Raw genomic sequence first — 71651 nt, forward strand, 5'->3', positions numbered from 1 at the left:
AAGACAACACCCAAGGATCCCAGAATTCATGTTCTAAGCACTGCTCTACCTCCAGTGAGCACGGTCATGAACAGCCAGGATTTAATTCTTTTTGTTGGTTAAAAAGCATGCTCATGGCTGGCTGCTGCAGGCAGCGGCCATGCCGCTGTAGGAGAGAGTGCTGATCAGAAGAATCACAGCCATGGTTACCTTTTAGAGCTTTATTGAGGGGGGAGAGGGAGAGAGAGGACAGACGGAAGGAAGGAGCGGAAAGGAAAGAGAGGGATGCACAGAGGGCCCACCCACTTTTTAGACTCGGACACCGTTGCAGGCTGATGACACAAGTTGCAGGCTGTTAGTTTTTCGGCTGCGTTGTGTTCTTACCCTGCAAGGAAATGTCACGAAACACGACAGAATCTGCTAACAAGAGTTTTATTAAAAGTAAAGGGACAGAGAGTGAACAGGCCTGCGGGAAGCACGTGTGTGGAGAAGAAGGAGGAAGAAGAAGAAGAAACCGGGAACATGGCGCCTGATTTTAAAGGCTGGGCGTGGACAGATCAGCGTCACTACTACACGCAAGCGCGTAGATCACATGGCCACGTTGCGCGCTTACGTGGCTAGTGGGACGCCATGGATCTTGGTCCCGCGAGATGCCCTGACCCGGAAATGGCTATCTGGACCTGGAACTGGCTAGGCGGAAGTGTCCGTCAGGTATATGCGAACACGCCTGACCGTGGGGGCGTGTTGTAAACCTTTCATCCCTGACTCTTCCTTTTTTAAAAAAGAAAAAAATTGTGGTTGCCTGGGTATGGGGCGACGTTTCTCTCAAAGACTGCTTCCAGCTGAATAGTGGGCGTTGGTTGGCTCTTGGGGGTCAGGGGGATGAGAGGGTATCTTGTGAAGTCCTGGGATGTTGGTGGGCAGGTCCTGGAATGAAGTTCTGCCGTCCCCTCGTTCTGCGGCTGTCCATCCGTGCTGTGGCTGGGAACCCTCCGTGCTGTGGCTAGGAACCTTCTGTTTGACAAGATACTGTTGACATAGAAAAGGCTTAGAGAGAAAGAATCATTATTATTTTATTTTGGAGTTGGCATTTGTCTGAGGTAGATCTGGCCTGCCCAGATAGAGACATGTGATATTTACCTGAGGTAGATCTGGCCTTAGTACTCTGCTTAATTTCTATCTGAGACAAGCCTTATTAGAGGTAGTTTATTTAAGGCACCGGTTTCCCTTATTAGGTTAGCATTTAGGAAACGCAGGTTATCAGTTACTGAGTATCGAACAATGATAGATTATTGTATTACATTATTCCTTACTGCCTGGATATTTTTGATGGTCCTTTTTGCCTCCGGCTCTGTGTGTCTACCTGAGAGACTGTGTCTACCTGAGAGACTGGTAGGGGAAAGGAATTGTTAGAGTCAGAAGAGTGAGTGGCTAGGAGGAGAAGTAAAGGAGCTGCTGGCATGTCTGGGATGAGGCTAATGTGTGGAGCGAAAGAAATGGACGCTCCTACCTTAGCTAGAAGATCCCTCCCCATTAAAGGTACAGGGCAGCTTGGCACCACTAAGAATGTGTGTGTGAGAGGGATGCCTCTGAAAATGCAACTGAGTGGTGGTGTCTGATGAGGTAGATAAGGCTGTCCCCAAGCCCGACAATAGGGAGACGAGCAGGAGAGGTGGGCCTCCAAAACTCTCTCAGGACAGAGTAGGTAGCTCCGGTGTCCAAAAGGAACGAGATGGGCCGCCCATTGACCTTTATAATTACCCTAGGTTCCCTGTGTGAGATGGGAGTGGCCGGGGTGGAAACCAGGCAGCAGCAGTCCTCGCTGTAAGCCAAGCCTACAAAGTCAGCTGGAGGGTAGTCTTCATCTGGCGTTCCTATGTCGCTTGGGACATCAGGACAGTCAGCTGACCAGTGACCCTTTTGGCAACACTTTGGACAAGGCTTTGTCGGCGCCCTTCGTGGGCCGGTGGTGCAAGCCTGGGCCCAATGGCCTTCTCTCCCACACTTGAAGCAGGGACAAGATGGCTTTTGGGGAGCCGGTCGAGCAGTGCTTGCCATCATCTGGCAGCTCCTTTTATGGGCTTTTTCATCTCTACCATGGTACACCTTAAACGCTATCACCAGCACATCTGCCTGTGGAGTTAGAGGGCCGTTCTCCAAACGTTTAAGTTTATCCCTAATGTTAGGGAAGCTCTGTGAGACAAACTGGGTTATTAGCAGCTGCCTGCCCTCAGGGCTCTCCGGGTCTAAGCTAGTGAACTGAAGCAGAGCCTTGGTGAGCCGCTCTAAGAAATGAGACGGATTTTCGTCCTTATCTTGACTAACCATTTTTAGTTTTTCATAGTTTACTGGTTTTAGGGCAGCCTTACGGAGACCTGTCAGGAGACAGGTAATAAACCTATCTCTGGCTAGACAGCCACCCTGGGTGTTATAATCCCAGTGTGGCTCTCGGTCAGGAACCACCTCAGCTCCTGGAGGGTGTGAGAGGTTAGTTTGATGAATTTTGTCTGCATGAATCCTAGCCTGCTCCCAAACCTGCCTGCGCTCCTCAGGAAGTAAGTTATTAGAAAGTATCATGAATATATCATGAAAGATGAGACTATAAGATTGAGCTATATATTGAAACTGTTTAATAAAGGCAGCAGAATTAGAAGTATAAGAACCCAGCTTACTTTCTATCTGAGAGAGTTCTGCTAGAGAGAATGGAACATGAACTTTAATCAGTCCATCCACACCAGCCACCTCTCGCAAAGGGAGAACAGTGGAAGGTTTTGGATGGCTGGAATCCGGCAATTTAGCAGCCCGAGAGCGGGTGGTAGGAGGAGTGAAGTTTGGAGCTAGGGCAGGGCCTTTGGAACCGGCCGCTGCCGAGAAAGGAGCAGCTTTAGAAGAAGAAGAATCTGGAAGGGGAGCGGAAGGAACGGTTTTCTAGTAGTTGGAGCTGGAGGTCAAATAGGTGGAGGTTCGTTAGCAGGATCTAGAGTCAGAGATTCTGGAGTCAGAGAATCCTCCGGTTCAGGCATAGCCAGGAGCATATGAGCAGAAGAGAAGGAATCCAGAAGAGACGGTTTAGCACTGAGAAAGAAAAACGCTATGACATAGGGCAACTCTTTCCATCTGCCTGAGCGCTGACAGTAATTAGATAACTCCCGTAAAATATCGGGATCTAAGGAGCCGCTCGGCGGCCATTTTTGTTGTTTTCTAAAGAATACTTTGGTCATTTTTTAGAACATAGACGAGTTAGCTTAGGAATCTTTATGTAAGGCATTAAACTGAGAGGTTTTAAAGCTTCAACAAGACAGCCTAACGGAGAGGAAGGACTAACAGGGTTGGAAGCCTTGTTTCCCATGTCTGCAGCGGAGAGGCAGAAAAATAAAAAAGATAAAAAAACAAACTTGATCCGGAGCCAAGGCCCCAGGCGTCCCCAAGGCCAAGGACGGATCCCGGGCACAAGCCGCTCCTTGGCTCGTCAGCCACAGAAGCGGGGGCCCCTGCCGCGTGAGGAAAGGATTCCCCGGGAATCCGGACAGCGTCTGCCGCTTCGTCAAGTCGGATGAACGTGTCGGCCCCACGTGGCCCCCAGGACGCACCCAACGGTGGTGGTCCCAACGCGAGAAATATCTCAGGCTGCAGACGTGGGAGAGGGCTAGAAATCTGAGGCCTGCGATAGGGGCCGACCGTAGCCAATGAAGACCGTGGTCGGGGGTTCCCCCGGTCTCAAGAATACTTGTGAGGTACCGGTTGTTCTCACAGATCCAGGAAACCGTTTACACTGGCCGAAAAATGGGGGGGACTCACCAATCGGAGAAAGCGGTGTTGCATGGAATTTTTGCGGTCAGGCAAAATGGAGAGCGGTCTGTCGTGTACGGAGCAGAGTGTTGCAGTCCCCGGTTTACGGGTTTCCAGGCGCAGGGTGCCCGGAAGCGCCCGCTCGGTTTCGGCACCAAAATGTTAGTTTTTCGGCTGCGTTGTGTTCTTACCCTGCAAGGAAATGTCACGAAACACGACAGAATCCGCTAACAAGAGTTTTATTAAAAATAAAGGGACAGAGAGTGAACAGGCCTGCGGGAAGCACATGTGTGGAGAAGAAGGAGGAAGAAGAAGAAGAAACCGGGAACATGGCGCCTGATTTTAAAGGCTGGGCGTGGACAGATCAGCGTCACTACTACACGCAAGCGCGTAGATCACATGGCCACGTTGCGCGCTTACGTGGCTAGTGGGACGTCATGGATCTTGGTCCCGCGAGATGCCCTGACCCGGAAATGGCTATCTGGACCTGGAACTGGCTAGGCGGAAGTGTCCGTCAGGTATATGCGAACACGCCTGACCGTGGGGGCGTGTTGTAAACCTTTCACAGGCTGATGACATAATTAAGAACAGAATTCGTACATCTCAGACTTTTGCTTATTATAAAAAAGCAGGTAGATGGGAATGGGGGAGTCGTTCCTCTCAAAAACTGCTTCCAGCTGACTGTTGGATCTCGGTTGGCTCTGGGGGGAATGGAGAAGGGGAGTTTTCTAAGGTAGACAGGCGTTATGGAATGCTGCCTGTCATCCGTTTGCTCTGAAGACATGTATCCCACTTGGCTGTGGCTGCGAACTTTTTGTTTGACAAGATTCTGGTGACACAGAAGAAAAGTTAGAGAGATAAAAGAATCATTATTATGACATTTATCTGAGGTAGGTCCGGCCTGTCCCTATGGATTTTGAAGCATGTTAAGCTTTATCAGAGACAGATTATTTTAAAGCACCTGTTTCCTTTACTAGTTTGGCATGCAGAAGACAGGTGATCAATTGTTAAAAGCATCTCATAGTAATAGATGTTTATATTAAAGTCTTTTTATAGCGCCCAGATGCTTTTGGGTCTGGGGGTGTAAATACCTTTAGCTGTTACAGTTTCTTACTTGATGGTTTCTGGACTCCGGTTCTGTGGTTGTCCTGTACCATTAGCTGAACAGTGAGTTAGAATGGGGAACTTGGAAGAGAAAAGCTTGTGGTGCATGAGAATTTATTTTTTGGAATTAGGGAAAAGACAAAGATCAGGGTCCTGTCTGTATGCACATGAGAAACACAGGCAGTGGATCTGGAGTGAAGCAATAAGCTCTTATTTTAGGTGGAAATCTTTTTTCATTAAGTAACTCTGAAAGTGTAATTAAATCTAGTGAGGTGGGACAATAAAGGAGAGGTGATATCTCAAAACTCCCAGGACTGAGTTAATGGCTCTGGTGTCCAGAAGGAAAGAAACGGATCACTTCCCTGCTGTGTTCTGGGTTCCCTGCCACATCTGTAGCCAAGCCTAGGTCTGTTGGAGGTCTTAGCTTGATGTACCCATGCATCTTGGTGCCTGGGAGCAGTCAGCTGACTCTTTGTCTTTCTAGGTGGCACTTTTAACTGTGAGACCAAAATGAGCCATCTTAGAAATAAGACCAAAATGCTTTCACCCTAAAATTAAGGCCTAAGATTTCTCCTTTTAGGAATAGGCCATTAGTTACTGAAACAAGTCAGTTCAGATTCCAGAAACCAGGAAGTGTAAAAGTACAGAGTCACAAGGTAGTCACGAGGTAATGCCTGCTGGACTATGGAATGTCCTCTCCCTGGTTTCCAGGGTAACTGACCACAGAAATGCCCCCACCTGAGGGCAGCCAATGAGAAATGGTGGCAGGCAACCACTCCCTTAGAAGTAATTTCTAAAAGTCCCTAGAAGCGAGCCAATCAGAATTGTACCCATACTAGCACCCCTAAATGATGTAACCTTGTGATTTTTCCCTTTAAAATCTGAGCTTGCAGATAGGTGGGCACTTCCTCCAGCCTCCACTGCATTGGATGTATTGGACGAAGTCCCTGCCTAGGCTTGTATTGCTTTTGGATATCCAGAATTAAACCTTGCTTTTGCATTCCAGCATGCTCGTCTTTGGTGGTCTCTCTGGGGGTCGCGATCTGGGCACAACATAACAAGGCTGTTGATGGCCTGGCAGGGCATTCACTAGCCCGTGGCCTTTTCCTCACTTAAAACAGGGACCCAACAGCTTTTGGGTCAGCAAGTGCCAGCACTTGGCAATTTTGTTTTTGGGCTTTTATCTCTTCCCTGGCATACCTTAAATGCCACAGATGACTCTCTTGCCTGTGGGGTCAGGAGCCTTGCTCTCCAGATGCTGAAGTTTTAGTCAGGGATATCTAGGGAACAAGAGATGGATTTTACTCTGTGTCCTGAATTTTTTTTTCTGATGATTGATGGCTTAAGGACAGCTTTTGGAAGATCTGCCAGTAGGCAGACTATAAACCAATCCTTTTTGAAGACTTGCCTGAGGCTATAAGCTGATTTTTTGGCTTAAGAGCCATCCTAACTACTGTAAACGTATTTGTATGCATCTTAATGGCTTCCAGACCCGTCTGTACTTCTCAAGGCAGTTTGAGAATGAGTGGGTGGAGTTAAGGTGAGTTAGGGTGAGTCATAGAAACTGCCCAAGCCTGCCCATTTGAGCCCACCCACTGCTGGTGGAAGTCAGAAAAGGTTGCACGTGGCAGACGCAGAAGTGGGGAAGGAGAAGGGTTTCGAACTTTAGCAGAAACCTTGGGGATAAAGTAACTCTTATTTGCCCATTCACTGGCAGAAGTTCCCGCAACTCTGTTATGCGGCCAGGTTTATGCTCTTATGTGGCCAGGTTTATGCTGTGCTCACCCCTATCCACCAATGTAGGTGGTAAATGTATCTGCCCCTTTGTCTCATGGCTGTAGCTGAGAGAAAAATAAAAAATTAAAATAACAAACCGTGGTCAGACTACAATCTCAGGCATCCCCAAGAGTGGAGAGAGGTCTATGAATCAGCTCAAGTCACAAGTCCTCTTTATCAAGGGATCGTGAGGGCTGCGACTGTACTGTAGTTGGTCCATCGTTGAATGCTAGACACCATTTACCCCCTAGTCAGGAGTGGAGCGAAAATGTGCCTGCTGTTGCCAGCACAGCCCAAGGACAACCCCCAGGGTGTTCGTCACAAAGAATATAGCTCAGACTACAGCCGCGAGAATGGCAGACTCACTGTGATGACAGCAGTGGTAGCTGTGTGGGAGTCCAGCAGAGGTGGCGAGGGACACACGCACACTCACAGTCTTGTGGTCTCGCTGGATGGGGGAGGAGGCGGCAGGCAGCAGCAGTCACAGCATGTCCTCAGTGCTCAATGGTGCATCCGAGTGACAGCACCAATGTTGGATAAACGGCATGCTGCTCGTGGCTGGCTGCTGCCTGCAGGGGCCATGCTGATGGAGGAGAGTGCTGGAGGAGAGTCACAAGCTATGGTTACCTTTTAGAGCTTTATTGGGGGGGAAGAGAGAGAGAGAGAGAGAGAGAGAGAGAGAGAGAGAGAGAGAGAGAGAGGGAGGATAGATGGAAGGAAGGAGCAGAAATGAAAGAGAGGGACGCACAGAGGGCCAACCCATTTTTTAGGCTGGGACACTGTTGCAGGCTGATGACCGAATCCTTACACTTTTCCTTTCTGTGTTTCTACCCTACCTGGGCCAGAAAACAGTGCTGGAACCATAGTCTATGTCTGTGGGCAAAGCATTCAACAAGTATTTGAAGAGTGAAATCGAACAAAGTTGATTTGGAACATAGAACTTTTTAAAAGCTGTGCTAGACACTGGGGACAGGTATTCAGCAAGGGATGATGTGATGCTTAATTTTCATTGTCAGCTTGACTGGATCACTATGGAAACATGTCTCTGGGGATGTCTGTGATTGTGTTTCCAGAAAAGTTCAGCTGTAGAGGGAAGACCCATCCTGTATGTGGGTGACACTATCCACCCATAAGTTGAAGTTCTAAATGGAATTAAAAAGGAAAAGGCAGATGAGCATTGTTATGCCCAGATCTCAGGGACCCACAAAAGACCACAACAGAGACTGAATTCCATATGGAAAAGCAAAGACCCTTTATTTCAAGCTTTGAGCTTGGTCTCTATGTCTGTCTGATGCAGTGGGAGAGCAGAGGACCCAGAGCCCAGGCAGGGTGTGGTTTTTATCATAGCAGAGGTCAGGGTGAGGAGATTTCCAGGGTTCAGGACTCTGATTAGCTGACATTTGTCCATGGGTATAGGGAATGTTTGGAAAGTTATTTCCCCTTAGTTGCAGACCCTCCCTGGGTGGAGTCAGCTTATGGCTTTTCCTGGGTCCAGGTGTTGCCTGCCAGTAAGCCTGTCACAGAAGCTATATCTGGACCTCTAAGCCTGCCATGGCAGCTGTGTGGTCAAGCTGTTTGGGGCCCCCACAAGCATCAGCAGCACTCGCCTCTCTGTTTCCTGACTGAAGGTGCAGCATGACAAACTGCTTCACACTCATGCTACCATGTGTTCTCCACCATGATGGAGTGCACTGTCAAACTGTGAGCCAAAACAACCCCTTCCAAACAAATAAAAATAAGACCACAGATGAGCCCCAATACTGTCTGCAGGGAATCGTGGAATTGGAGCTGTTAACTGCCTTGAGACCATGCTTCATAGGATTTTCAGGTGAGAGTCCACGGCCCCTGGGGTACTGTGTAACTTTCTGTTCCTGAGAAACCAAGGCACACCCTCAGGCAGTGGAGAAATCAGGCCACCTGTGTATCTCTGCATTCCCTAGCAGTCAGCAAAGCATAGAAGTCTAGCAGAACAATTATTCTTATATTAATCTGTGTACCCAGTATGGCTTGCACATGTCATTGTGTCTGACAACTAGAGCTGTATTCTTCCTGGCAAACCACCATTATATTCTGATAAGGGTATAAAAGACCTGATTGCTTACAATAAACTGGTCTCAGCCTCAGTCTTGCTGAGACTCCTCAGAACCAATCTGGTTTTAGTTCCTGCTGACCTCATCAGGAGAAACTGGTTTAGTAGGTGGTGGCACTTGCAGGTGGCACTTGAACAGAAAACTGAAACATGGGAATTAAAGCAAAATTAAGGTAAAGACCTCCTGGTTGTGGTGCATGCACAAGTGTAATAAGACAGGAGGTTAATACATAGAAGGTAATATGGGACAGAAAGGGTCGAAGGAGGGACATTTGTTTACAGAAGTTCTGTGAACTTTGTTGCTGGAAGGAGTTAATGTAGGATACCATCAATTGATGAAAATTCTGGAGTTCATTAGTGAACTTCAGCCTTTTTTTTCCTGAAGAAGAATCTCTGAATCATAGAACTTGGTTCCAGTTAGGAAGAGCATTTCAGGGAGAATTAGATGCAAGAGAAACAGTGAAAAATCCTAGTAATGCTTTTCAGCTTTGGAAAGAAGTAAAAACAGTAACTGATAAAACTGATGTAGTTAAAATTAAAAATGAAAGAGATCAGAAAGTAACACTGGAAATAGAAGGAAAATTATCACCCCAGAATATATACTGTAGTGTCTCTCTCTGTGATAAAGTTGACTGTTTCCTCTTTTGTGTGCTGATTTTGCCCCTCCACCTCCTGCTTCGATTCCCTCCATTCCTAACTTCTATCCATCAAGTGCAGTTCATGATAACACAGACACCTTTTTTCCTCTGCTTTGCTTTATCTCTTACTAAGGTTATTAAGGGGATTTCTCATCTCACCCCATAAGAGAACTAGTCTCTTCCAAGCCACAGTATAGATCTCTGATGCAAGAGGCTTTTTGTATTGAGCCTGGGAGATGGAAGATGACATGGAAGGAGTCTCTCTTTTCCCGGTAAGTGAAACACCCAATCCTAATAACCCAGGGCAATGAGTTAGAAACTATATATTCATTTCATTTAAGAATCTTAAGGGTCTTGAGCAGACTTGTGCTCAACATGGAACAACTGATCCTTTTACACTGTCTCTCCTTGATTCTATCTCTGGAGTTGTTTTTGTCGCCTCTGACTGGAGGATCTTAGCAAAAGCTTGACTTACTGGGAGTGAATATTAACTGTGGAGGACTGATTATTCAGAAAGATGTCATAACCAAGCTAACAAATCAACAGAATAATTTTCCCATAATTTTTTAAATATTAGCAGAATAAAGCATGTATAGTGATGCTCAGTTACGGATTGCATATCCTCCTGAAGCTTATAGACCAAAAGAAAATGCTTTTGCACTACAAGCATAGTGTGATTTACTAGATTCTGGAAGGAAGAGGAACTTTCTAAAATTAGACAGGGGCCTAATGAGCCATATCAAGATTTTGTTTCTCATCTTTTGTAGGCGGTCAGTCACCTGATGGTTGATGGAGAGGCAGGGGTGACTATTGTCAACATTCATAAGAGACTGCTAACGCTGCATGCCAGACTGTCATGTATACCTATTGAAAGAAGAGAGCTATTAATGACTACATCAGCCTCTGTACTGATACTGGGCCTTCATAAACTTATATTGGATTATCTCTGGCTGCAACTCTCTAAGGGAAAATGGTACCTCAATTATTGGCAGTCATACAACAAAGAAAAAGTCAGAAAAATGGCCACTGGTACAGGCTCTGCATCAAGCAAATGCCACCATGGAATTGATGGAACCTTTACCCAGGCTTTCTAACACCTGTTACTATTCCTACAGTGTGGCCTCTTGTAGTGCTTAATATAAAGGATTGTTTCAATACTAGATCTTTACATCCTAAAAACTGTAAAAAGATTTGCCCTCAGTGTACCTTCTCTTAACTTATATGAACAAATGAAAAGATGTCATTGGAAAATTTTGCCTCAGGGAATGTCAAATTGCCCAACATTGTGTCAAAAATCGGCTGCTGCTGCTGCTTTAAAGAGAGTTATTTCCTCTTGCTTTTATTATACATTATATGGGTTATAGTCTTCTTTCTGCTAAAAATAATAAAACATTAAAAGAATTGTTTGCTAAAGTAAAAAAAATAGATTAACTCATTATTGTAGCATGAATCTTAGAAGGTCTTATTAATAAAATCAAACCTGGAGCCAGGTATTGAGGTGAATGCTGGAAGATCAGAGAAGCAGAACAAGCCATAGCTTCCTTACCTTGCCAGTTCCTCAGGTGATCCTGTTTCCTCAGACTGGATGCCTCTCAGCTGAACTCCTGCTAGAAGCCTAAAAGCTTAACCAGGTTAGTTCCTGATCCTCACACCTTATATACCTTTCTGCTTACTGCCATCACTTACTGAGATTAAAGGCTCTTGTTACCATGCCTAGCTGTTTTCAGTATGGCTTTGAACTCACAGAAATCCAGACGGATCTCTGCCTCTGAAATGCTAGGATTAAAGGCGTGTGTGCCACCATTTTCTGGCCTCTCTATCTAGTGGCTGTTCTGTTCTCTGATCCCAGATAAGTTTATTAGGGTGCACAATATTTTGGGGAACACAATATCACCACACATTATGGATTGATTATAGCTCCTGAGAAAAATTCAACATACTACCCGAGTCTTATATTTAGGAAAGCTGATAAAATCTACACTGATCATTCCTCAAAGGGTGGAATTTAGGAAGGACACCTTAAAAGCTCTAAATGATTTCCAAAAACTGTTAAGGGAATTAAATGATTAGACCTGTGCTGTGGAATAACCCTTTTGTACACTGTGAAGATTTGTCACTGTGATTGGTTTAACAAAGAAGCTGACTGGCCAAAAGCTGAACAGGATAGTTAGGTGGAAGAGCCAAAGTAACAATACTGGGAAGAAGGGCAGAGTCTGGAATAGCCAGCTTAGATGCAGATAGAGCAGGAGATGAACATACCATGCTAATAAATGTACCATCATATGGCAGGGCACAAATAAGAAATATGAGTTAACTTAAAGTGTAAGAGCTGGTTAATAATAAGCCTGAGCTATTGGCCAAGCATTTATAATTTATATAAGCCTCTGAGTTGAGCCAGTTATTTGGGAAGTGGCTGCCAGGTATTTGGGAGCAGGAGGGCAGGAAAGAAATGTCTGATTACACATGGCGTTCCACCATGGGGCCAAAATTTCCACACAAAACCAGACAAAGCTTAAAAAAAGATTCCAGGTACACAAGAATGGAGTCAAGCATGGCTTCTCGGTAGCTGCCTTTTCTCAGGTGGGCTCTTTTGCTGGCAGTGAGCATAGGCATGGCTCTTTTAAGAGACAGCTTACTAGCTCAGTACTAGTGGCAAAAATGACAAGGCTCTTTTGAGAGGCCCTGGTACTGAACACTTGGATGGGGTTTGTTAGCAGCAGGCAGTGTGCTGCTCAGTGGCAGCATGGACCCAGAAGCTCCTCAGAGTTGGGGTGGTGAACATGGCTCTTGCCAGTGCCTTTACCATGAAGGTGAGCTCTTACAGAACCAGGTAGGGTAGAACCAGGTGTTGGGGTTGGAGCAGAGGTCCTAGGCATGCCACTTAGCAGTTTAAAGACTCATGTGGTCAGAAAAAGTTAGAGATCTACAGTAAAGCCAGATTCAGATTGGAAGAAAAAAACTCAAAATGATTTACAATGGGTTTTAAAATATACATAGACTTGGGAGAGAGAAGAGATTATATACAGTCTTAGATGAAAAATATAGTTTTAAAATAATAAATTCCTTAAAAAATGAATAGAGAGATTAAAAAATATAAAAAGCCACATAAAGATGGAGAATACACATAGAGTCTGGATACTGTATGTTACTGTGTTGTCTTTGAATTGTTTGCCTGCTGAAGAAAGAGCAACAGCTGTTAAGAGGCATTTGATTATAAATGTTGCTGTATTAGTCCAACCTACATATTAAAAAAATGTCTTGACTGTAAAATTTAACTCAAAAGATGTGTTACTTTGGGGGAGAGATTTTGCTTTTATTTCCACAGGAAAGGAGAGGCTGTAGATTCATTCTAGGTTAAAGGAAATCAGGTTTATCAAGGACGACCCCCTGTAATCCTGTCAACAGCCATAAAAAAGCAAACCTAGAAGAACTATAAGACACGTGATGCATATTTTACTTGCTGGAGCACATAACAAAAATCATCTTTGGCTGACTTTTATAAAACACACAATCTATACTCATATTAGTGCAGATATAAATTTTAATGTTGCTTGAATCCTAATTGATCTTAATAAAAACCTGGAGCCAGATATCAGGGTGAAAGCTGAATGATCAGAGAAGTAGAGAATGTCACAGTCACCACCTCTTACCTCACCAACTCCTCAGCCTGAAATAACAAGAGTTCCTGTCCCCTCCCACCTTATATTCCTTTCTCTGCCGAGCCATATCACTTCCTGTCTCAACCTTCCTAGTGCTGGGATTAAAGATGTGTTTTCCCAAGTGCTGGAATTAAAGGCGTATGCCACCACTGCCTGGCTGTTCCTCTTTTAGACTGAATTAATCTCATGTATCCCAGTGTGGCTTTTAACTCATAGAAATCCAGATAGATCTCTGCCTCTGCCTCCCAAGTGCTAGACTTAAAGGTGTGTGCCACTACTGCCTAACCTCTATGGCTAACTGTATGGCTGACACAGTCTTCTGATCTTCAGGCAAGCATTATTTCTTAGATTACAAATATATCACCACATTTCCCCCTTTTGTCTAAAATAATAAAAGGTTATAATTAATATAAGAAAAACTGTATACAACAAGTATAATAAGTATACATAATATACACAGACAAGAATTACATTAATAATGTCCAGTCCATTAACATTTGGCAAATTCAGAGAAATTACTCCATTATTTATTCTATTTTGGTGAGTCCAAAGGTAATGAAGACTACTGGGGTCCAGCCTCTCTATGGTCTTCTCCCAGAGTTCCAGAAAAGATGCTACCAGTGGCAGATTAATTAAGCTGAGGGATTCTTGAATAAATCTATATACATGAAATCTTTAGTCTGTTCATTTTATTTTTCTGAGTCAGTTCTCTCTATATACAATTTTAATTCTGTTCTCATACTTAGCTCCTCTCCGCCCCTTTCTCTCCTGTCTTCCAATTGTTCTATTTAAGTTCCTTCCATCTTTGTTCTCTTCCTCTCTCCCCAGTCCAGTTTAAATACACATACAATCTGCAATTCTCTGGCTCCACAACTTTCTGCTTAGATGGGGCAAGTCTGTTCAGTGGATAGGAAGCCTGCACCATAGCTTGATGCACCTAGTATGTAAAAAAGCCCTTTTGTTCTGAGTTAATTGTTAAAGGGGAAGTCTAGAGATACTATTAAGGCTATGAGAGAAAGGAGGGTTAAATTTAATTTGAACAAGAAATAAAACATTATACCTAACATCCACCTGACCTTGACATTTGTCTCTGTATGGATATTTACCTTATTTTAAGAGACTAACAAATGATCTGGAATGTTTATCTGTCTGCAGTAATTCCTTGGAATTGAGAAAAATCTTAGACAAAATGCATTTGTCTGGAGATGACCCTGGCCCCAGATAATTACAGAAGACAGCTATCTGAGTCTAATGCTAAAAAGGGAAGCTATATGATTGTTGTCAATACAGTTGGGGGAAGTATCCAAATACCTTAATTGTATGGGGAAAAATTTTGCCCAATAAATGATCAAACACACTGTAAAAAGTTCTAAGAAATAAGAATCAATTGGGGAAACTAAAATAGCAAACATAAAATTCATTGCAGGAAACAGCTGATATATACAAAATCTAAAAAACACCAATATTCTTTGACACTTGTCTTCCTCTGGAAAAAGTCCTTGAATTCCTACATCGTATTTCTCTGGCCCACAGCACAAAGTATTGTACCTAATTCACTTTCTATCCTATCTTATATTATCAATGGAAAACTATCTTTTGATGTCTTTCAAACTTATAAACTTTACACCTCTTTAGTTTCTTTTCTGAATTTGTTAACAAGGAAAACTATAACTATCTAGTCTTCAACTCCCTCAGAGACCCAAGAAGGAAATAATATTAACTGAGTAAGCAGGAAGTGCAAGCAAGTGACTTCCAAAAAATGTGAGAAGTGACAGAAACAGCTGGCTACCTGGACAGTCATCCAAGGTTCCTCTGCAATGTTGGGACATCCATCTTTGGTCTACAGGCCAAGCATGTCTGACAGACTCATCTGTGAAGCAGGATTTTCTACAGTGCTATCCTACCTTATCTTGGCAAAGTTTGGCAGTTCTTTCTTTTGTGTCCTGCTTTTCCCATTTGGACAGCATACTGTCAGCAGTCAAGGGAAAGGGCACTTTCTTGCTCAGTGGCTAACTTTTGCCACAAAGAAAGTAAACTCCATAATGAGTTTCTACAGTGTCCATCATCTTCTCTGAAGTAGACTGATACTGCCAGAAGCAGACATGTCTCACTATCATAAAAAAAAGAATCTATGTTTTTAAAACATCTTAAATGTTTTATTTATTTTTGATTTTTTATTTTTCTGTATTGATTTTATTTCTTTTTTCCATTTTTCTTTATTAAGAAATTTCTACTCACTCTACATATCACCCAAAGATCCCCCCTCCTCCCTCCTCCCACCCTCTTGCCCTCTCTCCCTAGCCACCCTACATCCCCACATCCCCCAAATCAAGGTCTCCTATAGGGAGTCAACAGAGCCCGGCGCACTGAGCCTAGGCAGGTCCAACCCCTCCCCACTGCACCAAGGCTGCACAAGGCATCACACCACAGTCACTGGGCTCCCAAAAGCCTGCCCATGTACCAGGGATGGATCCCTATCCCCCTGCCTGGGTGCCCCCCAAACAGTTCAAGCCAAACCACTGTTCCCCTGCTCCACATCCTCTCCAACATAAGCTGTCTTCAATGTTTTTGATCTTAGCCATTCTGACAGGTGTAAGATGGTATCTCAGAGTTGTTTTGATTTGCATTTCCCTGATGACTAAGGATGTTGAACAATTCCTTAAATTCTTTTTTTTTTTTTTTTTTTTGGTTTTTTGAGACAGGGTTTCTCTGTGTAGCTTTGCGCCTTTCCTGGAACTCACTCTGTAGTCCAGGCTGGCCTCGAACTCACAGAGATCCACCTGCCTCTGCCTCCCGAGTGTGGGGATTAAAGGCGTGCACCACCACCACCCGGCCAACAATTCCTTAAATTCTTAAATGTCTTCCAGCCATTTGAGATTCTTCTGTTAAGCTCTGTAGCCCATTTTTTAATTGGATTGTTCAGTATTTTGAAGTCTAGCTTTTTGAGTTCTTTATATATTTTGGAGATCAGCCCTTTGTCAGATGTGGGGTTGGTGAAGATTTTTTTGCATTCTGTAGGTTGTCATTTTGCTTTATTGTCCATGTCCTTTGTTCTACAAAAGCTTCTCAGTTTCAGGAGGTCCCATTTATTAGTTGTTGCTCTCAGTGCCTGTGCTACTGGTATTATACTTAGGAAGTGGTCTCCTGTGCCAATGCATTCAAGACTACTTCCTACTTTCTCTTGAATATTTTATATTATAATCTATATTCTATAGATCTCTGAAGTGTTTGAAGACAATCTATCTAAAATATATCTCTGTTTGACCTTGAAAACATACCTAACATGACTACAAGTTTGATTGTAATGACTATTAACTTTCATTTCTTTATTTCCTAATTACTTGATAATAATAATTTTCAAGGACTATAAATTTGCATTACATTGTTAAATGAGCTGTATCAGTACAATACCTTGAACAAGAGTAGAAATATATAAAAAGTATATTCTAACAAAATTAATCTCAAATTTGTATCAATATACACAAATGCAATCCAATGTAAAATGTTTAAAACTAGTAGTTTCTTTTTAAAAGTAGATTCAATAATCTACCTTTTTATTTTATATCTATATTCCTGTTTTTTTCTTTTGCAGTAGATTCCATAATCTATCCTTTTATCCTATCATATCTGTATCCATCTTTTTTCTTTTAAAAACAAGAAGCCTGAACCTAATCTCCTTTGTTTAGCTTTTTCCTGACCATTACCAATAACAACTTATAATCAACCATCCTAAACAATGACAATTATCTATAACTCATTGAACAACCAAAAACCACCCACTCCACCTCTTGGGAAAGTGGGCATTGTGTTCTTAAAATTACTTCCTGCTGTCTGGAGGGAAAGAAATCTTTATGAGATCCCAAAGAGAGAAATTTGGGGTTAATTGTCAAGTCCTGGGAGAGGTAGCTGTATCATTTGTTGTCCAATCTCTGCATAATGGAAAAGTGCAGGGCTTGTCTCAAGTCTGGGCTAGAGTATTCTGTGAGGCTGGATGATCTCAGCTAGCCATCTTGAAATTGTTCTGAGCAGTTTGTAGTCAAAGCTGATCTTTGGGTAGTGTTTGTCAGCTTAATGATTATTATAGTCCATGTGGAATCATCATTGTGGAATCCTATCATCTTTTTAGAGACTTCAGAGATTGTATTAGGTCAGATTATTTCTTTTCTTGGTAATTGTTTCCTGATAGTTCTTCCTTCTTCTTTGGATGCTTATTTGTCAAAAGGTCTTTCAATTCTTAAGATGGTTGTTTTTATTTTCCTGAAAAGATAAAAACAAATCCTTCCCCGACTCTAACTTTGGGGAGTTTTCAAATCTAATCTTTACCAATTTTGATTTGTGATTTCTCCTTAAATTTTTGTTTTATTTTCTAAAGCTGTTCTATCATCCAGAGCAGTATCGTTTTTTACAAAGGGCATTAGATTCTTTAATTGCTCTGGGAAGGAGTTTCCTCTATGATGACAGGAAATGACTGAACTGAATTTGACATGGGGGTCTACAAGAGGCCCCTCAGGGAGTTTCCTGATGGCAAAGGCAAGGGATTACCTTGCTTGTCCCTTGTTGATCTACATTTGTGAGTCTAATGTCTACCATTGCCATACCTTCACATAATCCAGAAGGGAGAGGCATTCTGTTGGAATTATTTCTTTAAAATACATTGTTTCTAGGAACACTCTGTTTGCACTCTCTTTTTAGGTGACCTTGTTTACCACAATTGAAAGCTTTGACATTTCAATTTTGGTTCAAACTTCTGGAAATCACTTCTCCTACCCAAGCATCATCATGATCATGAGATTCAATATTGATTCTATCTCAGATCCATTCCTCCAAGGGTGCTAATCCTGCCTTTAATGGCCTAATTATACTTTTTTTTTTTACTGTGCATTAGCATGTTCAAAAGCCAGAGATTCAATTGCTATTTCTCTAGCTTCTGAATTTGGTATCACTCTATTTATTGCTGAAGTCAATTTTTGTAAGAAAACAATGAAGGTTTCTTTTGGGCCCTGTATAACTTTTGTGAATGACTCAATTTTCTTTCCTACTTCTTCAATTCTGTCCCAAGCATTCAAGGCTGCTGTGTGGCATAAAGCCAGAGTGTGATCATCATATAAAGATTGTCTTTGTATATCAGTTTAATTGCCCTCTCCAAGAAATAGATCTTGGAATATTTCAAAACCTCTGCCCTACTTTGTTGTTCAATGGTCCTAGCCTCATCTTTACATCAGGTCCTCCATTGTAATTGGGCACCAGACTCCCAGAGTGCTGTAACCAATTCTCTCCAGTCTTGAGGGATAATTCTATTATAAGTTGACCAGGAGTTTAACATCTGCTTCACAAAAGGTGAAAGCATGCTGCCATATGAGACTATTTTTCCTTGAATCTCTTCAAATCTAACATTTGCATACCAGTCCATTCAGTTCTTACACAGTCTTGGGGATATTTATCATTTGGCAGATCCTATAAAGTTACTGGATAAATTAAGGTTGGCTATTTAAAAGCCTTAGGCTGTTTCTCTGTAACCTTATAAGGCAATGCTGAAATTGATTCTCCCTTAAATTCTTCGGTCTGGGTCTGAATATCTCTATGATCTGTTTTAATAAGTTTTTCTAAGACTTGTATCTTGGCATTCATATTAACCAACTTTTTAGGGATAAAACAAGAATGATCAAACCAATAATGTTTATAATTAACATTATATAAATCCCATGCAAGTTAATTATCCTCTCATTTAATTGTTCCATGTTCAAACCATCTAGCGTATTATCAAACAGAGACCAAACTCCTTCCATTGTAATGGTGTTTCCCTTTTTTTTTTTTTTTTGGTTTTTTGAGACAGGGTTTCTCTGTGTAGCTTTGTGCCTTTCCTGGAACTCACTTTGTAGCCCAGGCTGGCCTCGAACTCACAGAGATCCGCCTGCCTCTGCCTCCCGAGTGCTGGGATTAAAGGCGTGTGCCACCACCACCCAGCTCCCTTTTTTTAATATGGGAAAACTCTCTGACTTTTTAAAACTAATCCCCCACCTTTAAGAAATCCCATTTGACTCACAAAATCTGCTAACAATAATGATTCAAATAATGGCAAAGTGAGGCAGCCACCTCGTGTGGCTGCAGCTGGAGGAGGGGCTCCAGTGAACGCCACAACTCACCAGGACAGACAAGAAGTGAAAGAGTCAATTGTCTTACTGGCTGTGTGAAATGTGTGAAAGCTGCTAATTCTTGTGGCTTTTGGAACTCAAAATTCTATGGAGTTTGCTGAAGATAGGCTGTAACAGAAACTTAGCCAGCAGGGAAGGGACTCTGACCCAAGTAGAGTGGAGACTCTGGCCATATGTAGCTCTAGCCTGAGCCAGTGGCTACAAAGCCACAAGGCAAGCTGCTTTTTCATGAATTTGTGCCGCAAAAGTTGGATTCCAGATATTGATAGAATCCTAATTTGTCATAATAAAAACCTGGAGCCAGATATCATAGTGAAATTTGAAAGATCAGAGAAGTAGAGCAAGCCAATCACCACCTCTTACCTCACCAACTCCTTAGGCTGAAAGAACAAGAGTTCCTGTCCCCTCCCACCTTATATTCCTTTCTCTGCCCAGCCATATCACTTCCTGTCTCAACCTTTCTAGTGCTTGGATTAAAGATGTGTGATCCCAAGTGCTGGAATTAAAAGTGTGTGCTACCACTGCCTGACTTCTATGACTAACTCTGTGGCTGGCCCTATCCTCTGATCTTCAGACAAGCTATATTTCTTAGGTTACAAATATATCACCACATATTACCTTTAAAAGTTTATGCATTTTCAGAGCAATGGCACCAGATACCAATGAAAATGGATGACCCAGTTGATCCAGCATCTCAAAATGCCTCTGTTATAGTCTCCTCAGAATTCTTCATCCAGAACAGCTTTGAGGCTGCTGACTGAGATGATCCAGCCTCACATAATACTCCAGTCAGGACTTGACCATAATCTTGAGTTTTCTCAGGGTCCCCCAAAGATTACCAGTTCCCCCAATCAACAAGAAGTAGTCTAGAAAACTATACCCACATTCTCAAAAAATGGGTCATGAGATATTTATTATCATTTAAAGGGGGTTGATTACAAATTGTTATTGGTAATGGTCAGGAAAAAAGCTGAATGAAGAAAATTAGATTCAGGGATCTCATTCTAAAAAGAAAAAGGGGGATACAAAATGATAGGATAAAGGGGTAGATTATTGGATCTTCTTTAGTCCAAAAAAATAGCTATTAAATATTTTACACTGGTGTGGATTTTGGTTTATTGATACAAATTTAAAGTTATTTTGTTATACTGTATATATATTTCTACTCTTGTTTAAAGTATTTTGTTTATGCACCTCATTTAAACATGTAATGTATAATAAAGAAATACAGATTAATAGTCATCTTTAAGAGTCAAACTTACAGTCATGTTAGATAAGTTTTCAAGGTCATAAACAAATATAAATAAATATTATATATATATATATATATGTATATGGTCTTAATACACTTCAAAGACCTACAGAATATGGCATTTAGTAATTCAATGTTTAATAACCTAAGGCTTTTCATGACAATGAGACACATCTGCTCCTGACAGCACCAATCTACTTCAGAGAATATCACATACATCAAAGAAACTTTTATAGAGTTTTTCTTTATGGCAAAAGTTAGCCATGTGGGCAAATAAACTGCCTTACCTCAATTGCTGACCATTACTGTCCAAATTGGACAAGCAGGACACAAGAAAGGTGACTGGTGAACTTTGCCAAGACAAAGTAGGACAAGTCTTCAAGTTTCCCTGCTTCACAGGAAAGTCTGTCAGATATGCTAGGCCTATAGGCCATAGTTGGAAGCCCCAACATTGTAGAGGAACCTAGAGTGACTGTCCAGGCAGCCAGATGTCCCTGTCATTAGGTAACCTTTCATCCTTCTGGGGTCTTTGATGGAGTTAAAGGCTAAATAGTTAAACTTATAGTTTTCTTTAGTTATGATAGAAAGCAAATTAGGTATAAAACTTTAGATTTACCAAGATAGGATAGATGATTGATTATTTGTCTGTACTTGCCCAATATAAATAGACTGGATATTTTAACTGTGATTCTTACTTAATAACTGTTTTTGTTGTATGTAATGTTACTATGTTAAAATTAAAACCTTTTTAAATTAAACAAAAGGGGGAAAATGCTATGGAATAATCCTTTTGTACAGTGAAGATTTGTCACCGTAATGGTTGAATAAAGAAGCTGACTGGCCAATAGCTGAACAGGATAAAGTTAGGCAGAAAAGTCAAACTGAAAATGGTAGGAAGAAGAAGGGCAGAGTCTGTAGTAGCCAGTCAGATGCCTCTGCAAGAGATGAACACATCATGCCAATAAAGTTACCACCATGTGGCAGAGGGTAAATAAGAAATATAGGTCAACTTAAAATGTAAGAGCTAGCTAGTAATAAGCCTACACCATTGGCCTATCATTTATAAGTTATATTAAGCCTCTTAGTCAATTATTTGGGAAGCAGCTGCCAGATATTTGGTAATAGACAGGTGGGATAGAAATGTTCATTTGAAGACCTAGGTTAAAAAAAATCCCACACCACAACTGCAACCTTTATTTGATGTTTTTAAGGGAATTCTGATCCTTCATCTCCTAGGGAATGGACTGAGCCTGAACATATAGCATTATAGTAAGTGGAAAATGAGTGTAGGAATGAATGCTCACTGTCAGTTCACCTCAAATCCCAATGTTGTTGCTGCATCATTAGTTATCACTTCTTCCAACACCCCACAGAGTTGCTCTGAAACAAGGTGCTAAAATACATCTAGGATGAGATACTCATCTATCTATCAGTCAAAAAAAGGTTATCACTCCATATTGTCTTATAGTTGCTGAATTGATAATTCTTGGGAGGTCTCATGCAAAGTAATTATTTGGACAAGAGCCTATAAAAATTTTTATTCTTTTATGTATGTATTTTTTTAGGTATGAGTACTCTGTCTGCCCATATGCCTGTGTTCCAGAAGAGGGCATCAGATTTCATTATAGATGGCTGTGAGCCACGATGTGGTTGCTCAGAATTGAACTCAGGACCTCTGGAAGAGCAACCAGTGCTCTTAACCACTGAGCCATCTCTCTAGCCCCAAAATTTTATTCTTTATAAGAAAAAACAGGATTTTTTGTTAAATACCTCAGATAAGTTAGCAATGGCTTTTCCTGTATATTCTTTTCCAATTGATAGTCATTTCCCTTCAAGTAAACTTATTGATTTTGCATCCTAACATGCTATTTTATTTCCTAGAAGTACCAGGCTTCAACCAATACCCTCTGCACAAGTCATATTTGTAGATGGCACAAAAGATGGTAGGATGCCCTTGTTTCTAGAGATGCTTCACTGATTTTAATCACCCAGTTGTTTCTGCACAACAGATGGAATTACACATGACTTACATCACCTTTCAATATTACCTTCAACCTCAAAACATATATTCTGATTGACAGCATGCAGTCCTGGCAGTGCAGAGTCTAAAAACAGCATGGATCACTTCATCAGGGACCTCTGGTCATGATTTGTTACAACTAATTCAACAGGAATTGCAGACATGGGAAAACCCAGTTTGTTTTGGCTATATTGGATCACATTCTAATCTTCTAGGACCTTGGTATGAAGATAAGGCAAAGGCAGTATTCCTTTTAACACTGTCTCTTCCCCTAGGAACTAACAACCTAAAAGAAGCATGAGAATCTTGTGTACACTTTCATCAAAATGCGTCAACATTAAAAAAAATTTTTTACTAACTAAAGAGCAAGCTCCTTTGATAGTTAAGGAATGACCTTCATGTATAAAAATTAATATCATGCCTCTTCCTTTCTATGTCATAACTCCCCAAGAAATATTGACAAATCATATTTGGCACATGGATATTAGTCATGTCCTAGTTTGGGAAAGTTAAAATATGTTCATGTCATTGTGGACACCTGTTCATTGCTCATTTTCATTGTTCCCCTATCAGCAGATAGGGTGTTGTCACCTTTTCACTCAGAGTTTTTACTGTTTTAGGTCCCTGTGAAATATTAAAAACTGACAATGCTCCCAGATATACTGCCAATTCTTTTCAGGAATTTTGCCAACAGTATGTTATAAGCCACATCACAGGCATTCCACATAACCCTCAGGGTCAATATTTTTGGAAAGAGCTAGTGGACAACTTAAATGTTATTTAAAAATAAAGGAAGGGAGAAGGGTAGCATGGCTACTCCTCACAATACTTATCTTCTATTTTATATGCTTAAAAAATTTTAATTTGGGCAAGGATGGTTTTACTGCTGCAGAACATTTTTGGGCCCCTCCAAAACAACTCAAGGTCACAGTTCTCTGAAGAGATGTTATGTCTGGTCAATGGAATGGCCCAGGTACTACAAGGTGCAGAAAAGCTGGTGTAGAGAGCTGAAAGACAAACTTGAGTTGTGGAAGATGGATGAAGAGGTTCCAAAGCATCTGCAGAGGCTACACATGAAGAGAAGGAAGAGAATGGGGTGACATCGAGCCATGAAGAACAGAGTCTGCCTATGAACACTGGCTCAGATGAAGAAACTTGTCAGGGACAAGGACAGAATCTCTAGTTAATGAAAAAATACAAGCCGGGTGGTGGTGGCGCACACCTTTAATTCCAGCACTTGGGAGGCAGAGCCAGGCGGATCTCTGTGAGTTCGAGGCCAGCCTGGGCTACCAAGTGAGTCCCAGGAAAGGTGCAAAGCTACACAGAGAAACCCTGTCTCGAAAAACCAAAAAAAAAAAAAAATACAGACCCCCGATAAGACAGGGAACTAGAACATCTTATGGTCAGGTTGTCTAGTGACAGGACATTGAGTCAGAGTCCTTGACCTTTTCACCCTGTCAACATCCTGCATAAACATCCTATACAAACATCCTGCAGCTGGGATAGCTTGCCCCACCCTATGCAGATAACAGCTTCCTGCTCCCCCCACTCTGCAGGAACTATATAAACCGTCCTGAAGAAAAATAAAGTTGCACCTTGATCAGAATCTTGTCTTGGTGTATTCCTTTGTTTCTCCTGTCCCTATCATTCTGTCCTTAGGGTGGTCGAGTTCCCGTTGAAGCCCTGCTGGCTGGGGCAGAAACTAGTGACTGAGGGAAAAGATTTGGTAAAATCTTGGGGGAAGGATGTGGCTGTAGAATTGCTATTCCTTGCTATGCTGTCTTTGCTAAATGCATCTGTTACTGCTGAGATATACTGGGCTTATGTGTCAGATCCTCCTGTGCTTCACATTGTTAACTGAGAAGAGAACAAAATTCCTGTTTATGTCAATTATTCAGACTTTGAGTGCCCCTACTGCTGATCATATTGTTTCCCAGACAAATATGGTCACATAACAGTTTAAATATTGATGTGCAAGCCTTGCATGCTGAAATATTAACTGTTCAACATTCAAAGTAAGATGGATTGCCCTCCTCCATTACTGTACAAAACCTTGAAAAGAATTTTGGTTATTTATTTTTCTGTCTCTAACTGGATTTCTAAACTGTGGTCCATAAGAATGTCTATGGGAAATTTGTTATTGGTTATACTGGGAAGCATAATAATTATAAGATTAATTTGCTACTCCATGTCTGTTTTGAAGATTGACTTGCATGGCCTGAAATTAAAAGACAAAAAGGGAAAAACTGCAGGGGATCATGGAGTTGGCCTGGTCTAACCACTTTGAGAGGTATGCATCATATGATTTTCAGGTGAGAGCCTGTGGCTCCTCTGACAACGTGTGTCTTTCAGTTCCCGAGAAACCAAGACACTCCCTCAGGCAGTGGAGCATTCAGGGCACCTGTGTGTCTCTGCACTCTCTAGAAGTCAGCAAAGCATATAGACATTTGGCAGAAAAATTAGTCCTAGACATTAATCTAGTGTGCTCTGGATGGGTTGCAAACATCATTGTATCCTGGTACCTACAATTGTTCTCTTTCTGGCAACCACCTTTATGTTCTTTTTTCTGATAAGGGTATAAAAGTCTAATTGATTGCAATAAACTTATCTCAGCCTCAGTCTTGCTGGGACTTCTTCAACACAACCTGGTTTTAATTCCCACCAACCATATCAGGAGCACCTGGTTCAGTAAGTAAGAGCTTTCTCTTACAACTGTAGTTATAGGGGACTTCAGTGTTCCATTCTCAACAGTAGACAGGCCATTTGGTCAAAAATTAAGCAAATGGGCTTAACTAGTTAACAGGCTCATAAGTCTAATATGGATCTAATGGAAATCTATAGACCATTCCACCCAAACAATAAAGAACACACATTCTCCTCAGCAGTCCATGTAACTTTCTCCAAAATTAATTACATATTGGAACACAAAGCAAATCTCAACCGGCATAGGAAAATAAGATAATATCTTGCATTCTATGTGTCCAAAATGGAGGAAAGTTAGATATCAACAATAATGGAAAGGAAACAAGTCCTGGAAGCTGAGTAACACACAATTAAATGATAGTTGGTCATAGAAGAACTTAAGTAGAAAATTTAAAAATTCCTTGAAGTAAATGAAAATAAAAGCACAATATATCAAAATACATGAGACACAATGAAGGCACTCCTAGTGGGAAAATTTTTAGTGTTAAAAGTCAACATAAAATATTTTAGGACATTAATGATTTTAAATGAATAAGTTATGGTTTTAAGGTTTTGAAACAGCAAGAACATTCAAAACCCCAAAACAGTAGATGAGGAGAGATAAACAAAATCAGGGCTCAATTAATTAAATAGGAATGAAGAAAATTATATAAAGAAAACAAAGAGAGGTTCTTTGAAAGGATAAACAAGATTAATAAGCCCATACCCAATCAATGAAAAGGAGAGAAAACACAAATTATTAAAATTATAAATGAAAAGGGAGATGTCAAGCAGATACTAATTAAATTCAGCAAAGTATAAGGACATACTTTGAAAATCCTTGTTCAATGAAATTGGAAGCTTAAAAGAAATGGATAAATGTCTAGATGCATAACATTCCAAAATTAAACCAAAACAGTGCAAATAATTGACCAGAAATAAGATTGAATCTGTAATAAATGCTCTTACAACAAATAAAAGCCCAGAACTTCAAAAAAGAACTAAAACTAATACTACTAAAATCATCCCATAAAATTAAAAAAAGAAAAGGTTTCCAAATTCCTTTTATAAAGGTAATACCTTATACTTGCAAAAAATGCTGTTTATAAGTATCACATTGGTACCAAAACAAGATAAAGATATAACAGAAAGCTACATATTGATTTTGATAAACCTACATAGATATATTCTCAATAAAATACTTCCAAAGAAAATTTAATATCACAACAAAAGATTATTCATCATAACCAAGTTGGTTTTATTTAAGAGATGCAGGATGGTTCAACATACATAAACCAATAAATGATTCCCATCACATAAAAAGACTCAAAGACAGAATGTGCCAGGCAGTGGTGGCACACGCCTTTAAGAAAAACTCAGTTCCCAACTTAGACCAGGAACAAAATGAGAATATCTACCAATCTCTCAAATATAATTTGACATAGAGCCTTAATTATTACCTATATCAATAAAACACAAAGAAGAAGAAAATAACATGGATAAGAGTAGAAAGAGATGTTAAAGTACTACTATTTGTGAATGGTGTCATTTATCTACATAAGTGACTCTAAAAGCCACTAAAAGAATCTTAGAGCTGATAAATGCTTTCAGCAAAGTGGCATAATACAAAATTAACACAAAGAGCCCAGTAAATATTGTCTTTGTGTTCTATTGCTGTGGAGAGACACCATGGCCATGGCAACTCTTAGGAAAAAAAGATGTTGAGACTTGCTTACAGTTTCAGAGGTTTAGTCCATTATCATCATGGTATGGAGCATGGCTGAATGCAGGCAGACATGGTGTTTGAGAAGTAACTGAGAATTCTACATCAGGATCTATGGGCAGCAGAAAAAAAAATAGCAAGCCAATGGGTCTGGCTTGGGCTTCTGAAACCTGAAAGACCACCCCCAATGACAAACTTTCTCTAACAAGGACACATCTAATCCTTCTCAAATAGTTCCACTCCTTAATGACCAAGTTTTCAAATCTGTGACCCTACAGGACCACCACCACATTCCACTCCCTGGCTCCCATAGGCTTGTATCCATTTCATAATGCAAAAAAAAATGCATTTAGTCCAACTTCAAAAGTCCCCAGTTTATAACCATCTCAATACTGTTCAAAAGTCTGAAGTTCAAAGTTATCTTCTGAGACTCATAGCAATCTGTTACCCCTGTAAAATCAAGATCAAAAAGCAAATCACATACTTCCAACATACCATGGCACATAATATACATTACTATTCCAAAATGGAGGAAATGGAGCATAGTAAGGAAATACTGGACAAAAGCAAGATGGAAAACCATCAGTGCAAACTCCAAATTCTGCATCTCCATGTCTGATGTCAAAGCACTCTTCAGATCTCCAACTCATTTTAGCTTTGTTGACTGCAACACACTTCTTTCTTTTGGGCTTGTTCCACTTCCTGTTAGCTCTCCTTGGCAAGTATCCCACAGCTTGACTATCTTCAACATTTTGGGATTTCCAAGGCAATCCAAGCTTACCTTCACTGCTTCACACAATTGCCTCTCTAAGCCTCCATGCAAGAACACCCTGACACATGCCTGGCCTTGGTGGATTTCTTTAGCCATGGAGGTAGACTCCATAACCCCTTTCTTCTACACTTGTCTCTAAAGTCAGAACCATGTGGTTAAAGCTTCCTACTTCTTCTGTTTTCTGGGGCTGAACCTTGGGCCCTTGTTCAAATATATTTTTGTCAGCTTTCTGTTTTTAATGGTTTCCTTTACTACTTAAGTTTATCTTTAATTTCTTTTCACAAGTTGGAAGCTTATCTGGGCAGGATCTTTCCCTGAGGTCACCACTCCCTTTATGTACTTAGCATCAGGCTTTCCTTTAAAGTTTTCATCTCCTTGAGCACTGGACTTGAATCCATTACATTTCCTGGTGCCCCTTTTCTCCTCAAACTGTACATTGTGTATTTTCCCTTGCTCAGCTTTCTCCTTTTCATTATAAATCTGCCTAAGTGGTACTAGTACTAGAGACACTAATAACCATGTGATACAGTCAATAGGATAGTTTTGACAACATCTCTGCCAATGCCATTAATCCAAAAGTCATCAATTTAGCCTCAGACATATTTTTCAGACAAGAGCAAAAAACAGCCTCATTATTTGCCAAAAAATTATAGGAATGGCTTCTAGGCCACTGACTAATGTTCTTATCCTCTAAAACCTCTTGATCCAGGCCCCCACATTCCATATTGCTCTCAGCACCATTATCTTCCCTGCTTCTACTAGTATGGCCCATTAAACCTAGTTTAAAGTATCTGGCCAATTTTCTAGTCTCAAGTCCCAAACTCTTTCATAGTACCCCAACAAACAGTATGAGGTTGTGGCAATACCTCACTCCTGGCACCAATTTCTGTCTTACCCAGTGTTCTACTGATATGAAAAGACACCATACCCACAGCAACTCTTAGAAAGAAAGGCATTTAATGGTGCTTGTCTACAGTTTAAGAAGTTTAGTTCATTGTCATCATGGTAGGGAACCTGGCCACATGCAGGCAAATGTGGTGTTGGAGAAGTAGCGGAGAGTTCTACATCTGGATCTTCAGGGAGTAGAAAGAGGGAGCCACTGGGCCTTGCTTGGGCTTCTGAAACTGCAAAGCCCAGCCCCAATGGCATATTTTCTCCAACAAGGACATACCTCCTAATTCTTCTCAAGTAAAACCACTCCTTAATGAGAAAGCATTCAAATATATGAACTATAGAAGCCTTCCTTATTCAAACCACCATAGACAGACATACTGAAAAAGAAGACAATACTATTCACAGTATACACATACACACACACACACATACACACACACACACACACACACACACACACAAACACACACAAACACACACCTTGCAATAAACCTAACTGCTGGTGGCCATGTCAGAGGAGCAGCAGGTGGCAATTGAAGTTCAAGGTGTTAGTCAATCAGGAGGAAACTCTCTGATGGGTGAATCTTGGATAGGCAAGGTTCCAAGACTCCAGACCCCAGAATGTCTTTTGCTTCTGCTGTGCCTTTACATGTTTGCTGCTACTATCTTTCTCTAGTACCTGGCATGATGTGAATGGGTGTGGGGAGATGCCCACTGGCTGTAATGTAGTGTGTTTATCTCATGGAAACATCCCATTCTACTGGGTATTTTACCTGTGGACTATTGTTAAGATGATTTCTTCCTAAGCTGTACTGTCTCAACGATAATAATAATGTTAGTTTAAATAGAGTTTTGATTATTAAAAATATAAACAAGGAAGTGTCACACTGCCATAAAAAACACATGAGTTTATATTGAGGAGCCATATAGACTGTGCCTTAGGTTAATGATTAAGAAAAACAATTGAGTCCCAGTTAGCCCAGCTAGTTTAAATTTTTTTACCTTAATGTTGAGAGATGTGTTCACAGGTTTCAGAGTGTATTGTAGCTGAAACAAATCTTTGAAAACAACTTAAAGTTAGACTAAGTTGTTTTTTGTCAAATAGCTTTGAGGTGAAAAACCCAAGAAGATAATCTAAAGTTTTAGAAAGGCACAGAGTTGAAGGCAGAACTTTTTAGGGTCAGGGAACAAGAACAAACCATCCCAATTATTATTAGCTGATGTACTTTTCTTGCTTGCATTGGTTAATGGCCAAAGGTGATGATCAATTCCTTGTACCTATTTTTGCCCTCCATCTCCTGATATAATAAACTATTGATGAGTAGGTATGCATCCCAAAGATTTAAATAAAGTAGAGCTAACTGATTCTTTTTCATATATAAAATTTAGGTTTGTGATTCCTTTAAGATTCCTTTAAGACCACCTTTAAAGATAAGTAATAAAGTAATTGGCCCTTTCTTTGTAACTGCAAAATGCAGTCTGCCAGTAAAAGATCTGATTGAGAAGAATACCTTGCTTGTCCACACAGTTGATCTATAATGAGTTGCTTAAGTGTGAATGTACATGGATTCTTAGGATAATTTGTTTTCAACTGTAATAAGTAAAACATTTAATCATGCAAGGGATATGGAAAACATGCTGCATTTTACTGTTTGTTTTGTATTCATAGTAATCATTCACTTGAAAAACAGAATGTAAGCACATTGTAATTTTTATATTGCCTGAAAAATTTCGCTGGAGTGTATAAGCTGTGAGGGAAAAAGATAGAAATAGAGTTAGGGAAGGTTAAAATGGGCTAAAAGGAAAATATCAAGAATGAGGGTTAGAAGAAACATCAAGAATAAAGACAGAGTTAGAAGGAAAACATCATGAATGAGAGAAGGAAATCATCAGGAAAATAAAGAATAGAGAATGCAAAAGAAGAATAAAGAAAAGGTCTGAAGGAAACCATCAAGAGAGTGTGTGAGTGTTTTTTCCCTTAACTCCCTCAGATAAAAAAGTCACCTCATATAAATCCACTTGCTGACTCTGGACTCCTTCCAAGCCCTGTACTGTGGAGGCTGGCCCCCCAGGCAGGCATAGCTAACCAGGAAAACAAGAGAGATTTTTAATAAAAACTTTAAGTCACTGAAGAAAGAAAATGAGGAAGAAAACAGAAGTTAGAAATACTACCCAGGGTCATAGATTGGAAGTCATAATCTTATGAAAATGGCTATCCTATCAAAAACAACCTACAGATTGCATTCAATCCTGTGCAAAATACTGGGACCTTTTTTCACAGATATAGAAAAAAAAACCACCAAAATGTGTGAGAGCCCAGACACCATTGAGTATTAGAAAACCAATTGGTATGATCTTTGTGGAAAAACCTATTTCTCCAACTTTCAGCATTCCTGTTGTACATATACAAAATGGAAAATTATTCAGCTTAATAGAAAAATAAAATCATGAAATGTTCAGGTAAATGAATAGAACTGGAAAATTTATACTGAATGAGATCATCCAGGCTCCAAAACACAAAAGACCCATGTCCTCTTTTTTAGCTGGCTCTTAGTCTTCTGCTTTATTTTTTATAACATGGAGTATATCTGGAATTAGGAAACTGAAAAGGGGCCATTTGCAGGGCTCAATTAAGGGTGTATTGTGGCATAATAGGAAATAGGTGAAATAAAATAAAGAGTAGTAGTATAAGAATAAATAATTGGGGCAGAAGAGACAAAGACACAACAATAACAATGAAAATTATGAGCCTGAGTCCTTGATGAACACTGGTGGGAAAACATTCTTAATAAAATATTTGTAAACAAAATTTAAGAATATGTCAAAAAGCTTATTCATCATGAAGGTTATTTGCAAATGCTTTGCTTCTGTATACATGAGACCCTAAACTTAGGGCCTAAAGGCACCAGAAAATTCTCAAAACTGTTAAACACTTTCAGCAAAGTGTCAGGATACCAAGATGATATACAATACCATGAAGGTGGCTTCATTCAAGGGATGTGAGAATAGTCTGACATATGAAGATGTATAAATACAACATACCACATAAATGGACTCAAGGACAGAAATCACCTGATCATCTTAAGAGATAAAGAAAATTCTTGTGACAAAAATCTAAAACTTCATTCTAATAAAAGCCCCAAAGAAAATAGAAGAAAATGAATAAAGCATAACAAAAACTATACACAGCAAACCTGTTGTGGTGGTTTGAGTAAGAATGGTCCCCACAGGCCATTGCATACTTGGTCATCATGGTGTAGCATTATTTGAAAGGATCAGGAGATGTGGTCCTGTATACTAGGCGGCATTGTATGTAGGAAGTATGTAAATTGGTTTTTAGTTATGTGGGATTTCAGTTAAGAGATTGCAGTAAGTCCCTTAAGAAACTTTGGGGGGAAAATAGCTTAATAAGAAAAAAGCCTAATAAATTGATTCAATGTAAGTTTTCTATGACATTGAGGCCTTCAGCCTGAAAATCTGAATATTTGGTGGTTCCTGTGTATTTTTCTGGGTGGCCAAGCAGAAGTTAGAGCATAGGACAGTGGGAATGATCTAATGGCCATAACCTGGGGGAATGTGGTGATTTCAATAGAATGACTCACCCTGGATCATAGATTTGACTGCTTGGATGCCTGGAAGTGTCACTATTTGAAAGGATTAGAAGGTGTGGCCTTGTTGGAGAAAGTGTGTCACTGGGAGTGGGGCTTTGAGATTTCAAACAGCCCATTCCATTCTCTTCCTGCTGCGTGTGGATTCAGATGTAGAACTCTCAGCGACTTCTCCAGCACCATGTCTGACTGAGTGCCACCATGCTCCCTGCCATGATGACAATAAACTAACCCTCTGAAAATGTAAGCAAGCTCCAGTTAAATGCTTTCTTTTGTAAGAGTTGCCATGGTGACATATCTCTTCAGAGCAATAGTAACCTTAATGAAGACACCTATAGTCACCATTATACAAAATGAGAGATATATGTCATAGCCACAAAAATGCTTTCTCTACTTCTTGAATATAGTGCTGTAGGTCTTACCTAGAACAAGACAAGAAAAACCAAAAAGAACAAAATAGCAAAGGAAGAAATCAAAGCACACTTTTTTTGCAAATGCTTTGCTTCTCTGCATATGAGACATGAAACTTAGGGCCTAAAGGTCCAGAAAATTTTCAAAACTGAAAAACACTTTCAGCAAAGTGCCAGGATACTAAGGTGATATGCAGTGATCAGTAAGTAGTCTTTATGCCAATACCAATCACATTCAATAACCTTCCAAATCATAAAATGCTTTGGAGCAAATGTAACAACAGCCATGATATACCTCCACAGTGAAACTTTAAGACACCAAAAGAAAGAAATTGAAGAAGACACTAGAGAATGGGAAGACCTCCCATGTCTATGGAGCATCAGAGTCAATGTTGTGAAAATGATTATGCTCTCAAGTGCAATCTACATTTCCAATACACAACCTGTCAAGATGCCAATGGAATTCTTTTCAGAAATAGCAAAAACAGTCAGACAAATAATTCCAGAACAAAATGAATAAAGCTAGAGGTATCACCAATCATGATGTCAAGTTATATTTTAGACCAAAAGTGACAAAAAAATCACATGATCCTGACACAAAAAGTAGACACATAGATCAATGGACTATAATATAGAATTCAAACTCATCTATCTGGATTCACATGATTTTTGATACAGATGAATAAACCATAATTTGGAGAAATGGCATCTTCTTCATCCAAAATGCTAGAAAAACTGAATATCCATGTGAAGTTAGATCCATATCTCTCACCCTGTATTTAAAAAAAAATGTCAGCAAGGCGGTGGTGGTGCATACCTTTAATCCCAGCACTTGGGAGGTAGAGTCAGGCAGATCTCTGTGAGTTTGAGGCCATCCTGGTCTACAGAGCGAGAGCCAGAACAGACACCAAAACTACACAGAGAAACCTGTCTCAAAAAACCAAAAAAAAAAAGTCAAGTCAAAATGTACCAACATTCACATAGATCCTAAAAGCCTGAAACTTTTAGATGAAAATACCTTAAAGCATATTCATGGGAAAGAACTTTTTTTTTTCTTTTTGTCCTTTAGAGAATCTAACTTTTTTTTTATTAAGAGATCTTCTATTCATTTTACATACCAACCAAGATTCCCCTGTCCTCCATACTCCTACCCCCAACCCACCACCATTCCCACCTCCTCCAAGGCAAGGTCTCCCTTGGGGAGTCAGCAGAGCCTGGTACATTCAGTTGAGGTAGGTCCAAACCCCTCCTCCCTGCACCAAAGCATCTCCAAGTGTCTTCACTATAGGCACTAGGCTCCAAAAGGCTGGTTCATGCCCTAGGGACAGGTCCCTATCCCACTGCCTGGGGGCCCCCTATACAGTTCAAGCTTATCCAGAGGGCCTAGTCCAGTACCATGGTATCTCAGAGTCATTTTGATTTGCATTTCCTTGATAATTAGGGATGTTGAACAATTCCTTAAATGTCTTTCAGCCATTTGAGTTTCCTCTGTTGGGAATTCTCTGTTTAGCTCTGTAGCCCGTTTTTTAAATTGGACTGTTAGGTATTTAGATGTCTAGTTTCTTGAGTTCTTTATATATTCTGGAGATCAGCCCTCTGTCAGATGTGGGGTTGGTGAAGATCTTTCCCATTCTGTAGGCTGTCGTTTTGTCTTATTGACCATGTTCTTTGCCCTACAAAAGCTTCTTAGTTTCAAGAGGTCCCATACATTAATTGTTTCTCTCAGTGTCTGTACTACTGGTGTTATATTTAGGAAGTGATCTCCAGTGCCAATGCATTCAAGAGTACTTCCTACTTTCTCTTCTATCAGGTTCAGAGTAACCGGATTTATATTGAGGTCTTTGTTGTGCATGGTGAAGATATTGATCTATTTGCAGTCTTCTACATTATGACATTCAGTTATGCCAGGACCATTTGTTGAAGATGCTTTCTCTTTTCCATTGTACACTTTTGGCTTCTTTGTCAAAAATTAGGTGTTCATATGTATGCGGATTAATGTCAGGGTCTTCAATTTGATTCCATTGGTCCACATGTAAGTTTTTATGTCAGTACCAAGCTGTTTTTATTACTGTAGCTCTATAGTAGAGCTTGAAGTCAGGGATCATGAAGCTTCCAGAGGTTGCTTTATTGTATAAGATTCTTTTAGCTATCCTGGGTTTTTTGTTTTTCCATATGAAGTTGAGTATTGTTCTTTCCAGGTCTGTGGAGAATTGTGTTGGGATTTTGATGAAGATTGCATTGAATCTGTAGATTGCTTTTGGTAAGATTACCATTTTTACTATGTTAATCCTACCTATCCATGAGCATGGGATATCTTTCCATTTTCTGATATCTTCTTCAATTTCTTTCTTCAGAGACTTAAAGTTCTTGTCATACATGTCCTTCACTTGCTTAGTTAGTGTTACCCCAAGGTATTTTATATTATTTGTGGCTCTTGTGAAGGGTGATGTTTCTCTGATTTCTTTCTCAGCCCTTTTATCATTTGCATATTGGAGGGCTACCAATTTTTTGAATAAATCTTGTATCCTGCCACATTATTGAATGTGTTTATCAGCTGTAGGAGTTTCCTGGTAGAATTTTTGGGGTCACTTATGTACACTATCATATCGTCTACAAATAGTGAAAGTTTGACTTCTTCCTTTCCAATTTCTATTCCTTTGATCTCCTTTTGTTGTCTTATTTCTCTAGCTAGAACTTCAAGTACTATATTGAATAAATATGGGGAGAGTGGACAGCCTTGTCTTGTTTCTGATTTTAGTGGAATCACTATGAGTTTCTCTCCATTTACTTTGATGTTGGCTGTCGTCTTGCTGTAAATTGCCTTTGTTACGTTTAGGTATGTTCCTTGTATTCCTGATCTTTCTAGGACCTTTATCATGAAGGAGTTTTGGATTTTGTCAAATGCCTTTTCAGCATCTAATGAGATGATCATGTGGTTTTTTTCTTTCAGTTTGTTTATATGGTGTACTACATTGACAGATTTTCATATGTTGAACCATCCTTGCATCCCTGGGATGAAGCCTACTTGATCATGGTAGATAATTTTTTGATGTGCTCTTGGATCTGGTTTGTCAATATTTATTGACTATTTTTGAATCAATATTCATGAGGGAGACTCATCTGTAATTCTCTTTCTTTGTTGTATCTTTGTGCAGTTTGGGTATCAGGATAACTGTAGCCTCATAAAAAGAGTTTGGCAATGTTCCTTCTGTTTCTATTGTGTGGAACAATTTTAAGAGTATTGGTATTAACTCTTCTTTGAAATTCTGGTAGAATCCTGCACTGAAACCATCTGGTCTTGGACTTTTTTTGGTTGGGAGATTTTAATGACTGTTTCTATTTCCTTGGGGGTTATTGGCCTATTTAAATAGTTTATCTGATCTTGATTTAGCTTTGGTATGTGGTATTTATCCAGAAAATTGTCCATTTCTTTCAGATTTTCCAATTTTGTGGAGTACAGGTTTTTGAAATATGACCTGATGATTCTCTGGATTTCTTCATTGTCTGTTGTTATGTCTCTCCTTTCATTTCTGATTTTGTTGATTTCGATGCTCTGTCTCTGCCTTTTGGTTAATTTGGATAAGGCCTTATGTATCTTCTTGATTTTTTTGAAATAACCAACTCTTTGCTTTATTGACACTTTGTATTGTTCTCTTTGTTTCTATTCCATTGATTTCAGTCCTAAATTTGATTATTTCCTGGTGTCAATTCCTCCTGGGTGAATTTGCTTTGTTTTGTTCTAGAGCTTTCAGGTGTGTTGTTAAGTCACTAGTGTGAGATTTCTCCATCTTCTTTATGTGGGTATTTAGTACTATGAATTTTCCTCTTAGCACTGCTTTCATAGTGTCCTATAAGTTTGGGGATGTTGTACTTTCATTTTCATTGAATTCTAGGAAATCTTTAATTCCTTTCTTTATTTCTTTCTTGACCCATTGGTCAATGCCCATTTGGGCATTGTTCAGTTTCCATGAGATTATAGGCTTTCTGTAAATTTTGTTGTTGTTGAAATCTAACTTTAAGCCATGGTGGTCCGATAAAATACAGAAAGTTATTCCAATTTTTTGTATTTGTTGAGATTTGCTTTGTGACCAAGCATGTGTTCAATTTCAGAGAAGTTTCCATGGGGTGCTGAGAAGAAGGTATATTCCTTTGTGTTAGGGTGGAATGGTCTGTAGATATCTACTAAGTCCATCTGAGTCACAACTTCTGTTAGGTCCCTTATTTCTCTGTTAAGTTTCAGTCTGGCAGATCTATCCAGTGGTAAGAGTCGGGTGTTGGAATCTCCTACTACTAGTGTGTGGGGTTTGATGTGCAATTTAAGCTTTAGTGATGTTTCTTTTACAAATGTGGGTGTCCTTGTATTTGGGGCATAAATGTTCAGAAATGAGAATTCATCTTGGTGGATATTCCCTGTGATACGTATGTAATGTCCTTCCTGATCTCTTTTGATTGATTTTAGTTTGAAGTTTATTTTATTAGATATTAGGATAGCTACACCAGCTTGCTTCTTAAGTCCATTCGATTGAAAGTCTTTTCCCACTCTTTTACTGTGAGGTAGTATCTGTCTTTAAAGTTGTGGTGTGTTTCTTGTATGCAGCAGAAGGATGGGTCCCTGTTTTTGTATCCATTCTGTCAGCCTGTGTCTTCTTATAGGCGAATTGAGACCATTGATATTAATGGATATTAATGATCAGTGATTGCTAATTCCTGTTTATTTTTGTTGGTAGTGTTGTGTGTTTCTCTTCTTTGGTATTTCTTGGTGCGGGATTATCTACTGCCTGTATTTTCATGGTTGTTTCTAACTTCCTTACATTGGATTTTTCCTTCTAGTGCTTTATGTAGGGCTGGATTTGTGGATAGGTATTGTTTAAATCTGGTTAAAAATATACTATGTTTACAATTGCATTACAATCTTCCTGAGATTTTTGAATTTTTGATATCTTTAAATCTTATATTGCTTATCTCTTAACATATTAAAGTAATTACTATTTGGGGGTTGTTTTCTTTATAGCAAAGATATGAATGGTGCATAACTAATGTTTAAAATATTACAACATTCTGATTTTGTCTGTTCTCTTACTAGTGAATTTTGTATATTTTTTGTCCAGGCTTACTTTGCCCTGATATTTTGGGTCTCTGTATATACTTTTAGATTGCATTTTCTGTCTTTGAAGAGGATTCTAGTGCTTTGAATGAGGCTGCATTGAGTCAGTAAATTTCTTTTAGTGATATGGCCAGTTTTACAATTAACTCTTCCAATCCATGACCATGGGGCATTCTCCCATCTTCTGTTGTCTTCTTTCTTGAGAGTCTTAAAATTTTCATTGTAGAGGTCTTTTATTTTCTTGGTTAGAGTTATTCCTAGGAAGTGTGTGTGTGTGTGTGTGTGTGTGTGTGTGTGTGTGTGTGTGTACGCACGCATGTGTTGTGAATAAAATTGTCTCCTTTTTCTGTATGTTTGTCATGAAAGTTATTTATTTGCATGTTAATTTTGTACCCTGTAACTTCTCTTTTGAGTTCTAAGAGACTTTTGGTGGCAACTCCTTCTTTTCCCTTTATATTCTTTATATTCTCTTCTCTTGTGGTATTGCTCTAGATAAGACTTTAAGGATTATATTGAATTGAAGTGGAGAGAGTGGACATTCTTGTTCCTGATCTAAGTGGAAATTGTAGTGGGTAGGCATTCCAGCTTTGATCTGGAAGTTCCAACCCCCATTGAGACTTCAGCAACTGTCACGCCTACAAGGCAGGGCCAAGGGAGGCGCCTGGAGAACTGAGATCTGGATGGGCCTGTGCTCTCATTCGGTTCCAGGACCTTGGACGTTGAAGGTGGGCCAAGCAGAGCTCTAGAGAACACCGCTAGACTGAGATACACCTTCCCCAGACCCCGCGACCTACCTATCCCTTAATTTGTAAGTTACGCCATTAAATAAATCTCCTTTTAACTACGTGGAGTGGCCTTAATAATTTCACCAATAGGAAATATTTTGAATTTTTCTCCACTTAGCATGATGTTGCCAATAGGTTTGTTGAACATAGCCTTTCTATATATTGCCTGCATCCCTGTTCTTTCCATGTTATTTATTATGAAGAGGTTCTAGATTTTGTCAAAGATGTTTTCTACATCTACTGATATGACCATGTACATTTCTGTGTTTTCCTTGATGTGTCTTTCTTTAAGTCTTATAAATGTAAACATTTTTAAAAGACAGATCTAATTGAGGTACCTTTTTTCAGGCTTTGTTTGGATAAGATATTTACCCAACCTTTATCTCTAAAAAATAAATTTCTGGGCATTATAATCCTGCTGGCAGGATTGGTTTTTATTTTCTCTCATTGTTGTGAAAACATTATGCTCCCCTCCTCTGACTTGTAAAGTTTCTTCTCTGTCAAAGAAGTTGTGAATGCTTTATGTGTTCATTATTTTGCTTTTTATATCTTATAAATATTCTTTGATTCTTCAAAGTTCTTTATTTCCACCTTTGAGATATAGATTGTAAGATGTCTCAGGACAGACTAATTAACATTTCTTCCAGCAGTGTACAAAAGTTTTCTGTTCTCTGTGTCCTCTCAAATACTCACTGTTATTTATGTTCATGATGATTACAATTTTAACAGGGGTAAGATAAAATCTCAAGGTGAATGCCATTTGTGTCACTCTGACGGCTAGTGACATCACAAATTTTCACATCCTTACTAGCCATTTCTACTTCACTTTTTGGGAAATCTCTGTTCATTTCAAATGCCCATTATTGATTGAGTCACCAGATTCCTTGGTATTTATTTATTTCAATTTGGATAAGAATCCTCTGTTGAATGTATTGTCAGCAAAAATTTTCTTCTACTCCTTCGCTGTCTTTTCACTCAATAAATTGTTTTCTTTGAATCTATAATTTTCTAATTTTATGCAAACTTATTTATTATTTATGAACGCAATATCCTAAGCAACTGGAGTTCTTTTTATAAAGTTCTTTCCTGCCACCCTACACCAATTGGGAAGAGGTAAGACCCTATCTCTGGATTGGGCAGACCAGTTCCCTAGTCCCTAGGCCCTGGGGGCACATCCTATGCCCCTCCCCAAGCCATTGGAGCCCCAGGGACTAGTCAGCTGCCCCTTCCCCTGCCCCCTCACCAAAAAAACAGCCGCCTGTGACATCAGTGAAAACAGAAGACATAAGCCCACCCTGAACCAATTGGGGACAGAAAACAGGTCCCACACTGGACCGATTGGGAATAGCTGCTCCCCGAGACAGAGCCCACTGGTGCCAATTGGACTAATATCTGCTCCCTTAGACACAGAATCCATCAGCACTGATTGGACCAAGAGCCTGGATTAGACCAAGAGCTACCATTAGACCAAGAGTATCAATCAGACCAAAAGAGGCTCCCTCAGACACAGACAGCACTTGCATGGAGTGGAGGAAGAGATGGGTAGACACCAGTGCAAAAATACCGTCAACAACATAAAGACCAATATGGCACCATCAGAACCTAGTGGTGCTAAATCAGCAAGGCCTGAACATCAGAAGAAGTAAAAGAAATAGACATTAAAAATGACTTTAAGAAGATGATAAAAGCCTTTAAAGAGGAAATGAAAACTACTCTTAAAGAATTCAAAGAAAAGACAAATAAAAAATTGGAAGAAATCAATAAATCCCTCAAAGAAACCAAGAAAAAGCAATTAAACAGGTGAATGAAAAAGTTCAAGATTTGAAAACTGAAATAGAGGCAATAAAAAAGACACAAATTGAGGGAAGGCTGGAAATGGAAAATCTGAGTAAATGAACAGGAACTACAGATGCAAGTATAACCAACAGAATGCAAGAGATGGAAGAGCAGATCTCTGGCATTGAAGATACAATAGCAGAAATAGATTCATCAGTCAAAGAAAACACTAAGCCAAAAAAATCGTAACACAAAGCATCCAGGAAATTTGGGACACCATGAAAAGAACAAACCTAAGAATAATAGGGATAAAAGAAGGAGAAGAATACCAACTCAAAGGCACAGAAAATATAATCAACAAAATTATAGAAGAAAACTTTCCCAACTTAAAGAAGGAAATGCCTATGAAGGTACAAGAAGCTTACAGAACACCAAATAGACTGGATCCAAAACAAAGACCCCTCATCACATAATAATCAAACCACTAAACATACAGAATATAGAATATTGCAGAAAGTATCACCATACTTGATTTCAAATTGTACTAAGGTGAGCTATGGCAATAAAACAATGTGGTACTAGTACAAAAACAGACACATAACATAAATCAATGGACTAGGTATGTGCAAACTACTCTTATAAATGTACTTTTAAGCCTGTCATCTGGATGATTTTCTTCTTCAACACTTTCTTATTTAACAAGTTCAGTCACCACTTTTAGCAGATACAACCTAAGAATTTTTGCTCAATTTCCCACAGCCTGATTTATTCATAACTATGTGCATGCTCAGTTGAAGTTGTAATTAAATAATCACATCTTTGTTCTAGTGTGTTTGCATACATGTGTGTATATGTATGTATACTTATATATTTTACATGATTGTAGGTAAACATAAAATTATGATTCCCTGTGGCTTTTTCAAATACTCTTAGTGTTACTTATCACTCTCCCCTCCCTCTGTATTGTCCTCCACCCACAGCCCCAGTTAAAGCCCCCCTCATTTTTCATTTCCTTCTTCATAATACTGGTATCCTGCTATTACCCTCTCTAAGGCTCCTCCCCATTTCCACTCCATGGTGCTCTTTACTTTTGTCTTCTACACTTACTCCAATTTATATGCACACATGTGAAATTCTCAGTGAATCATATTGCATCAAAAGAAGAAATCCACTTAAACATCTTGGAACTAGAGAAATTATCAGTAATCAAGCAATTTCCAGATTCAGTTTCCTGACCTATGACCTCTAGTTCAAGAAAATATAAACTTTCTTGTATTCTGAATTAAACAATTTGTTTAATACATAATATTTTATGATTTCCAAATGAACCTCTCTAATTCTTGCTGTTTACTTCATTATCTTGATTCTATTTTATTTTGCACTCTACTATTCATTTCCTAAAATTTTCTTTTCAGTATTAGGTTATAGGGAGTTGGGAATATGGCTTAGTTGGTGAGTGCTGTGAGTGCTTGCTTAATGTGCCTAAAGTCCTGGATTTCAGTTCCAGAATTGCATAAAGTTGGGCATGTTGGCACATCTCTGTGATACAGTACTTGGGAGATAGATAAGGGAGGGTAGGAGTTCAGGCACTTTCTCTGCCCCCTACTGGTAATCCTTCTTATAGCTGCGATTTCCCCACTTTGGGATGACCACCTACTTACTGTTGGATTAGTATATTTTAGAAGTGCCCCTTATCTATGATATTATTGCTTTATTATTACAAAAACTATCATACTGCTACTATATTAGAATATCTTTCCCAGTCCATTGTCACTTATATTTAACTTCAGAATGAATTATCTCTTATTACCCTGTGGGTGATATTTTATTTGTGCTGAAATGTGATATTTTATTTGTATGCTAATAAATAAAGTTTGCCTGGAGATCAGAGGTCATAGCCATAAGCAGAAGTCAGGTGGTGGTAGCACACACCCTTAATCCAATCACATGGCAGGCAGGGTCTCTACGTGGTCAAGGACACAGCCAAGCATGGTGGCACACACCTTTATTCCCAGTACCAACCATAGAGACCTGGAGGTTTGCATAGACATGCAGTGATGAGGAAGTGATGTGGCTGGGCTTACAGCCAATGAGAAGGCAGAACAGAAAGGCAATAAAGGCACAGGTTAGACAGGAAGAAGCTTTCTTGGGAAGCTATGACAAAGGTGGTAGGCTAAGGCTAGTTGTGGCTATTCACTATTTCTCTGATCTCTATGACTATTACCCCTGTATTTGGCTCTGTGTTTCTTATTGAATAAGACTATTTAGAAATTCGTCTACATTCCCCTTTAGGTGAAAGCCATTTGCTTTTGTGTAGACACTGTGCACCCTCTGTGGTTATCATTAGTTTTTTAATTCAAACACCGACTCTCTGGATTTCTTCTTTAGGTTCAAGGGGAAAGAAAAATTCTGGCATATGAAGATTCTCCTGACACATTTCTTAAACACATTTACTTCTGCAAAGGTTTCTCTTTATTCAGTGGGACCCACAGAAGGTACAAATTTTCTGTGTACAGGTCTTCACTTTGAACAGCAAGTGCTCCAGTTTCCTCCTCATTTTTTACATCACCTCCGTTTAAAGGCTCCCTGCCAGGCTACTGAACCAGTAGCAGGAAAATGCTACAGGAAAAAGGTAACATCCACCATTTCTTCTTTTGACCCAAATATCTGAACTTTAAAGATCACTGAATCACTGAATGGTAAATAGGAAAAAAAAATTACTTGCTAAAAATCCTTTATGGCTTACTATGTGATCCATTTTGAAGAAATTAAAATAAAATTGAGTGCACTAAATTCAACCCAGAAGAGGAATCATCTCTGCTTGGTATGAAGACAGTGGAGTCTGTTCCAGGCCACCTTACCCCCTCTTATCTCCACATATTACTATGACTCCTTTTAGTTTCAGTTGTCCAGGACCTGTACGGCTATTTCCTTATGAGTCTCAGGATCATTTTTCATCCCTCCAGGAGGGAGTGTCTCAATTTCAAAGAAATTGTTGTATAGTGTCCCCCTTGGCCACCTTCTCCTACATCTCTGCCTTCCCATCCCTATTTAAACCTTTACACTGCAGTATCCCCCCTTGGTTTTCGTGTTACCTATGTTCTGTTATCCCCCTCTATATTGTTTTAGGTTTTTGTGGCTGTGATAAAACACCATACCAAAAGCAACTTGTGAAGGAAAGGGTGTATTTCAATTTACAATTCATATCACATTCTATCACTGAAAGAAGTCAGGACAGGAATTTGAGGCAGGAACTCAAAGAGGAACACTGCTGACTGGCCTTTTCCTGGTGATTTGCTCAGCCTGTTTTCTTATATGGCCCAGGACTGCCTTCTCTTGCTTGTGTTAAGTTGACAAAACACTAACCACCACACCTTTCTCCAAGGCATTCTCCACACCAAGGGCCCCTTGCTAGTTTCCTGGCTTCTCCAGACACTCCATGTGGATCTAAACAGTCAGTTCTGGGATCCACATAAGAGAGATAGTGTGCAATATTTGTTTTTCTGGGCCTGGATTATTTCACTCAGTATAATTTTTTTCAGTACCATCCATTTACTTCCAAATTTCATAATCCCACTTTTCTTTATAGTTGGATAAAATTCCACTGTATATATGTACTACATGATTACCCATTATCAGTTGATGGACAACCAGATAATATTCCTAAAATCCATAGGTTATTAAACATACTAGTCCTAGATGTGGCATATCTCCTTATAGTTCTTGCTTCAGGATGTTAAGAGTGCCCCCAAAGGGTCCTAAATCAGTGAAGTTCTTTTCATCTCTCTTGGTTGACCATGAGAACTGGTTGATAAAACTCTATTGCTGAAGACATGACACACCTTGATTGCAAGAAATAGGGAAACCAAGCTGGAACTGAACCAGAAACTTGTTCACTACAGGCTAGCTTTTACAGTGCCAGAAGGTGCTGTGTAGCATCCTGAATTTAAAAAAAAAGAAAGAAAGCATCGGTGGTCTTGCACAGCTGTGAACACTGTGAACTCCAATGCCAAGATGTGCCCCTTGATGCAATAGCGCTAACTGTTTTGAGGTGACCATTAGCTCTCTGACTGTCTTTGAGGCCCCTTGCCTAGTGTAGTTGGAAGTTTTTCTGTGTCCTGTCCAATCCTGCAGTCGCTCAGACCCAAATAAACACACAGAGGCTAATATTAATTACAAACTGTTTGGCCATGGTCTATGGCTCAAGCTTCTTGTAGCTAGCTCTTATAACTAAACTCAGCCTGTTTCTATTAATCTATATGTTGCCACGTGTTCCATGGCTTTACCTGTGTGCCATTACATGCTGCTCCCTGGAAGACAGGATGGTGTCTCTTCAGCCTCTCCTTTCCTCTTCCTCTCTCTCCAGTTGGAATGTACAGCCTAACCTTATTCTGCCTCACCATTGGACAAACAGCTTTATTTATCAACCAATCAGAGCAACACATATTCACAACATACAGAAAGACATCCCACAGCACTTCCCCTTTTTTGTCTAATTGAAAAGGAAGGTTTTAACTTTAACCTAGTAAAATTACATATATAAACTGGACATGCAGGACCCATAGGAAGGTGATCACTGAACTTTGCAAGGCAAGATGGTCCTTCAAGTTCCTGCTTCACAGAAGAAACTGCCAGACATTCATTCTACAGGACGCAGAAAGAAGCAACTGAGAGACTCTAGACATATAGGCTGAAGATGCCCCAACATTGCAGAGGAACTTTGGGTGACTGTCCAGGAAGCCAGCTGTCTCTGTCATTCTAGATTTTTGGGAGTTGCTTACACTTCCTTTGTACTTAGGTAATATTATATCCTTCTGGGGTCTTTGATGTAGTTGAAGACTAGATAGTTATAATTGTAATTTTTCTTTGTTATGATAAAAGATAAATTGGATATGAAACTTTAGACTCACAAATATAGGACAGATAGAATATTTTCTTTAATTTTGCCAAATACAAGTAAACTAGATATTGTAACTATAATTCTTGCTTGATAACTGTTCCATTATATGTAATTTTACTATGTTAAAGTTAAAATCTTCCTTTTTGATTAGACAGAAAAGGGGAAATGCTGTGAGATAATGCTTTTGCACACTGGTTTAATAAAGCACTGATTGGCCAGTAGCCAGACAGGATGTATAAGTAGGGCAAGCAGACAAGGAGAATTCTGGGAAGGGTTGAGTCAGGAGTCACCAGCCAAACACAGAGGAGGCAAGATGACAAGGCAGAACTAAGAAAAAGGTACCAAGCCATATGGCCAAACATAGATAAGAATTATGGGTTAATTTAAGTGTAAGAGCTAGTCAGTAATAAGCCTGAGCTAATGGCCAAGCAGTTATAATTAATATAAGCTTCTGAGTGATTATTTTGTAAATGAGCCACAGGACTGTGGGGGCCTGATGGGATGAGAGAAAAACCTCTGACTATAGCCTGGTACTGTAAAAACAATAAAAAAAAACATTGCTGGGGAAGTAATAGGCCCTAGGGAAAAACTAAGTACTTGGCTAGTTAAATTGACTTAGTATCAAACTGCTTTCTACACTTGATCTTAGCCAAAAGGCCGAGAAGCAATTCAAACTGCTTTCTAAATATCTATGTTTATTCCTATAGACAAATATTACTCTCCTCATTGATCACAGAAGTCTCTCTCTCCAGTTAACAGCAATAAATGCAGAGATTCACAGATGTTCAAGGTGCTAAGTACAAGTAATGGTGCTCAGCCCTAAACAAGACCATCCCTTTTAGGGCTCAGAGAACATTGCAGAAACCAGGTAGGGGCAGAAAAAGTGTAGTAGCCAGAAAACAGGAAGGAAGGCTGAAAAAGCCACCATCTGGGCATGAAATATCCCTGAACACATGAACTCACATCAGATGTTGTTTCCTTCATGGCCCTGCACAAGACTGGCCCTGTCAACAATCTGTGATGAATAGGGGACACAATCATAGAGCCCTACTGTTCCCTGCAGACTACTGATACATTCTGAGAAATGGGGAGTCATTGTTGTATACCCACTGGCAACCCCACTAGGTTCCAGTGAATAACTCCAACCCAACTCTTACCTGGTTGAACCTGGTTAAACTCAGTGGGTCATCAAACAAGTATCCATGAATATTGGGGAAAATAGTTTACAAGGAGAGAGGATTTCCATAAGTGGCAGGAAGATGGGAGAGGGTAGGGATGAGAGTAATTGGAATGCCTTATATACACGTTTGTAATGGCAAAGAATAAACAGTAAAAGTTGTAAAAATAGTTGAGACTGTAGTGATAAAAATGATAATTATGAAGGTATTGCTACAGCCATTTTAGTAGTCTTATACATAAATAAATAATGTATACCTATTGCATACATAGCCACACACCAGAAGAGTAGACCCTAACTAGATAAATAGAAAATCTCCTATACATTATTGAGGATGCTGTAAACGAACCTTGAAGTTCATTTGGCCTGGTTATTTCTGTCTCTTGACCACATTTTGGGAATCTTTCTGAAGATGAAAAACTGTTTATAGATATTTCTGCAGTTATCCATTGCACTGCTGCCCATAATGGCTCATAGAGGAACCAATGGTAAACTGATTTTAAAAATTACATTTTATATCATTTACTTCAAGGCTGTTAAACTAAAACTATAAAAGTGCAAGCCTGTTTATAATGTATTTTGGAATTAACAAATTGACTAAACATATTTAATTATGTGGCTTAGCAATGATGTAGCATCCTTTTAAAAGCACATATCCCAAAATAACACTGGATTTGTGGTTGGTAGAATGGCATAGTATTAATTATGATCACTTTTACCCAAGACCTGTAAATCTTCCATCTCTAGAGAAAAAATGGGTGAGCGCTGTAAACTTTTCCAGCAGCTCATTTCAATTTCAATTATAGCAACAAGAAATTACTCTAAAATGACTTACTACCTTAAAAAAAAAAAAAAAGGAAAACTGACTTTGTAGGCCTGAAGAGATGACTTAGGAGTTAAAAGCACTGGCTGCTCTTCCAGAAGTCTGGAGTTCACGTCTCAGCATCACATGGCACAGCTCACAACTGTATCTAACTGCATGTAGTCCCTGGGATCTGATGCCCTCTTCTGGTGTATAAATGTACATGCAGGATGAGATACCTATATGCATAAAATACATAAACAAAAAATCTTTTTTAAAATGACTTTGTAAAATTGTGTATTCTTTATTAAATGAGAACTCTCAATCTAGGATAAAATAGGGGTTTTTTGTTTTGTTTTTAATAATTTGATTTCCAATTGCATACTTAAAAGGGTTCAACGGCAATACTTTCCATAAATTGAATTGTTGCTTTTGTTCAACTATTAAGCAAAATCCTGCCTTGAGCTGTTTTCTTCTCAGATTTCTCTTTGTCTCTGCTGAATTAATGAAAGTGGACTGACAAAATGAGCAGACCATTCTCAAAGGATAAAACACAAATGTCCAATAAACATGAAAACAATGTTCCACCTCACTAGCCATCAGAGAAATGCAGACTGCAAATACACTGAGATTCCATCTATTTCCAGTCAGAAAGGCACTCATTAAGAGAACAAAAGAAATGGCTGGAGAGTTGACTCAGTCCTGAGTTCAATGCCCAGCAACCGCATGGTGGCTCACAACCATCTGTAATACCATGCAGGAGTATATGCAAATAGAGCACTCATATACATAAATAAATAAATCAAAACAAGAAAGGAAATGACAGGAGCTAGTTAGGACATTGATACAGGGACTTTACACTCTTCTGATGAGAGTGTCAACTAGTTAGCCACTATGTTAGTCAGTGTGGAAGTTAGTTCCTCAAAATGCTAAAAATTGTCCTGCTGTGTGACATAGCTCTTCCTCTCCCAGGTGTTTAGCTGAAGGATTAAGCTGTCACAGAGATACCTGCACATCAGTGTTTACCATAGTGCTATGCACAGGTTACAGAATCAACCTTGGTGTTCTGTAGCAGAACCACAGGTCATGAAAGTATGGTATACACATAAGAAAGATTGTTTTCACTCATAAAGAATGAAATTGTGCCATTTGCAGGGAAATGGACACAACTGGAAATAATCATACAAAAAGTCAAATATTATGTTTTCTCTCAATTGTGGGTCCTTGGATTTACATACACACAAAATCTTATGTGCATAGATGACATGAAATTGGAAACTGTCTAAGGGAGCAAAGGGGCCTCATGTGAGTGGGAACAGGAGCAGGGAGGCTAGTGTGGTATGAGGGGTGGGCATGGGGGGTGGGCATGAAGTGCATCATACACTTGCTTGAAAATAGCCCCATATTACCCATCTAAGATTTGTAAAAATCTTTACTTATTTGTATTTAGTTAATGAATGATAATAATTGGGAAGCTGCTTCATAGAAGAGAAAAATGGAAGCGCTAGAATTCTGAATGTAAAGTGCCTAATTGAGTGAGTACATGAACTGCTTCCTTTCTTTGGCAACATTCCAAATATTACTAAATTAGACTCTAGAGATATGAGGGACATAAGGATTCTGGTGATGAAACATTCACTCAACAGTTATCCTCAAGCTGTTAATTAAAAGTGAAGTTCTCTTCAAAGATGGCCCATTCTCTGCTTGCTATCTGGCATTGTGAGTGAAGGGTCTGCTTTCAGGCTGGGCCAGTTTAATTGATACCCTCTGGATTCTTAGACATTTTTCCTGTGAGAAATCTCAGACTTGTTATGATGTCCTTTTCTAAGTTATTTAAACTTTCCCTTCCTTGGTTGCCTAGTGCTGTGTGCTCCAACTTTGTGTAGTGATCAAGTGGAAAGTCAATGGCTCAGGTAAGTGGCCATCTTCACAAGTTCTAAGTAACCGTCCTTCCTTGATGCTCCGTGCTTTTCAGCCACTATCTTGAGAGAGAGAGAGAGATACAGAGACAGAGAAAGACAGAGAGAGAGAGAGAGAGAGAGAGAGAGAGAGAGAGAGAGAGAGAGAGAGAGAGAGAGAGAAATATGAGGACAGAAAACGGGGAAGCCAGATAAAAACTCGTTTACCTCTTCAATTTCTAAAATCATATCTCTTTTGAAGGTTGTCATAACTGATTTTGGCTTTAACTAATATTCCTCTTTCTAGCTATCTTAAACTTATAAGTGATCCATGTCACCGTCTTCCACTTTCATCCTGAAGGCAAGAAGGTCACACATCTATCTTGAATCATGTCTAAGTAGAACTGCAGATAAGGGAGATTCCCTATTTGAGACCACTCACATAACTTGTAGTTTTTGAAGTGACACAAACTTTCTGTAAGAATGACACACAGGGACATTGGATAGGACTGGAAAGTGAAGTCTTTTCTGGTGCTGTAATAAGGGTGCTCACCTTACAGAGACTGGGTCAGAAACAGACAAAACATACCCAGCAGTACAAAGATAATTATTTATCTGGGTTTAATACAATAAAACTTCAGTCAAAAGTCTAGTTCTCAAACACAGAAATAGATTTTTTAGCTCACTTGGAGATACATTTCTGATAGGAGTGAAATATTTACAGTCAGCTGTAGACCATAAGAGTAGAAAGGTGGGAAAGACTGCAAATGTTCCGCAGCTTTGTGTACCAAATGAAGCACTTGCCTGTCTGTGAAGCAAACCTGAATTCACTACACAGTGGTTGGACAGGACATAGGATGGACTACCCTGCAGGCATTGTGATACTGAAAACTGGCTATAATGGGGACAGATTTTACTTATGGCTTTTGATGGTTAATTCAGGACACACCATGAAACAGGTCTGGAGAATAGGCACACTCCCACTGTGATGTGGTTTATGTATGTATGTATGCATATGAACATATCCATTATGGGGAGATTGGTCAGATGCCATCAGTCACACTATATTGAAACTACAGGCTTGACGTACTCAATTGAGCTAGAAGAGAGCAAATGATCTGCACATTTCTATTTCCTCTGATTGCTGGTGTCATCTTCCTTTCTGTTCTCAAGGTCTCTCTCTTTCAGACTCAGGTTAGCCCTTTTTGTGATGTTAGATCATAGAGAAGAACAAGGTAAATACATCTTCAGGCTTTTGTTCTCTCACTTAAAAGTACCAAGTTTAGGGTAGAAAATGATTGCCTATAGCATCATTAAACTCTAGAAGTGATCAATGTATTGATTGGCTAATGGCTGTGGGTACAAAGACCATTTAAAGAAGACTACATTCCCAAATACAACACATTTGAAGAGTATAAACATGGAATAAATAACCCAGGACATCAACATGACTTGTAGAAGGAAGATAAAGACTTGTACTGAGGACAAGGGCAATGGGGATTCCTCTTGGACAGAGTTAGAGCACCATAAAGTAGAAAGTGTCTGCATGACCACTATAGAGCAGCAGAGTCTAGTTTTACTAGGTTTCAAGGCATAAAATATATAGTTAATAGCATACAGCTAAGTAAACTACCTAGGATGTTATGGTAAAGTGTATTCCTAACTATCTGTTTCTTGCTCAAACATACTATGTGCATGTCTACAAAACAACAAACTATCATTATTATTGATAAGTTCATGGAGATTTAACGATGTTTAATTTAATCAACTTAAGATATTAGACTATTTTCCGCTTTTAACTATTAATAACAACAGTTTATTTAATATTTTTACATATATCTCTGGCTTTATGCTATGTACTTTATGTTTAAGAATAAATTCCTAAAAGTGGTTGAAACACAGATGATCTTCTAATGACTTCAACACATTTTGCCAAATATTCCCACAAAACTGTTTGTTTAAATTCACAGTAGTAGCACATGATATCACCTACATCCTCACCTTGAAGCTTATAAATGATGCTGTGATATCACACACACACACACACACACACACACACACACACACACACACTCAAACATGTATATGTTCTTTTGCCATTTTGCTAACAGTGCAGAGAAATATTTTGTTAATAGTTTGGCAATGTGAAAATTGTTGGCATATACACACACACATAAATATTCTGCTGTTAAAATAGTATACCTTTTGCTAGAGAGATTCAAACGGTACACAAAATTGTTTTAAATACATATTTTTACTCATATTTTTGAGCCACTTAGTCTAAAGATTTTATTATTTAAAAGTATTATTCTTCATCTTGAAGCTTCACTTTTTGTTTCCAAGTACATATTGTAAATTCCATCATTTGAACTCTTAACTTATGTATGTGAAAAAAATCCATTATGGGGATTTTGTATAGTTTCTTTGGCAGTTTTGATAATTATTTCTAGACCTTCTTTTCTGTCCAGTCGTTCAACCCCTATTGTTTTGTTGTGTTCTGTGGATTGTAGTCATGTTTTTAGATCCACCCAGAAAAACAACCACCAATGGTCATTCTTCAGATTGCATTTTAGATGCATTTTGTCAACACTTCCTAGAATTTCTGTTGGAGTTTAAGACTGCAATTCTATTAACTTTATAATTTTCCTTCAAGTTTTAGTAAATGTACTGGCTATTTCAGTTTGTATTGTTACTGTATAGATGTTTTCTGTTCACATGTCATTGATACAATTAAAGCAAGCTTACTGGCATATGACGGGGCATGTGAAGCAGGTATATATCCCAAAGCGACTTCCTGAAATATATATATAAAGAAGTCAAGATCTGGAATTGCTCAAACAGTTGAGGAGAGAGGGAGGCTGTTCTGGGCAGAGTTCCTCAGTCGAGTTGTTTTCAAATGTTAGTGATTGAAAGCCCTGGAGAGCAAGAGCCCTGTCCAGGTCTCTTACCAACCTGTGAACTGCACTCAGGATGTTTTCTTTAGCCAACAATTAATGTGGAATGTTCTAAGGGAATTGAGAAGCCAGTGGACATTTATGAACAAGCATGTGTATGTGTGGTTATTGATGAACTGCTGAGGTTAGATAAAATTCATATGTAAGTGAGATGGTTTATAGTTACGGATGTTATAAATAAGTAAAAATTACACTTTTCTGCATGAACAATTTTGGAATATTTTACTCTTAGAAGAATTTCATTTCTTTATTAGTGTGTAGCAATTATATTAAGAGCTTAATTATGACAGTTTCAAACATGGTTATAACATAATTTGATCACATCCACAATCCTTATATTAATGCTCCCTTCATTTCTCTCCCTTTCCTGTTTGGTCCTCTCCCTCCTCTTCCATAGCCTCCCTCTGCTTTCTTTTTCTTCACCCCGCTCTATTCCACATCAGAAGAAGGAAGCATTCAGTGCTTGCCTTCCTGAGTCTAGATTGTTTCATTTAAATTTAGCATTTCCATCTCTGTTTCCTGAAAATTGTGTGAGTCCATTCTTTTTTATAGCCAAATGCAACTCCACTGTGGGAGCTAGGAAATGTCTCTCTGCAGTAGACCACTTTGTCAGGTCTTGGGTTTCTCGACCCAGAACTGATAAAAATGGGGGTCTCTTCCCATGCACGACATTCTCTATCCATTTGACCACTGCTTGGCACCGAGGTTGATTCTGTGGCTTTGCTCCTGTAACTGGTGGAGTGAAAGCACAGGTAGGTATATCGTTATCATGCACTGGCTCTGATCCCTTCAGGTATAGACAGAGCAATGGTGTTGCTGGCTCACTCAGTCATCTGCTCTGTCCTGTGAGGAGCTTCCATAATGACTTCCATGGTGGCGACACTAATTTAGGACAGGTAACTTTTCTCCTGTGCCTCACCAGCTGCTTATTTTCTTGGTGATAGTCATTTTGAATCGGATGAAATGAATCTCATTGTAATATCATTGTGTTTCCCTGATGGCTAAAGATGTTAAATATTTTAAAGATGTATTAGTTAACCCTTTTTACTTCCTCTGGGAACTGTTTGGCTCATTTGATGATTTATTGAATAGATTTGGGTTTGAGTGTTTGCTTGTCTGAGTTCTGTGTTTGTCTCTATGTTACTACACGGTCAGTGAAGAGCTTGCTCATCCTTTCTGTCTCTAAGCTGTCTTCACTGTGTTGTTTCCTTTGCTGTGCAGCATTTTTAATTTGGTATGGTATGGTTTGTTTTGACTTGTCATAGTCTGGATTACTGGAGTCCTGGGAACCCCAAGCCTGTACCTACATATTGAAGAGTTTTCTCTGTTTTCTTAAGGTAGCTTGAAACTTCCAGGTTCTTATACTGAAGTCTTTAATCCAGTTTTAGTTGATTTTTTTTAATGAGATGAGAGAAAAAAGTTCTAACTTCAATTTTAGGGGTATTATTAGTTGCTTTCTCAAGTAGAAAATTTAAAGGTCCATAGTTCTACTTGAAAAAATTCCCATGCCTTCCACATTTATAGATACTAGTTAACATTTTTAGAATTTATTTATATATGCATGTTTATACATTGTACCTATATCTAACATGCCTATTATATATACATATGCTAATAAACACATAAAATTAGCTTCATTGGAATTCACAAATATATTCATATAAACTTAACATATTTCCTTCAATAAATAAATATGTTACTCTTGTCTTATCTGTGGCTCAATTGTTTATTTTTATTTTTAAATCATTTTCTTCCAACTATTATTAGCACGGAGACATTTGGGTGAATTTTATCTCTGTTTCAAAGAAACATGTTTCTATTTCATTTATTTTGAGTAAGGATGTTCCTTTTCCAGAATGGATATGATAGATGCTAATGTGATAAATGACTGATTTAAGAAAGACTCTGGAGGGCAAGGCCAACTCAACGCCTGTGAACTATCAGTGGAGTCCTTGGAGACTTAGTAAGTCTCAGAGACAGGTGATAGTGGGAGGGAGAAGCCCTTCCTACTCACCCCCTACCCCACCCCTCTACCCCACCCAAGCCTCCACGGGACCTGAAGGTGAAGCATCCAGGGAGGTCAAGTAGCAGGCCCTTCACCCAGTGCCTGAGGTGTGGCAGTGTGAGTGAAAACTCTGGTAAGGTTAGGCCAGTAGAAGCTGGCTTGCAAGAGCCACACAGGTGGCTGGTCTGGTCTAACACACTCCTATCCAACCACTCCTGTACCTCAGGATCTGCTCCACCCTCCATCTGCTTCTAGTCCTGCCCTAGTGGTGGTACTCTGACCCTTTATAGGTGATGTAGGTGGCACATCTCTGTCACACAGGTCTGAACCCATGGCAACCCATAGTGAGTATCAGGCAGGGATGCAGATCCAGACTCTCTTCAGTGACTTAAGATGAGGTCTCTGTAGTGGTAAACATGGTCCCCTCAAATGACACATGGCACTGCACAGTCCACCATCAGCTTCAGAATACATCTGCATTTACCTTAGAGTCCACGGGTGTCTGTTGCATATTTTTAGTTTAAGACTATTTTTAGAATTTCATATATGAGTACTGTATTTACATAATTTCTACCTTTTTGTTCCTCACCCTCCAACTCCTACTATGCCTCTAACTCCCTCTCAAACTCATTAGGACATATTCAACATTTGTTATATGCATTTTGGGTACAGACTGATAGGTGGATGTGTGTATGTGCACTGTCATAACAAAATTTTGAAAAATTACCATTGTCATTTTTGCAACTCCCCCTCACATATGTGTGTGTATGTGTGTGTGTGTGTGTGTGTGATGAGAACATCCAATTATTTTCCAGTTACTTGAAATACACAATGCACTATTGTGAACTATGGTTGTCCTGACATATTTGAATGTATTCATATATTCATATATATCTGTAGTTTGTATAAAAGGTGACAATCTTCACTCCCCTGAACCCTCTCCTTGCCCTTGCTATCTACTAGATCTCTCTACTCTGAACTTCCAGGATGTCAATTTTATATTCTGCATATGAGAAAAAGCCTGTGATATTTATTATTTCATGTGAGTTACTTAATGTCATTTCATTACAGTTATATCTGAGCTGTATTCTGTTGTGTGTGTATATATGTATCCTTACCCACTCGTTCATATTTGGACAGCTATGTGGCTTCCATTCGGTGACTGCTGCACTGTGGGAGTTAGTGCTGCCATCAATATGGGAAGGCAGCCATCAGTGCTTGTTATTTTGTCTTTTTGACAATAACCATTAGCTGACAGTGATACTGAATCATGATTTTGGTTTGAATTTCTCTGATTATTACTGATACTGAGCAGTGGTGCTGGGATAAAACCCAGAGCCACATGCATGCTGGATGTTAACAGTTGGGATGTAAAATACTCCCAACAGACTCATATTTAAATATTTGGTCTCTAGATGTTTGTAGCAGTGGGCTTTGTAGAATCTTTGCAAGGTGAACATATCTGGGAATCAGGCCATGAGGCATATAGTCTAGCCCATTTTTCTGTTCCCATCTCTGTTTCCTGATCTGCCCAGATGTGAACAAGTGCCTTCTGTCACAGCTGCAAGTGGCAACCTACGGCCATGCCTTCCCTGCATGAGATCTGCACCCTCCAACATGTGCCCAAATAAGTCTTTCCTTTAAGGTGCTTCCTGTCAGTGATGAGTTCACACAAGGATAGAGGTTTCTGATAAGCTAGGCATGTGTTCTGCAACCCAGGCCTTTGTAAGTCAGGTATGATTTGCGCTACACAACGGTCTCAACCCTACACAAAGTACTACCTGTGGGCCAGGGGTGTAGTGGTGCACATCCTTTATCACAGCACTCAGGAGGCAGAGGCAGGTAGATCTCTGTGAGTTCAAGGCTAGCCTTATCTATATAGTGAGTTTCAGGACAGCCAGGGCTACATAGTGAGACCCAGTCTCAAAAGAAGAAGGAAGACGAGAAAGAGGAGGAAGAAGAGGAGGAGGAGGGAGAGGGAAAGGGGGAGGAGGAGAAGGAGAAGAAGGAGAAAGAGAAGAAGGGGAAGGAGGAGGAGGAGGTGGGGGAGGAGGAGGAGAAGGAGGAGGAGGAGAAGGAGGAGGAGGAGGAGGAGGAGGAGGAGGAGGAGGAGGAGGAGGAGGAGGAGGAGGAGAAGAAGAAGAAGAAGAAGAAGAAGAAGAAGAAGAAGAAGAAGAAGAAGAAGAAGAAGAAGAAGAAAGAAGAAGAAGAAACAGTACAAATGTTGAGAAGGGAGGATTTCCTAAAATATCGGGATAAACATGTTAAATGTTATGTAATTTCATAAAATCGAACTGCAGTTCATTCCACTGGTAATACTTAAAAAATTAATTTGAGCTTCTTACTCTGGCCCCCTTACTTTGAGAAACTGACTACCAATCCCTCACTATCCCTTTCACTGTTGTCTGTCTGTGTAATGTGGTGCTGAAGATGGTACCCAGGGCTTCACAAACGAAGCAACTGCCCTACGACTGGGCTCAGCCCTCAGCTCCTCCCCCATAGTCAGTTCGCCTCCTGAGTTGGCTTTTGATTCCTCCATAGACTGAGTTCTGTTATGCTTTACAATATACAGTTGTCTTCTGTAATAAAAGCCCAACTCAAAGTCTACTAGTGGTCATTTTATGTCCATTCTGTGATAATGTTCTCCCCCTAGCTCTTATTAGCGCTATCCAAATGCATTTCCCCTCCTCTGTTACTTCTATCAATGTTTCTCTTCCAAGAAGATATTAACACAAATGAAACACACTCCTTGTCATCTACAACATTGTCATCAAAATTTACTAATGATCATGGTCAGTTATGAATGATATTGTTATCCAATTCACTACAGCTTATTAGTTTTCAGCAGAGTCCATACATTATGGTTATTTTAGTGGAATTGGTAAGTTTTAATATTTCTTTTAAAAGCATTATTACATTTTTTTATCTAGCATGTATGAGGGGGTATCCTGGCATGGATGTAGGCATCAGAAGAGAGCTTGCAGGAGTCAGCTCTCTCCTTCCATCATGAGTCCTGGGGATCAAACTCAGGTCATCAAGCTTGGTGATGAGCACCTTCATCTGCTGAGCTATCTTTATGTCTAGCCTGGGATTGACAAATTTTAAAACTGGGAAGAAAATTCACAATCTGATCAAATATCATTTTGATTATGTGGTTGTATAAATGAATTTAAAATATCAGTTGTTTTGCTGTTCAATATACATTTTAAGTAATTAGGCTGTGCTCCAAGAAAAGGAGCCTCTCTGAGACCCAGATACTATGCATTGAAAATGAAACTTTATTGTATTAACTACTCCTCTTTATCAAATATCCACTCAATTTGGGGAAGTAGACTTTTGGGTTACTCTCCAACAAGAAGAAATGGCCAAAAGCAAAGCTGCAATTGACTTCCCAGAAAGCACTTGACATTAGACAGATGAGGCTCCCTTAAGGATCTCATGCGTAGATTTGTGATGACTCCTCTTGCCTTCATGATTTCAATACTCCTGCTTCTCTCTTAATGCTTCCAGCTCAGGTATAGACATATGGATGGAAACAAAACTTTTCCCAGTGACTTCACCTTCGTGGGGCTCTTTACTCACAGCAGAGCCTCAGGATTCCTTTTCAGTGTTATCTGTGCCACATTCTTCATGGCCATAATGGCTAATGGGGTCATGATCTTTCTCATTCACATAGATCCTCACCTCCACACCCCCATGTATTTCCTCCTCAGCCACCTCTCCTTCATCGACATGATGTATATCTCCACTATTGTGCCTAAGATATTGATTGATTACCTTGTGGGCAAAGGGACCATCTCCTTTGCTGCCTGTACAGCGCAGTACTTCCTCTACATGGGCTTTGTCGGGGCTGAGTTCTTCCTGCTGGGACTTATGGCCTATGACCGATACGTGGCCATCTGCAACCCACTCCGTTATCCTGTCCTCATGAGTCGGAGGGTCTGCTGGTTTATTTTGACCAGCTCTTGGTTTGGTGGTGCTTTGGACAGTTTTCTCCTCACTCCCATCACCATGAGTCTCCCGTTCTGTGCATCCCACAAAATCAACCACTTTTTCTGTGAGGCTCCCACAATGCTGAGGCTGGCCTGTGGTGACAAAGCCATATATGAAATGGTGATGTACATCTGCTGTGTCGTGATGCTGTTGGTCCCCTTCTCTGTGGTGATCACATCCTATGCATGGATACTTGTCACAGTACATCAGATAAAGTCAGAAGAAGGGAGGAAGAAGGCTTTTGCTACTTGCTCATCACATGTGATTGTCGTGACTTTATTTTATGGGGCTGCTTTGTACACCTATATGCTTCCCCAATCCTACCACACCCCACTCAAAGATAAAATCTTCTCAGCCTTTTACACTATCCTCACTCCCTTACTAAATCCTGTTATTTACAGTCTGAGAAACAGAGATGTGGCAGGTGCTTTGAAGAGAGTGATAGCAAGACATAGAGGGACTTGCAGTGTGGAGAGGAAATAATTACAAGAAGCTAAAGTTCCTGTGCCTGTCTGGGATAAATCATGGATAATGTGGATATGCTACAGCAATTTCAAAAGCCAGTTCCATAAAATAATTCATCATCAGTGTTTACATCAAAGATAAGGAGCTGTGACCACATTTCACTTGTAAACGATGCTAACTTCACATCGGTATCACTTATTTTCAACTCATTTGTTTCCACTGGCTTTAATTCACTCTTTGGAATGTTCTTATTGAAGTTCATGTACATGGAGGTCCCAAAGTGTGTGGCTAATGTTACATATCAATCATTAGTGATCTTATAAGAACCTGTGAACTTAAAGGCATTGTTTAAACTATTCAATGATATATTTTATGAAATTCTTATGAATGTCAAAATTTAAAGGACAATAACACATTACTATAAATCTCCACAGGGAATACCTACAGATACTCAACAATAGAATTTATAAAATCCAGACATTCCTTTCTGGAATAGCAATTGAAAAATTCTCCTTTATCTAAACTTGAAGGTGGAAAAAAGGAACCACGTTTATATAGCAATTCAAAGACCAAATTATCACAGAGCATGTGTCCTATTGCATTTCCTGCTCATTATATTGGAGTATGTAGTGACAGATAGTTGAGAAAGAAGTAGCTCATACAAGAGAAAATTCTACAGTTCTACAGATGTCCCAGGTTCTTTTCCAAATCATTGTGATTCTTGAGCTCTCAGTGTAGATGTTAGAGATCAGAGGGACAATGCCATCTTCTTTCCACATCCACAGAAATGTTGCTTCCTTCTCCACAGGACTGGCTTTTTCACTGGATACATATAAGGAGGAAAAAAGTATAACTCAGCTTTGTATTTGTAAGTCACAACTAGAAAATCCCTTTTCGAGATAATCTAATATCATTTCTGTTTTAGAAAATTAAAAACTGGTAAAAATATTTAGAGTGGACCCAGTCATAAAAACCACACCCCCACCCTCTTGGACCAACTCTGTTGGCTTTGTACCTCTGCCTGTTGAACAAAATCCAAGTTGTGTCTAGTGATGCCCCACTGCTCTGATAATAGTGTGCAGACTGAACAGAGCCAGACTCTTGTTGTACTGAAATGTTGCTGGGTATTAGATACAAAATAGTCAAACTGAGTGGTCTTCTCAGAGTTCTCAAACTGAGCAATTTTCTCGGAGTTCTGTGCTGGGCTACCAGCTGACTCAGGAGGAAGATCCGGTCCTGTTTGCCTGTGCAGTTTACCACCTTTAAGAAGAGAAGCAGCCTCTCCGAGACTCCATTGGGAGAATTTTGTGTACTTTAAACTTGTGAGGCTAGCTCAGAACATACCATATGTTGGAATGTAAAGTTGACCAGCCATTATGGAACTCAGAATGGAGGTTTCTCAAAAAACAAAAACAAAAGCAAAAAACCAGGAGATGTACCATATGACCCATCTATACTCTGTTGGGTGAACACCCACTTGCTGGTGTAATACTTGCATACTAGTTTATTGTGGCACTGTTCACAAGAGCTAAGCTATGGAGCCACCCAGCATCCACAACAGAGGAACAGATGAGAAAAAACATGGCATACACACACAATGGGATTTTTTTTTTTACTCACTAAGAAGAATGACATTGTATTGGTTTTGGGAAAATGGGTGCAACCTGAGATAACCATACTAAGCGAACCAAAGGTAGTCATAGAAAAAGAAATACATGCTTTTCTCATTTGTAGTTTCTAGATTGTTTACTGATACATAAAATCATATGCATGCATACATATACACACATATGTAAAAATTGCTGCTGGAATGTGATTTCCAATCTAGGAAATGACATTCGAAAGGCCTAATAAATGAGGAAGGATGGAGGGGGCTAATGCATGATAGCTGTGTATCAATTTCTAGTATATGCTTGTATTAGGTAGGGTTTCCCCCAATGAAGTGTGTGTGTGTGTGTGTGTGTGTGTGTGTGTGTGTGTGTGTGTGTGTGTGTTATCATATAAAGAGAGGTCATAAACTGGCTTTGGTTATTGGGGCTGATAGCCCAAAGTAACAGGAAATTATTTTAAAAATAGATGATTCAGGCTGGTTTTCCTCCCTCTCCTCTCAGGCATTGGCCTCTTTGCCAAGGGCCACATATTGTTGGGGGCTGTTTCAAAGGCATCTCAAGGAATTAGCTCTGCTAAAAGACACCAAAAATAAAAACTAGGAACTATAGGATTTCCTGTCTTTACAGCTACTTCTGCTGTGGGACTATCAGTAGGGACCATTACAAGAACTAGCGGGGCTCCCACTAGTGCAGAAGGCAATGACCATGAACAATGCCACTTTGGGGAGTAAGATCACCATATCCAGGCCCCACTTTACAGCACCAGGAGAAAATCAGTATACAGAGATGGAGCCAGTCCAGATATGCACAGGAGATGTACCTTCTTCCTAGGGCTACCCCAAGTAGAGACCAGTATCCATATAAAAGCTAAGCCAGTTTATCTAGAAACTGTGTAAGTCTAATATTATATTTTAGCCAATAAGTCACTGAAAACTATTGTCAAATAATTGTAGAAGTTTAGGGACTATGGTGGACCTGGATGCGACAAAAGTTTATTCATAAAACTAGGCTTAGGCTTATGAGTATTTAGTTGAGGACAGTGTGGCTAGTATTTATTGAACATGAAAAGTGATAAGAAGATGAAGTAAATTTTAGCTTCCCACATTGGAGATACAGTGGTATAATAACTGGTAATCCATGTTCTAAATTAGCTTCTATACTGGTGCTAATGCACTGTCTTTGTACAGAGGGGAGATAAGTGGTTTATTTTGAGAGAATAAAGCATTCTACCCCAAATGTTTCTTGTCATATTTCAAGTTTTTCAGATGCTGCAGACCTCTGAGGACAGAAATGGCTCTAAACAACTGTCTTTTCATAATAAGAAATTCACATCTGCATTAATACAGTGAATAAAGACTGTTGCCTCTTATCTGGTATCACCACCTCCTCTCCTGTATAGCAAGGGTATGCCATGGCCCACACAGACATTACCAGAGAGCTGCTACCTGGACATCTATCTGCACAGCGACAACTCTTTCTTACTGTACACATTCTCCCCAGACCTCCATCGCCCATCTCCTTCATCCAGAGACTTAGGGCATCCCTTGGCTCAAATCTGCATGGAGTTAGATGACCATTTCACCTGTCCTTAGGTTTCACAGTCCCAGGTCTTCGTCTTGTAATAGAGCACACATACTTTTTTTTAAAACTCTTGTCTATTGTCAGTTTATTTCATGGACCAAAATTATTTAATCCTCAAAGGAAAAATAGTTCATGTAAAACATAAATGCCCTGCAGTGTATTTCTGTGAGTTCTGCAGTTCCCTTCTTACCAGAGTAAACAGCCTATTAAACCAAGGCTGCTAGAGGGAATGGTCTTTTCTAATTGAGATGACTAGTTGGTTGTAGAGAGCAGTGCACGGCCGTGCCTCAAAGATGGCGCCGGCATCCGGCTTCCGGCTTCCGCCTTCCCGATGGCAGGTGTTCTCTGGGATAAACAACTCCTTATTTGGCTTGGGAATGGAATCTGGCTTGCTTGAGTATGTCTGACCCTATCGGCATTATCCACGTGGCACTACGGGGTTGGTTGCCCAGTGGCTATAAAGGGCGTGGGCTGGCTTTCCCGGGAGTCAGTGAGAAGATGGCTTTCCCCGGGGTCAGAAGATTGTTCAAGGTTCCTGAATAAACTGCTTGGAGAAGAGCCTGGTGTTGCGTCTTCCTTGCTGGTCGAGGCGGACGCAACAGTTGGTTATTTGTCTTTGTGGTGCTTCATCCTCTATTGTCTCAACCCCTAAAAGTCCTCTCAAAGGACTATGTAGTTTAAGTGGTTATCACTGTGGGAAACTACATGGAATTTTAGATTAGCCCATTTCTCTTCTCAGTCATCATGCAAGAACTTTCACTCCTTTGTAGACCCCTGTGATGATCTGACATGTCAGGCACTTACTCCTCTGTGAGCCTTTTGGCTGTGTCTGAAGAAATGAGACTTATTTCCGTGTCTAGGATGATGAAAATCTTAGGATTTTGTGCTTCTAGTAAAAAGGAACTAGTGAAATATGAAATTTGTATTCATAGAAGAATCACTCAAGAATGGAGAAAGAGTATTTAAGAATGTTATATATGTGTTTGTAGCCTTTTACTCTCTATCTCCCTCATGCTGACCACTAATATCTAGGGGAGAATGGAAGAATTGTAACCTGGCAATGACATAAGAATGCAGAACTCTAGAACACCAACCCAATGTAAGACGAAGCAGAGAGCAAACCAAAGAAATCAAATGCTTAATTGGCTCTAGGGCCTTAGCATTTAACCACACTGGAACTTCTTGGAGATCTTTTTATTCCCCTGAAGGACTGCATTGATTCATATTACCTACTGTAAGATATACTTTCATTAATTTTATGGCTGTATGCACAGGAAATCTATATTTCTCACTCACATCTTCCCATGACAAGTACCAAGAGCCTGACGTTGTCAATAGGTGTTTACATGTGAATCCTTTCTCTCTCCTTTCATGTATATTCCTTCCAACACACACCTCCAGATAACATATAGGGTTGTTTTCGTCTTGACTCATCACTAGTGGTGGTCAAGGGAAACCATAATGAAGAAAATGTAGATCAGGTATTGAAGACTCTATGTAAGATTAGAATTATTTTATAGTGTTCTTGTAGAATTTTTTAATGCTTAGTTTTAAGTTATAGTTTCTCTAAGATCATAAATAATTGAGTACGGACCTCCTTTTCAATTTAGGGGAAAATGTTCTTGTCTGTTTAGAAGTTTTCTCAAGATGCCAAATCCTTGCCCTCTTAGGATCAATGGGACAGTACCCCTTTCTGTCCAGGAGTCTTGGTCCCCCCATTCTTCTGACATTGACCAACTCTCATAGAAGAGAGCCAATAACGGCTCAAAGAGGAATATTTCTGATGACCTTACTCAGGGCAGTATGATAAGGAATGTTCTCTGTGTTGTCTCATGAAACTTTATGGATCAATATTGACCTGTAGGCTGCAGTATATACAGAGCATCATCCAACTTTACACAGCTTCTGAATTCCTCTCTTCAAGGCACTTGGTTTCACTAACTATTTAAGATAAAATAAATTCAAGCTCCAATAGTTTTTAATTTTTTTAAGATTTATTTATTTTTATTTCACATTTATGTGCTATTGGTTATTTTTTTGGCTCTTTTCTCTTTTGGGGGCCCACCACCCAGCTCCCAAATAAATATACATGAAGGCCTGTTCTTAATTATGAATGCCTGGCCTTAGCTTGGCTTGCTGCCAGCCAGCTGTCCTTAACTGAACCTGTCTGTCTTTTGTCTCTGGGCTTTTCCTGTTCTCTTACTTTTATAAATCTTACTCTTACTCCATGACTTGCTGTGTAGCTGGATGGCTGGTCTCTGATGTCCTCCTCCTTCTCTGGTTCTTTCTTCCTTTTCCCAGGTTTCTCCTTCTGTCCATCCTGTCTGTCTGCCAGCCCCACCTATTTCTCTCTCCTTCCTCACTATTGACTGTTCAGCTCTTTACTAGACCATCAGGTGTTTTACACAGGCACAGTAACACCGCTTCACAGAGTTAAACAAATGCAGCATAAACAAAAGTAACACAGCTTAGACTAATGTTCTAAAGCATTTATGGGTGTTTTGACTGCATGTATGCCAATGCACCATGTACATGCTGTGCCCAAACAGGCCAGAAGAGGGAGTTAGATCCCAGAACTGGTGTTATAGTTCTGGGAACTGGACCCTGCTCCTTTAGAAGAGCATTAAGTGCTCTTAATCATTGAGCCATCTCTCCAGCCCCTCAAGTTCCAATATAAAGATTACCGAAGGTACTATATTGTTTAATTTGGGGTGATAATTCCTTATAAGTCACTTGATATCCATCTTTATATGTCAGGGAAAGGAGGTATCTGTATATGTTTTCCACAGGGGTTCCACTTTCCCTTTATTATTGGTATTGGGGAAATGAATATTTTTTTACTATGATGTACCCATTACATTTTAGTGAATTTTATATTACCATTGTGTATGTGTGTGCATGAATGTGTACATGCATGCATGTGTGTGTGGGGGGGGTGAGAGAGAGAGAGAGACAGAGAGAGAGAGAGAGAGAGAGAGAGAGAGAGAGAGAGAGAGAGAGAGAGACAGAGACAGAGAGAGAGAGAGAGAGAGGAGGGAGAGAACTATTTGCTCTCATCATTCTGCCTCCCGAGTGCTGGGATTAAAGGTATGCACCACCACTGCCTGGCTGACAATTCTTTTCTTTTTATTAGTGTATACTTATATTGCTGGATGTGGCAGCACATGCCTTTAATTCCAGCATTTGGAAAGTAGAGGCAAGTGGATCTCTGTGAGTATGAGGCCAGTCTGGTCTACACAGTGAGTTCCAGGAAAGCTAGGGATATGTAGAGAGGCCCTGTCTCAAAAAATAATTATTATTATATCATTTCCCCCTCCCTCTTTCCTTCCAATACCTCTAATGACCCTCCCACTGCTTCCTCTCAAATTCATGGACGATTTTCTTTATTATTGTTACATATATATTATATTGTAGAATGACTCAGCCCTAACAGGCCTGAGGGCCAGCCAGCCCAAAGCAGTAGTGAGAGCATGCACATAACATACTTCCTGAGAGCCAACCTGGGTTTGCTTGAGGGCCTTGACAATGGTGTCTCAGTGGTGGCATGAAATAACATGGAACAATGAAGGGGAGCCACGTCACATCAACAGATGCCTGTAAAACAGATCTCCCCAGGTGTGGTGGAGGGTATATAAGGCTTATCCCTTCTGGAATAAATTGACCTGACTCTCAGCATCTATTGGTTGTAGTATTAAGGCAACTCCACATGGTTAAAAGGGAGGTTTATTTTGTGGGGTAACTTACAAGTAAAGGGATAGGTTACAGGATCCGGGAAAGGTGTAGCACAGTCCAGCGGTGTTTTCTGGAAAACTCTGCTCGGTCTACCTCCAGCATCCAGGATCCAGGAACCAAGAGAGCTGGCACATCTGGATCTCGGGTCTTAAGGGCTCCTGTCTCAGCCCCACCTTGTAGGCGTGACAGTTACTGAAGTCTCAATAGGGGTAGTACTTCCAGGTCAAAGCTGGAACAGTTACTCACTACATCTCCCCCTTTTGTCTAAATAAGAAGGTTGTAACCTAATACAAGACTATACACAATAGAAATGATTATTAAATATTGTCCAGGAGTAATAAGGGATAATGACTCAGATAAGATGGAACTACAACCAACACGAACAATATCAAACAAGAGACACATACTAAAATCCAGAGAAGTCTGGAGCATAGGTAAATGACATGTTACAAAGATCATTCCAAAAGGTGTCTTAAGAACCCAAAAGCTACCCACTACAGGCATCTGTGTCATTGATGCTGTGCATTCTCATTCCCTCCCCTGAGGGAGCCATTAGGACTCAGCAACAGCCGGCACCCGAACAGGGTTCTGCTCCTCTCCCTGTCCTCACTCAGGGCACTGGTCAAGTGCCCCCTTGAATGGTGCATTTCGGTGAGTAGGCCCCTTCGTGTTCATTGTTTTTTTGATCCTAGTGGCTAGGTAACTGCCAGGACCCCCTCTCCTCTCCTTGTTGTTTGTCTTGCTTGTGAGTCTGTCTGTACAGTAGGGTGGCACATACTTTTGTTCAGGTTTGCCCCACATTTCCATATAAGGGTTGGCTACTCAGGAAATGGAGCAATGGTCTGAGTCCCGACAGTTGACGTTGTTTGGAGACACTTGGGTCTGACACACACTTTCACTCTCTGTTGTCTATTGTACCTTCTACTGCTATGGGTAATCTCCCCACTCACTGTAAAGAGGCTCCTATTGGAGCCCTCAAGTCCCTCCTAACCAACAGAGGGCTCTGGGTTACAACACCGAACTAGAAAGGTTTTGGATGGAGGCTGCTGTGCTTGGCCCATGAATCTCTTCAAAAAATGTGTGGGAACCTGATCTTTGGATGAGAGTTCTGTTCCTGGCTAGAAAAAGGGAAGTGGCCTTGGGAGTAAACCTCCAATTGTCTTTTACGCCCATTTTGTTATCTATAATTGCTAGCCTAAAGTCCTCCTCTACTGAGGTGGTCATTGAGGACCATAATAAGCGCTGCCAAGAACAGTATAATGCCAACTTATCTATCACCTCCATTCCATCCATGGCTGATATTTCCTTCACCTTTGATGACAAGGAAATGGAGGAGAAAAGGTGTAGCTGACAAGAGAAAGTGAAAGAAAAGAAAAGAAAGAGAGAGGAAATGATTGCGGTAGCTCCCAAGCCTACACTGGCAGCCTCTCTCTCTGCTCCCCCAACACTGTGAGCAGCTACCCCACCACTGCAGTATCCATGCAGTGATTTGCCTTACTGTCTGCCTGCCGAGCCAGCTGCTCTGCATACCTCCTTGACTGTTCCACCTAGGGTGCCGTGCATGCCCAGCATGGTGTTTCTAGTTAATGTGGGCCTCAGTGTGGTCAACCAGCCATGGATACCTACCCCTCTTGCAGACCTGTCCTTGGTCCATAAGGCCACTAATGAAGCAGGTCCTGATTTGCTGTACTTTGAGCAAGTCCTACAGCAATGGGCAATGCATACAGACTTATTATGACTGGTACCTTTTGATGAAGGCTTTGCTGAAGCCTATGATCTTCCTTAATTGGTGCAGTGCCTATGATGACCAGGCCAAGGCTCAGGCTCATCTTTTTTTTAATTAAGAAATTTTTTATTCATCTTACATACCAATCACAGGTCCCCCTCTTCTCTCCTCCCACCCCTCCAGCATCCTTCCCCAACCCACCCCCATTCCCTCCTATAAGAAGGTAAGGCCTCCCATGCAGAGTCAGCAGAGCCTGGTACATTCAGTAGAGGCAGGTCCAACCCCCACCCCCATCAGGCTCATCTTAATATACAATACAACATTGCTGTTTCTCTTGAGATGCCACGGGCCAAGGACCATATGTTAACCCTGTCCATAAGCCTAAATTGGACAACACACTTATTTCCAACAGGTTTCAGAATTGGTCTTCAGGGTACTTAAGTCTCGCACTCCTTGCGACCCATCTGTGGTACTTTTGCAACCTCATCCACCAGCCAGGGGAGTTGTTTACTAACTTCCTCACTCAGGTTAATGAAGTAGTAGAGCCCCACCCTACTTTGGAGATGCTGATTAAACACTTGACATGAGAAGAGCTTAATGCCCCCACCCACAATGCAGTAGCTGCCATCAGAAATGAGGATATTCATAAATAGGTAATAGCTACTAGAGATCTTGATCCCAACAGTGGCCGATTGCTGCCCTCACAGACTCCCTTAATACCCTCCTTGTTGATAAAAAGACTAAGGAAGAGACTTAAGCCTCCCCTGCTGATAGAACTTGCTGGGGATGTGGCAGACCTGGTCATCTTAAGATTAGAGACCTAAAATGTAATAAAGAGTTCCATTGGGCCAAGGACTGCTGTTCCCAACCAGAGGAGGCCAAGGTTCCTTTAAACTCCAGGTGGGGTGCTCCTGAGCCTGCAAGGAAGAGGAGACTGCAAACCTGAAGATCTTTTTGACGTTGCCCATCTTCCCTCACTCTCCTATGATGACCATCTTCCTCGATGGGCAGCCTATCAAAGGGTTGGTGGATATGGGTGTGAACACTACCACTTTAACTGAGGCAGAAGCACTCTGTTTCCCACATTAGAAATTTAAACCTGGTCTCCCGATTAGCAGAGTTGGGGGTCAACAAGATTCCAAGATAACCACCCTCTGGGTCCACTGGAAGGACCTTGATGGCAAACAAGAAGTCATTTACAATATCATCTCCACTGTGCCTAGAAACTTGTGGGGCAGGGATATCTTGGAGGATATATGGGGGTGTCTTTACAGCAGATGTGTAACACAACTCTTAAAAGGTCTTATAATTAAAAAAAAAACCTGAAGCCAGATATTGGGGTAATAGCTGAAAGATCAGAGAAACAGAACAATCCAGCCATGTTCTTACCTCTATGAAATCCTCAGCCTCAAGAGAGTGAGTTCCTGTTTCCTCATGCCTTATATACCTTTCTCTGCCCTGCCATCTTACTTTCTTCCTAGTGCTGGGATTAAAGGTGTGTGCCACCATGCCTGGCTCTGTTCCCAGTGTGGCCTTGAACTCACAGAGATCTGGATGGATCTCTGTTTCCTGAATGCTAGGATTAAAGGCATGTGCTACCACTGCGTGACCTCTATGCTTAATATGGTGACTGGCTTTGCCCTCTGATCCCAGGCAAGCTTTATTGGGGTACACAATACAATATATCACCACACAGATGATAGGGCCTTCTTTGATGATATTGTTGTCCATAAAAAAATGTGCCTTACTGGTTAAGACCCAGAGCAGCACCCGCACCCCCAATTCCTTTTTTTTTTTTTTTTTTTTGGTTTTTCGAGACAGGGTTTCTCTGTGTAGCTTTGCGCCTTTCCTGGAACTCACTTGGTAGCCCAGGCTGGCCTCGAACTCACAGAGATCCGCCTGGCTCTGCCTCCCAAGTGCTGGGATTAAAGGCGTGCGCCACCACCGCCCGGCTTAGCACCCCCAATTCTAAGGACACTGTCTCCCCAAAGTCCAGTGCTACTAAACAACCAGATCCTATTGCAATCAATTGACTTTCTAACCAAAATATATGGGTGGAACAGTGGCCTATTATTGAGCCTAAATTATCAATATTAAAACAGGTGGTAGAGGAACAATTATGTGCTGGACATATAGAGCCATCCACCAGCAGGAATAATAGTCCAGTATTTGCTATTCCAAAAAAGTCAGGGAAGTATTGTCTATTGCAAGACCTCCATGCAGTCAATGATGAGATGGGGAAAAAATGGGTTCAGTGCAACCAGGCCTCCTACATCCCAGCACAATTCCTCCTTCCCATTATATCACAATATTAGACATCAAGGACTGCTTTTTCCAGATTCCCCTAGTGCAACAAGATGGGAGTTACTTCGCCTTTACAGTCTGGAAGCCAAACATGCACAAACCGGCGAGGAGATATCAGTGGATCCTCCCACAGGGAGTGAAAACAGCCCCTCGATATGTCAGTTATATGTTGCTCAAGCTCTAGTTAATGTTCCTAAGGATGTTGTAATAGTACACTATATGGATGATTTGCTATTGGCACATCCTGATTCGACTTATTTACAACAAATCATTAAACCAATAATACAAGACTTGGCTTCCTTAAAGTTAATTGTGGCACCAGATAAAATCCAAATAACACCTCCCTTTTTGTTCTTGGGCTTTGTTATGCTAAGGATGTTCGCCCCTTGTACTTCAAATTAGATATAAAAGACAGATAATCACTTTTTGAACTACAACAATTATGTGGGACAATGAATTGGCTTAAACCCTTCCTACCTGTTCTGGAACAGGAAATGAGGGAACTGTTCTCACATTCTCAAATGAGAGAACAGTGAGAATGTCAAGCTCACTACTGGGGCAAAAAATGTTCTAGAAAAGGTTCTTACTATGCTATGCACTGTCAGCCTGCAGCACCATAAGCCTGAGTTGCTCTTGTTGGCTATAATCCTGTGAAGACCTGGAGAATTCCTGGGGGCACTCTGGCAGGCTGATTCATTAATGTGGATTTATCAGGCACACTTAGATTTACTTAAAGTTACCTATAAATTTGATCAGACATTTAAAATGGGACCAAAGGTACAGATGCTAGCTTGAAGAACTTATGGAAGAGAACCTGATAAGTTAATTTTCCTTGAAAAAATATACAAGCTTTCTGTGCAGATTCCATTTCCTTTCAAGAGATGGCTGCTAGGTTTACTGGAACAGTTGACAACCATTTGCCAAAAAGTCGAGTATTAACAGAGCTTCTGATTCTCCTGATAGAGATACTCCTTTACTCAGTACCATCATCTAAGCCCATTTTTCATGCAACCATAACCTTCTCAGATACCAAAAAGTGTTGCACGAATCTTAAAGGGTCTTATTAATAAAAACAAACCTGGGGCCAGTTATTGGGATGAATGCTGGAAGATCAGAGAGAGAGAACAAGCCACAGCTTCCTCACCTTGCCAGTTCCTCAGCTGATCTTGTTTCCTCAGACTGGAAGCCTCTGTGTCCTCATCCAGAATGAATCTCAGCTGAACTACTGCTCAAAAGCCTAAAAGCTTAACCAACTATAGTTCCTCGTCCTCACGCCCTAAATACTTTTCTGCCTCCTGCCATTACTTCCTGGGATTAAATGCATGAGTCACCATGCTTGGCTGTTTCCAATGTGGCCTTGAACTCACAGAGATCCAGGTGGATCTCTGCCTCTGGAATGCTAGGATTAAAGGCGTGTGCTACCACTGCCTAACCTCTATGTTTAATATTGTGGCTGTTCTGTTCTCTGACCCTAGATAAGTTTATTAGAGTGCACAATATTTTGGGGAACATAATACCATCACAAACAAGACTAAATGTGGAATACTGATTCAGAGAAAGGGAAAAGAAGACAAAACATATATTATTCCAAATCCTGATTCTGTGCAGCTGGGAGAATTATTGGCACTTTTCAAAATCCTAGTGGAGTGTCAAAATGAGCCTGTTAACATCTTTTATGATAGTCAGTATGCTATACAGGCAACATGAGTGTTGGCATTCTCAAGGGTTAAAGATGCTCTAAATCCAATAGCCAATACAATGCTCTTAATACAAGATGTTTTGAATCAAAGCATTAAGCCCTGTTATTTATCATATATTCAGTCACATTCCAAACTACCAGGAATCTTGGCCAAGGGGAATGAGATAACTGATACTATCATTTTAACAGTGGCTGTAGATTTATTAGAACAAGCTAGAGCACTACACCAGCAATTTCATGTGTCACCACAGAGCCGGCACAAATTGCTCCCAGAATTGCCAATTTCTCAGTGCAAACATCTATCTAGGACCTGAGCTGCTTGTGCACCACTTGCCCCCTTAGGGCCCCTCCAAAGAGAAGGGGTAAATCCCTGTGACTTACTGCCCAATGTTACATGGCAAATGGATGTTACTCTTTATGCACCCTTTGGCAATTTAAGATATGTACATGTAATAGTACATACCAGCTTGGGCTTTGTGTATGCCTTGATCTTGCCTGAAGAGAAGGCAGCTGATGTTATTAAGGCACTCAAGTCAGCAATGCTAGTCATGGGAGAGCCTTGAGCCATTAAGGCTGACAATGGCCCTGCTTAT

The 71651-nt window shown here is 40.2% G+C and overlaps 1 protein-coding gene and 1 pseudogene across 1 annotated transcript; one reads left to right on the forward strand and one right to left on the reverse strand.

The window, feature by feature from the left end:
• Positions 1 to 45618: 45618 nt before the first annotated feature.
• On the reverse strand, positions 45619 to 45781 carry LOC128108122 (uncharacterized; annotated as a pseudogene).
• An 11692-nt stretch (positions 45782 to 57473) lies between these two features.
• Positions 57474 to 58424, forward strand: LOC128108067 (olfactory receptor 2T6-like). The gene has a single exon (XM_052734387.1). The coding sequence runs from the start codon at positions 57474 to 57476 to the stop codon at positions 58422 to 58424; it is 951 nt and encodes a 316-aa protein (XP_052590347.1).
• Positions 58425 to 71651: the final 13227 nt, after the last annotated feature.

Source organism: Peromyscus californicus, unplaced genomic scaffold (assembly GCF_007827085.1).
Source record: "Peromyscus californicus insignis strain IS unplaced genomic scaffold, ASM782708v3 Scaffold_12__1_contigs__length_115047231, whole genome shotgun sequence".
Classification (NCBI taxonomy): domain Eukaryota; kingdom Metazoa; phylum Chordata; class Mammalia; order Rodentia; family Cricetidae; genus Peromyscus; species Peromyscus californicus.

Coding starts and splice junctions, on each gene's coding strand:
- LOC128108067 (XM_052734387.1), top strand. CDS start 57,474: ATGGATGGAAACAAAACTTTTCCCAGTGACTTCACCTTCGTGGGGCTC.